The 72,089-nt window shown below is 45.0% G+C and overlaps 1 long non-coding RNA gene across 1 annotated transcript; it reads left to right on the forward strand.

Annotated features, from left to right (window-relative positions):
- The first annotated feature begins 7,120 nt into the window (after positions 1 to 7,120).
- LOC311625506 lies at positions 7,121 to 54,951 on the forward strand. Its single transcript, XR_014795522.1, has 3 exons — positions 7,121 to 7,286; positions 52,855 to 52,922; positions 54,772 to 54,951. It is a non-coding gene; the product is annotated as an uncharacterized lncRNA (long non-coding RNA).
- The last annotated feature ends 17,138 nt before the right edge of the window (positions 54,952 to 72,089 follow it).

A 72,089-nucleotide genomic window follows, 5' to 3' on the forward strand; every position in this document is an offset into this window, starting at 1 on the left:
TTTCAAGGGTAGGAATTGGCAAGTGCAACAGACGCTTTAGGTTTTTCCTTCTCAAGTTGCTATAAATACAGAAGTAGAGCAACAGTTTAAAGGTTCAGAGAGTAAAGTAAAAAATAAATAAGTAAATAGCCATCTTTCTTAAACATGTAACATCTGTCAGCTATAAAGGTAGGTTCTATTTACACTCCTATTTTAAAGATGAGAAAACTGGGGTCCTGAAAAATTAAGCAAACTACTCATACAGCTAGTAAGCAACAAAGCTTGGATTTGAATCCAGGCTTGTCTGATTTCAAGATCTTTGTACTTTGTCCTGCATTTCCCTAACCATGTGAATTCTTTGTCATTAGTGCAGGTGTAGCAAGACAGTGGTATTCGTAATTAGTCCATGGACCTCCCTAAATTTCCTACCCTTGCTTACAATAGTTTGGGCCACATGATTGGGTTCTATCCATGGGAGGTAGGCAGAAGTGATGTAAAAGCAACTACAGGTATGACCTCTAATAATATCCTGGGGGAACCAACACCCCTCTCTTCTATCATATTGACCCTGGAAGCCACATGTTGATATATTAGCATCTCAAGATGAAGGGAGCCTGGGTCCCAGAATCACTGTATGGAGAGAATTGCCCTCAAGAGCCAACCAATCCACATCTGACATTGTATAAACAAGAAATGGCTTTATGTTGTGTTCTTGGAGCACAGTGTAGCTGAAGCTAATATAACAGAAATATGAATTATTTTACACATGTAGTTTATATAATTGTTCATACTGCACAAAATATTTTCTTGATCCCCATAATAACTTTGAGAGATCAGTAGAAATCATAAGCCCCATTTTATAGGCCAGGAAACTGAGGCTTAGAGAAGTGAAATGATTTGCTCAAGACCACACAGTTGGTAGGTGGTCAAACCAAGGTTAGGCCCTTGGTATTTTTCCCACACTTTGCAATTTTATAACTTCCTAGCTTGATGTTATAAAAGCAAGCAATAACCTCAGAGGGAATGAGGGTCCCACTGTATAGAGTTCTGCAGATTAAATTAAACACCTTGAAGGACTAAAAGGCTAGGTAGCCAGTACAGACAGGTGTAGTACATTCCAATGGCTCATATTCTTAAGTCAACAAGCTGCAGGCGTCCTGTGGCTGCTCAGACTCCTGGGTGGTCCTGGAGGGGAGTCCGGAGCCTAGCTCTTAAGCAGGCCAGTGTGCAGATCTCCAATCTGAATTGCAGGCTTGGATTAAAAAGAAAAAGTTGTATGTTCTAAGTGAAAATCCTCAGTATCTCCAAGAAAACTTGATCATGCCTGTGTGTGTGTGTGTGTGTGTGTGTGTGAGAGAGAGAGAGAGAGAGAGAGAGAGAGAGAGAGAGAGGTGAAAATCAGAAAGGTTAATTTATTTTAAGATAATATCAAGGTTCTACCTCTGAGGATAAAATCTGACATTTATTGAGCACATACTATGTGTATTATCTCACTCAATCCTACAATGGCCCTCCAAAGGTGGTGCTACTGTGCCAATCTACAGTGAGGAATCTGAAGAATGAGAGCTTAAAAACTCGTTCTAGGATACTCAACTAGGAAGGCTCACAGGGAAGCTCTACTAAGCCCATATAGGACTTCTCAACAAAGACAAAAAAGGGAAGGGGTGAAGGGTAAAAACACTCAATTTACCCATCCTATACAAATACCCAAATAACTCTTAGGTTATTAGCCATAGTCAACTTAACACTCTTTAAAATCTATTGGAGTCTTTGATCTTACTTCTCAATGGAAGAGGATCCACAATCTATGTTGTCCCTTTCATAGGAAGTATAGCTTCCATTTAGTTGACCTGTGTACTAAGAAGAGGACTGGAATCTCCTTGTTCAGGTGACCTCTTAATGACTTAGTAAACACTGATCTTGTCCATGTTCAGTCTCTTTTGCTGCCTAAAGTCTCCAAACCTTTTTCTCTCTCTCTAAGTCAAGCTCCTGGGATTTTCAGCCCAGAGACTTGATGAGCTGTCAATAGCTTGAATGTGACAAAGATCCAGTCACTGCCACAGTGGTTATTTGGTGTCCTCCATTCCTTGCTATGGTTGAGTTTTTATTTGGCACTCCTGCCTGTGAAGCTCAGGCTATTGAGACAGAGGTCCATTCTCAAACTGAGAGTTTCCCTGTGGGACATCCAGCTGCCCAACTCCAGAGCACCATTCAGCAATCAACTTTGCTCTCTGTGTAAATGTTTCTTTAGAGTTGAACATTGAGACAAGACCTTGACCCTATTCTTAACTCTTCATTCATTCATTCATTCATTCATTCATTCATTCATTCATTCATTCATATATCATGCATGCATATAGTCATTCATGAATACTATTAAGCACTAGCTGTGTCTTAGAATCTCTATTGGTCTCTGAAGATGGAGAAGTGATTAAGTCAGGTCTGTTCCAGCTGAAGGGGACATACCATCCGGACACAAGCCACTTTGGAAACTCAAGAATCACTGTTGACTCTTCCTCACCCTTAACCCCCACATTGCAGTCAAACATCAAACCTTATCAATTTTGCCTTTGAAATATTCATCACAGTCATCTTACTTCAGCATCCCAGCCACTGCTTTCCTAGTTTAGGTCTTTCATACCTCCTTTGTTGAGTGTTGCAGTTCCCTTGTAACTACTCTGTATGACCTGTTTTTATCCACCTTAACCACTCTCCCGCACTATAGCACAAATGATTTGCCTAAAATACACATCTAAATGAGTCACTCACTCAAAGTTTCAAGTGGTTCCCTTCTGTCCACTTAACTTCACATACCAAGTCCTAGGTGCCCTGGCTTACACCTGCTGCTCCAGCTCTGTCCTTTTGTGAATGCTCCTGACCACCAGACTGATTATCCAGCCCTTTGGTATGGGCTGGTCTCCAGTCCTCCTGGTGGGCAGGTGATTTGACTCTCACCCAAACCCACTGCCTCTCTGCCTTTGGTCCCTGTTCCCTGCCTCATTTGTAACTCCTGTACCTGGATAACTCCTATTCATTCTTCAAGGCTTATTTTTGGGCCCAAAAGCTCTTATTAGTCCCTAGTCTCTCCTTGACAAATGCCTCTGCTTAGCAGGCCCAGGCTGTCTCTTGCACATCTCAATCATTGCTCTTAACTGATGGTTTCCGTGTCTTTTTGCTTCCCTATATGCTGGATTCCCAGGGCACACACAGTAGGCTCCCAAGAAACTAGCTGAATGAATAAACAAACAATTTCAATGCAATGGAAAACAAGGCATCCTCGGGGACTGACTGGCTCCCACTAGGGAATCTGGAAGTGGCTTTAAACAAGAGATATGGGGCTGTATGTGGAAGGAAGCATAGGAGCTTGTGGGAGGGGAGTCTGGAGGATACAACCTTAATGACCCACTAGCCAAAGTTTTGCTTCCTGTTCCTGTGACTTTATGCTCTGCTTGCCTAGTGGGCTTAGTTCCAGAGGGAGGACTGCTTTCACCAGGATACAATAATGATTCCACTGAACTGAAAGTTAAGGCTGCCACTCAGCCACTTTTGGCTCCTCGGCCTCTGAACCATCATGCGAAGAAGGGAGTGACTGTGCGGGCAGGGGCGGAGTGATCCTGACGAACAAGAGGAAATTGGACTGGGACCCCATAGTGGAGGGAAGGAAGACAATATCTGGGACACAAGAGATCCCTTGAGGCATGTCTTGGTATCACCATGTTCTGTGATTAAGGCCAATGGGAAACAGCAGGATGCCTAGTGGCCCAGATCCTTCAGGAGTGAAGGCTTGAGTTGCTCCACCAGGTACAGAACCACAACCAGTGAGGTGCACAGGGAAACAGAATGGTGAGTGGAAGGAGGTAGTTAGTAATACAAGCAACCACCCCGAGACCAGTTACAGGAACAAAGACGGTAATTGTCATGAGTCTTCCTCCTCATTTTGTTATGAACATGTGTGTGTGTGACACATAAAATTAACTATCACCACTCCTCTCATGCTCATCTTCCTCAGAAGAACATATCTTATCTGATCACAGCAGGCCTCAGACCCCCAGCCAGTCCTCCTTGGGGTCATCTGATTTCTGTCTCCTTGTATGGGCAGGAGCTTAGTGATTTCAAAGAAATTGTCGGCAACAGCCTTTGAGAAAAGCGTACTGAGAATTTATCAGAGTGAGAGGTTGCGTAGAATGGTGAGTCAGCGACAAACTTGACCCGCAAGTGGTTTTACAGTCTAGTAGCAAAGCAAATATAGGTGTTGTTTTGTTTTTTTGTGTTTTTTGTTGTTTGCTATTTTACAGTTATGTTGATCTGTTTCAGTACAATGTTCATGCACAGGTACAGTAAGGGCAGGCGCACCTCACACACACTAGTGTTGTGGTCTGAGTGCTCTGCTCATCAATGCCCATAGCTGCCAGTGACCATAGCTGGTTAAGCAAAGGCTCCTTTGCCAGCTGGGCAGCGTCCAGGAGGACAGAGCCCTTCTGGGCTCAGAAGTCTGAGACGTGGACCACCAGGCTGCCATAACCCACTGCCACCCTCCCTGGCCCCTCTTCTCCTGTGATACTTTGGTTGCTTTCATTTTGTTCCCCAGTTAATCCATGCTGGCAACTCTGCAGCTCGGAGGCAGAATGGTGCTTTCTGAACAGTGGAATTTCAATCCTAGCTTTTCGGGGCTAGTCAACCCCAAATCACCATACTCTAATGGCAAAGTGCCTCAAGAAGCCACCACGGATAATTCAGTAGCATGCCTTGAGAAGGCTTAAAGTGTGTGCTCATTTCTAGCCATCCAGTGGAATACTACTCAGCCACAAAAAGGAATGTACTATTGATGCATATACAATAATGTGAGTGAATCTCAAAATAATGATGCTAAGTCAAAGAAGTCAGAGGGAAAAGAGTGTATACTGCAAGAGCCCATTCATACAAAACTCTAGACAATGCTAACTGATCTATAGTGACAGAAAGCAGACCCATGGCTGGTAGGGAGGCAGAGAGCAGAGACGGGGAGATGAGGAAGGAGTGCAGGAACTTATGAGGGTAATGGTCATCCAGAATCTTGATTGTGCTAATGGTGCCACATGTGTGTACATATGTCAGAAATGATGAAATCGGGCACCTTAAATATGTGCAATTTGTTGCATGTCAATTATACCTTAATGGGGCTGTTTGAATTTTATTTTTTTTAATGTGTGTATATTTTTACCCAATAATTCCATTCGGGTCACCCTCCTAAGGGAATAATTGAGGTGCTCAATTTCTGTTCAAGATCTTTAGCACATTGTTTAGAATAGTGAAAAAGTTCAATAAGAGGGCATAGTTAAAAAAGCTAATGCTTAAATAAATTCCAGATGATGATGGAATATGCTGTGTATGCTTTTGACACACTCTTATTTACCATGATGACGAAAATGTTTACCGTGTAGTGTTTGGTGAAAAACTCATTTACAAAGCAGTACAAACCTGATGAGATGAACATGTTACAAAGTAGAGATATGTATAGAAGAAAGACTAAAGGGTTTGTACAAAATACCCCAAATCATCATTTCTGGGTAACGGTGGGGTCACGGGTAATTTAAGTTTTCTTTTTAGTGCTTTCAATGTATTATTCAAATTTTCTACTTTTGAAATGTATCACTTTTTTAAGGTAGAGAACAACCTACAGCAATAAAAGATGTGTATGTGTGTGTGTGTGTGTGTGTAGGTGCCACAGCTGCTCTGTTCTCTGCGGAGGCTGCGGGGGAAGGGTCTGCTCCTCTGTTCTCTCTTCTTCCATGGCTAAATAGGTGCTGTCCCTTGACCACCGTGAGCTCCAGAGAGCTTGGGCATACCCGTGGCTTGGGACTTCCAGTCCTTTTGGGGGCTCTGGCACTCGTCCTCCACCTGGTTAGCCTGCACAAGGGGCCACTTGCTCTCACACTGTAAATGGCAGTAGCTGAGCAAAGAATGATGTGGCCAGGTCATGGCAGAGCCTAAGTGTCGGGGAAGGAGGCAGAACTTGGCCTTCCCAGCTCCGTTTCCTCTGAGTAAGTCTGGCTTTTAGAAGCACTCAGGGAGCAAAGCGGTCACCACTGCCCAAGCCAGAGGTCAGTTACCTTCCAGTAAATACTATAGCCACAGGGTGGAGAGGCTGCATGCAGATTGGTGTGTAGGCCAGCCGCCTTTCCTGACCTCCTTCTTCGTTTTCTTCCACAGCAGCAGAAGCTGAGGAGGACTGCGAGAGGTGCTTTTATCTTTCCCCCCAGAGCGGGCTGGCTTCATGGGCCCGGTGTGCTGCTCTCTGGATTGTGAACTGGCCCTGATTTGAACCAAAAACTGAAGTCAAGAAGTTTAATGCAAAAGGTCTGGTGCCCTTTGCAAACATAGCTACTTGTACTCCAAGGATAGTGGGCTTGGAAGGGCTCAGGGTCCGTGACTCAGGCAGCTACAACTGAGACATTATTGCTGAATGAACAATGGGTGAATCAAGACCAAGAAGCGTCTGTGGCCTGAAAACTAGGTTTGTTTATCTGGGAGAAGAGACTTGGGGCACAAACCTCGGGGTATACCGTGGGTGGCCTTGAATATGTGAAGGGATAGTAACATGATGGATGGGCTGCCTAATCTCTGTGAAGCTCAGTTCGCTTATCTATACAATGGGATGTGAATACCCATCTTGTAGAACTCATTCATTCATTCATTTATTCATTCTCTAAACATTGATTGAACAACTACTACGTGCCAGGGGCTGAAAACACAGCAAATTAATTAGACATGGCTTCTAGTTCCTTATGGTTCTTTCCTGTTAGTTGCTGACAGGTCAGGAGATTATTTATTCCTATGACCATGTTGACTGACATGATGCCCAAGAAGTACTACTGTCGTCACTGAGGCAAGGTCCCTGCAAGAGCATAATTCTGGGGCCAAGTCACTGGACCTGTGGCCACAGGCAGAAGACTGGATACCAGCTCTGGTGCACTGACCAAAGCTAAGGGACCTTCAGAAGCCAGTAAAGGTTTAGCAAGAGGTAAAGAAATGTGTGGGATCCAGGCTGCCATTGGAGACAGGTTTTAATTGGCGGCTGGAAACAATTCTTCTGAATATATGCTACTCATGTGACTGGATGTTCATTTTGTATATCATTCATTTATTTTAAAATCATCCATTTAGTTACAAAACCTCTGTTCAGTTCTAGGCACTGTGCTTAGAGCCGAGGAATAAGACTATGGAATTCTGGCACATGGCACTCCAGGGTCTTGCAGTCTGGTGGGAAGAAAAAGAAATGCACATAAACCAGGCTGGTGGTACCCCGAAGGGCCAGCTGAGTGACACAGGTCAGTGCGGTGGGAGTTCAGCATGGGTGGGAAAGGTTGGGTTTGGAGAGGCAGGAAGTTGGAAAATATCTTAGAGCAGATGAATGGATAAGGAGCCTTAGCTAGACTCTGAGTCTCAGGGATACTTGTGGGAGAGTGAGCTGAGCAGACAGGTCCTGGTGAGTGGAGGGTGCCATAGGGGACATCCATTCATTCACCAATTCATTCATTCAATAGATCTTTCCTGAGTGTCTTACTGCCCGTCACTCTTCTAAGCTCTGGGGACTCAGCAGTGAGCAAGACAGAAAAACACCCCTGCCTTACTGTAGTTTGCATTCTAAAAGAGGAAGACAAAAAATAACTAATGTTATATATAGCAGCAGTTCCTGAATGTTTTCGTTTCAGACCTATAGGTTCTTAAACATTATTGAGAACCTCATAGAGACTTTGTTCATGTAAGCCAAAGCTATTGATATTATAATACTAGAAATGAGGCTTAGAAATGAAAACCATATATGTGAAACTTTAAAAATAACAATCTACTCACAACATTTTAGTGCCAATAACATACATTTGGTTAAAAATAATACTATTTTCCCCCAGAATTTAGACAAGGGGAGGGGGGTGTTTATTTATTTTTTATTTTTGCAGATTTCTTTAATTTCTGACTAACGTAGGCGACAGCTAGATTCTCATATCTGCTTCTGCATTCAATCGGTGCTGACGTTGTTCTGGCTGGAGTATATGGAGGGAATCTGGCCTCACACGGATATATAGTTGAAAAGGGGGAAGTCTTCTAACAGCCTTTTCATTTAATTGTGGGTTCTTCTTCGATAAACTACACCATAATTCAAGCAGCAGTTTCTTGAAGGTTAGTTGAAATGTTGAATTTGAAACTATAATAAGTACTTTATTTCATTCAAATATGTTGGTCCATCCTACATTTTGAATGTCTTTTATCCATGAACCATGAATTTGGAAAGCATGGGTTTACTCAGTTTTGTAGATCTTCCAAATGTTAATCCACTTAATAATCTAATAACAGCAGTCAGGGTTAGTGTTATCAACACCAATTTCATTAGAAAAGTATTTTAAGTATTGGGAAGTGGTAGAAATCAGTTTTCAAAATTTTTTATTTTTACTTGAAAGCCTGTGTTTTCCTTTTGGCAGTAAATACCATCAGTTATTTTCCAGAAAATATCAGTCAAATAGCTAAGTCCCGGTGACCATAATTTGTTACTTTTCTTTCAAGTGAAAATGGATTTCTGAAAAAATCAGCTTGTTCAGCTTGTAACTCAAACAGCCTCACAAGTACTTTCACAAGACAGCCATCATACTTTGGTAGGTGACTAGAGGCCTTTATGCATATGCCTCAGAATATTAAAAGACATGCACGCAATGGTCAAGATTTCATAAAATTAATGATTTACATAGTTTTCTCAGGGACATTCTTAAGTGAAACTCGCACCTTTTGGAATGGGGGTGTGTGGCAGGGAGGGTCATGATGGCTACTAGTACAGTTTAGCTCCACTGATTTGACTCACACAAAGGTGCCACCATTGTGCTTACCTGCTATTGCCTTTGGCTACTAGTGCCAATGCCAACACAGTGAAAAGGGCAAGTAGCATCTTAGCATGATTATGAAATAGTGGGAATGTATCTCGTGGGCCTTCAGGGCTGTGTGCACCATACTCTGAGAAACACTGATAGAGACTATTCTATACAGAGGTGGGGAGGGCAACAGATAATTCTAGCAGAGAAGAGGTTTTGGAAGCAATGGGGTGGTTGCAATTCAAACTGGTGGTCCAGGCAGGCAGGCTTCAATGAGGAGGTGACACTCAAGCAAAGGCTTAAAGGAGGGGAGGGAGAGAGCCCTATGATATTTTGGGGAATAGCAGTCAGGGGAGAAAGAATGGCAAATGTGAGGGCTCTCAGGCAAGAGCATATGTGGCATGTTTAGGGAAGAGCAAGGAGGCGTGGGGGTGGGGGTGGGGGAGCGGGGGATGGGCTGTAGATAACAGAAAAATGAGGTCACAGAGGAGACAACAGCCAGACTTTGAGGGGCCCTCCAGTCCATTATAGAAGACGTGGGCTTTAATCTGGAGTCAACTGGAGAATGATTAAAGGGTTCTGAGTAGGAGAGTTGTTTCTGTAGCAGGAGGGATGAAAGCTGAAAGGTAGGGTGGGTCAGATTCTATAGTTGTAAGATTTGTACTTTTATCAGCACATAGTAGGTGTTTAAAAGAAGTAAGTTGGATGAAAGACTGTCTTACATCACTGTGTCTATCAAGGAGCAGGGCTGTGCTGGCCAGCTTTTGCTATAATAATCAATACCCTCAATAACCCAATGGTTTAAAACAACGCCAAACATTCATTTCTTGCTTATATTACTTATACTAGAGGCCTAATACATGAAATTTATGCATGGCAGGGGTGGGGGAATGTCCCCTCAGCCCAGTCTGTACCCTCTCCAACCTGGGACCACTCGGGGGATGTCTGATTGATGGTTTTAGGCCCAAGCCCACAGGGATTGCTGGCTCCCAACCTCTCACCTGCCTGCCTGCCTGATTGCCCTAACCACTTCTGCCTGCCAACCTGATCACCCCCTAACCACTTCCCTTCCAGCCTGATCGATGTCTAACTGCTCCCCTGCCATCCCAATTGCCCCCAACTGCCCTCCCTTGCCGGCCTGGTGACCCCAAATTGCCCTTCCTGCTGGCCTGGTCCCCCAACTACCTTACCTTCCCTGCAGGCCCAGCCATCCCCAACTGCCCTCCCTTGACAGCCTGGTCACCCCCAACCGCCCTTCCCTGCTGGCCATTTTGTGGAAGTCATCTTGTGACCACATGGGGGTGGCCATTTCCTGACTGCATGGTGGTGGCCATCTTGTGTGAGGATGTGTTGGTCAATTTGCATACCTCTTTATTATATAGGATTCCTTGCTATTATGACATATACACTGAGTGGCCAGATTATTATGATTTCTGAACGCATAATAATCTGGCCACTCAGTGTATATCCTATATAATAAAAGGCTAATATGCACATTGTCCCCTCTACCAGGAGTTCAACCAGCAGGCAGGCTGGCAAACCGCCCATGTCCCCTCCCTCTGGCCAGGCTGGCCTATCCCATCCATGCATGAATTCATGCACCAGGCCTCTACACACACACACACACACACACACACACACACACACACACACACTGAGTGGCCAGATTTTTATACATTCAGAGATCATAATAATCTGGCCACTCAGTGTAATTGTTGGAGTGGGGCAGGGAAAATGAGTATTTGGGAGCCATGATAAAATCTGGAAAGGCCCTTCTGAGGGTGAAATGTGGTCATAGTCAGATAGATAAATTAATGTTGCTTTGACTACCTCTTTTGTTTATGGGACCTGGCAAAGGCCATCTTACAAGAATGCTGCTGCCAGAATTGAGTCACTGGCTCGTGTACACAAAGAACCAATGCATAGTCCTCTTTCTGTGATTCATTCCAATAGAAGGACCAAAAGCCATGGCCTTTTCACCCACGGAGCACAGAGCTATTGTAGGGTTGCTGAACCCTGACTACAAGCATTCTGTTTGGGGCACATGGGTGGGGCCAGGCTTGGTGCTCTGGGAGAGGGACTCAGTCACCACAGGGCCTTCAACCACAGCACTGGGATCACCTGGTGGGAAAGGGGCTTGTTGACATTCCAGATTCATGGACCTTAAGAAGCTTTGGCAATTGGCCTGGGGCTTTTCCAGGGCTTTCTCGTGTACTCTGAAGAGTAGGGGCACCCTAGCTCAGTGGATAGAACGTTGGCCTGAGGACCAAAGGGTCTCAGGTTTGATTCCAGTCAAGGATATGCATCTAGGTTGAAGGTTCCTCCTCAGCAACCAATCAATGTGTTTCTCTCACATTGATATTTCTTTCTGTCTTTCCCTCTCTCTTCCTTTCTCTCTCTCTCTCTCTCCTCTCTCCTCTCTCTCTCTCTCTCTCTCTCTCTCTCTCTCTCTCTCTCTCTCTCTCTCAAAAAAAAAAAAAAAAAATCAACGGAGAAATATCCTTGGGTGAGGATTTTTTTAAGAAAGAGAAGGGGCATCTTAATGACATAAAATTGGAAAATGAGTGATATCACAAGAACCTGCTCCTGGCTGCTCTGCCATTGTCTGTTCTCTTCATCTGGGAGGACCTAGAGCTTGGACTTTGGGGTAGGTTCCCAGTACCAGACCACGCACCAAACTCTAGGGGACTTTCTAACTTTGAAGTCACATCTATTAGCTGGCCAGGTCACCGGTCACACTGGCCCCGCTCCCGCCTTTATCCCTTCCTCATCTGGATTCAGCTGACTGCATGTCCCATACGAAAAGGAAGCCCCTCCCAGGTAACTGAACATTTCCCTTCCCTGACTCAGGTCCATTAACCTTAAAATGTAGCCCCTGGGTCTCCACATACTCTACTTTTGAGAAATGCTTCCTTAAAAATCCCCCCACTGCTGGGACCCCACACATGCCAGGTTCACTTTTGTTGGGTGATTGTGTGGGACCAGAGCCATGGCCTCTTAACCACTTGAGGGGATTAGAAGTGGCCTGGAGCCCGCTTTGCCCACCTCCGAGGCGGGTGGGAGTGGCTGGAAGTTTCTTCTGTGCAGGTCTCACCAGGTTCCAGCAGCTCAGGGACACCTCCACGGAGGCCCTGTTTGTGACCCGGTGTGATTTATAGCAGCACTAAAACCTCTCACAACAGACAAATTAATACTCAGACGCCTTTTCAGCGCCTCCTTTGAGAACGAGGTTTTGACTTGGGGCCAAGGTGTGGGAGGCAAGGTGTTTCCCTCCAACTCCATTGGGTGGCAGCTCTGGGATCACACCCAGCCTGGCCTCCAGGCCTGTGTGCTCCGACATTCCTCTCTGCTTGGACTCCATTTCTGTCTCTGTCTTCCTTTCTCAGTTTTGGTTTGTGTAACTTCATTGTTCCCTAAGAAGAAGGACATCACTACAGGGACACGGTCGGGGTGCGGAGACGGTCCGAGCTCTGAGCGGTTGCACATTCTGGGTTTGAGCCAGGTTCACTCTCCTCCGGGAGAACCCCATCAGAGATGCCCAGACACTTTTCCTTTGGCGGAAGTGTAATATTATGTTACTAAAGTTCCAGCGAAGTCCTCCAGGTCTATAATTAGAACTGAGGAGGGACGCTCCCAGCCCTTGAGTGAAGGGAACACAAGGCTCTGGAGTATGGGCAGAGGACATTGCAGATGGGTTGAGCCAAGGAGTTCTGAGAAAAAGAATATAAATCCACACAGGAAAGGGCTAACTTTCAAAGATTGCATGAGGTGAAGAAGGGCTTTTATTTATTTTTTAATATATTTTCATTGATTTCAGAGAGGAAGGGAGAGAGACAGTGAGATAGAAACATTAATGATGAGAGAGAACCATTGATCGGCTGCCTCTTGCATGCTACATACTGGGGATTGAGCTGGCAACCCTGGCATGTGCCCTGACCCGGAATCAAACTGTGACCTGCTGGTTCATAGGTCAACACTCAACCACTGAGCTATGCCAGCTGGGCAAGACAGGGCTTTTAATCAATGAAACCTCAATTCCTGTATCTTTATGTGGGATGATTAGAAATTAAACATTGTAAGTGAATATTCACAAAGGATCTAGGTAATGAACGGATTGCTGCTATGATTCACCCTCACCAAGTGGCAGGGTTAGCAAGAAGCCTGTTCTCTGTAGCTTTAATAGCGACAGATAAAAGAAGGCTTATAAGGCATTCTCCACCATGTTCCCCGGGGGCCCTGTGGTTCAGAAGTGGTGGTCATCAGGCAGTCACCTGTGACTGTCACAAGGTCACAAGACCCAGCTCAGCCAGGGTCTTCTGATTCAATAAACCTGGGTGCTTCTTAGGAATCGGGGTTTTAAATAAATGCCCTGGCAATCCTGCTGTTGTGCATCTTGTCTTTGGAAGCTGGAACACCAAGAAGGTCAAGATTATCTGCTCTTGAACTTGGCTCTGCTGGTCCACTCTGAACCTTGGCTCCCCATCTTCATGGCACTGGACTCAGAAATTCCTCTTCTATCCTAAGGAAAGTGTCCCAGAACTGGTGTGTGTGTGTGGCTGGGGGGGGGGGGGGGGGGGGGAGGAGTGAAGGAAAGGGGCCTAAGCCTTTGCACAACAGTTATTTGCTGTCATAATTTAGGAAAACGGGTAACACTAGAAACCAAATGTCTTTCCAGAGGAGAAGATTAGGTGAACATGGTAACTCCTCCCACAGAATCCTCTGCAGATATTACAGACGGTGTTTGCTAAACTGTGTTATTCTAAGAGAAATGCTCACAATATGACAAAAAAACAAGATACCGATGATAAAATGCTTACAACTAGCTTAAGGAGAAAAACCTCTGTGCCTAGAGAAATGGAAGGTAAGACATACAAAAATGTTGGCTGAGGTTGTCTTTGGATGGGGGTTTTTGGATGCTTTTGTTTACATACTTTTAAAAATATTTTCTTTAGTATTCATTATTTATTTTATGTTATATTACATATACACATGAATCTATATTTATGTAGAAATATAGGTATATCTTCATTTTAAAAACAAAGAATTATGCAGATTTGGTTATGAAACAGGACCCAGTGCCACAGAGTGGTGGTCGAGGTCAACCTGGCCCTTTCATTAGGAGTAAGTGGGTGCATGATTCAGTGGTGTATGTCCACGGGTCACATGGAAGCAATGATGTCCTTGACGAGGAAAGAAGTATGTTCGTATCACTGTCCCGTGGTATAGCTCTCCCCCTGCACAGAAATAGGCAGATGGCATTTCTGAACACAGAAGACTTTGGTGTGGGCCCCTTGAGGTCTAAATTGCTGAGATTGTTCTAGCTCCAAGGAATACCTTGGACAAAGATGCAATGGGTGGACTCCTTTTACCAAGCAGAACTGCCTAAGTCCTACTCAGAAAGCCACCCAGTCACCGCAGGACACAGACATCCCCAAAAAGCCCCACATCTAGTCAGATAACAGACCCTGGAGCTTCCCAGCTAAATGAGAATGACCCTTGCCTTTTAGGATAGAAGAGCTCATATGCCAGTTCTGGTTGCTTGGGGTCCTGTGTTGGAAAAAATTGTGAGTAAGTCTAGGGATTAAAGAACAAAGCAAACAGACATCCAAACCCCCCCCACCCCCCATCAACACACTGTCATTGCCCAAGCTGGTGCCTGCTGTGGGCTCTGTGCCTGAGGACACTCCTCGCCGAGCTGGTCCTGGGTCTCAGGAGACTCTGCCTGCCCTGATCCTGCCCTGAAAAGCCCAGCTTTTCTCTCAGGCTTACCTGGCCTCAGCGGCATCCCAGACAGAACTTTCTGCTTTCCCAGTCAGTGCCCTTGCCCTTCTTACACCATCACCAAGGTTGCACTTTCCTCCTTGAGCCAAATCAACGTCCAACTCCACGCCTACACCTCGGTCTGCAGGAGAGCCTTTGGACCAGCTTCCATTATTCATTCAGAACGTGGCAGAATAAAATCTTTTTCAAAAATAAGGCTGCTGAGTTTTCAAAAATAAGGCTGCTGAGCCTTCAGACTTGTCTTATTGACTTATTTAGCGACTTGTTTAAAACCAGTGCTTTCCAGTATAGGGGCCACTTGACACGCATAGCTATTTAAGTTCATTACAATTAGATGTAATGTAAAATTTAGTTCCTTAGTTGAACCAGCCATATGCCAAGTACTTAAGAGTGGTAAGTAGACATTGCACAGGGAAATTCCCATCACTGCAGAAAGTTCTAAAAGTTTTATTGTTACAATTTCATCTATCTATCTAACTACCTATTACTAGTTTCCCAACCCATTAAGGGCAAACCGAAAGATGACAAGAAATGACCTAATATAAAAGGAGACAGTTACTCATTTATTCAATCACCAAATAAATGGTTATTGAGTAACCACATGTGGTGGGCACTGGTCAAGGTGCTTAAGCTACATTATTAAACAAAAGAGACAAAATCACTGCACTGAACTGTACTGTATGCCACTTTGGGGATATTTAATGCAGTAGCCTTATTTTCTGAATTGGCCCATCAATTAACAATCCAATTCATTAACAGATGTTTATCTTGAATCGTTAAGAATAATTCATATACTTCTAAAAGGCAACAAGTATATACAGTTTAGATAGGTCACTGTTTAAGTAGCTAAAGGAGCTAGTTTCAGTTATTTGAAAAAAATATGGGTTTGTTTCTTTTTTTTATTTTCTAAATTTGGATAATTGTCATATTATGTGTTAAGGTTCAAAAAGCCCCACACCTGTGATTTTCTGAGTTCTTTTTTGGCAGAGGAGTTTATACTGACCTTTCTCTTTATGCATCTTCATGCTGATATAATTTGCTTTCCAGTTCTGTCCCTTGATAATATATGACTCTGGATTAGTCATTTGAACTTTTCTATGTCTCAGCCAGAAGGAGAAAAAGAAACAGAACTAACAAAGACATAACCGTGGGTGGCATAAATTTTATCAACAAAGTGCCTGAGAATTAGTTCAAAGGTTCTGAGAGAGCTTTCTGAAGTAAGCCAAGACCATGCAGGATTTGATACATACCTATTCTCTCTCTCTCTCCCTCTCTCTCTCTCTCTCTCTCTCTCTCTCTCTCTCTCTCTCTCTCTCTCTCCTGTCCTCCACTCAACTCCGACAATGAATTCTCTTCTTACCCCTCATAACTAGTGAAAAACAGAAGCCAAGCCATAATAAGCTTAAATATTTCCTTAGAGAAAGAATTCAATTCTGGTAATAAAAAAATTGTGTCAAAACAGGTGAGGAAGAAATTAAGGTTTCTGAAGCACACTCCAGGGCTTGGAATGCATAATTCTTCCAGGTGGTAGAGGGAATTCTGTAAAGGAAAGGGAAACATATATCTGAACTGCTTTTAAAAAGTATAGGTCAGAATCAGGGCAGAAAACCCTAAGTTAAAAATAATGTCAAAGACAGAGTCCAGGATCACCGATGGATGGGAGACAGGGTGACGTATTGGAGCAGAGAACTCTCCATTATGTGGAGCCAGGCAAACCTCGGCCAAATTCCAGCTTCAACTCTCATTAGCTGTGACACCCCTGTCTCAATAACTTAACCCCTCTGTATCTTAGTTTCCTCATTTGGAAAGTAAAATAGAAGGGAATGATAGTACCGACCATTCAGGACTGTTACAAGTGTTTAGCTGTGAGGAGCACCTGGCATACAGTAAGTAATTATATTAAGGTAACACTAGGTGTTCAACAGTTGAATGCCAATTCCCAGTGATTTGATAGTTTATTTCTTGCCCATGTAATAGAGTCAATGGAGAAAGGGTAAGGCTTTCCTCCATGTGGTCATTCAGGGATTCAGGCTTTCATCTCCTGATTCCCCCACCCTCCAGAGCCTCAAAGACCTCTGTTTCCAGGCAGCAAAGGGAAATGAGAGAGTGAAGAAAAGCCCTGGCCTTAGAGGTGACACTCATCCACTTTCATTCACATTACTTTGATGAGAACCAGTCACATGGTCACTCCGTGGTGCAAGGACAATTGGGAAATGTAGTCCCAGCTTAGCTGCCACCTCTTAGCAATAACACCACACTCTGGAAGGGGTGCCAAAGGTTTTGACCAACAGCTAGCCATTTTGACACAATGTTCAATCAATGGTAGCCCTTCCTACATTATTTGGTATAACACAAAGTCAAATGACAAGTGATTTTGTTGTATAAGACAACTAAGTATGCTGTAAAATGCTGAAGGATAAGGCAGAACATTGAAAACCCAGATGATAAAACTATGTAAGTAAAGTAAAGGTTCAATAGGATTTTGAACTATGTTTTATTTGGTTATATTGGAAACCAACCAGTATAATGTCTTTATTAATCCATCAAGCAAATATTTGTTATACTGATTATATGAAAGACATTGGGCTAGGCATTGGGTGTGGACTGGGAAGAGGGTACAAAGATGAGTAAGACTTGGACTTGCCTTCAAAGTGTTTAAATTCTGGTAGGGGAGGAAAGGCTTGCACATCCTCAAAGCACCATGGCAAGTGTGGGCAGTGCCCTGAGAAGTACAGAGTGCAATGGGATTTGAGAAGGGGTGGGATGGTTTCCATCCTGCATGATTCAGCAGCATGAGAACACACCAGACACTCAAAGTATGTCTGTCCTTGTCAACTCACCCCTTGATACCACCTTCTCTTGCTCCACAGGAGCTCCCAATTTTTCTCTCAGATAGCCTATCTGCTCCATTCCTGCTCTGAGTTCTATTCTGCTTTGAGTCCTTGACTTGTCTCTCCTCCCTGACAGGGCCTGGGTCTCCAGACCTCAGTATCTGTACTAGGTCTCTTCTCATGGCAGTTTTTAAAAAAATATATATTTTATTGATTTTTCACAGAGAGGAAGAGAGAGGGATAGAGTGTTAAAACATCGATGAGAGAGAATCATCGATCAGCTGCCTCTTGCACACCCCCTACTGGGGATGTGCCCGCAACTAAGGTACATGCCCTCAACCAAAATCGAACCAGGGACCTTTCAGTCCGCAGGCTGACACTCTATCCACAGAGCCAAACCGGTCCCGGCTCATGGCAGTTTTTGAGAGCTCTGCTCCAGTGGGCTGTATCTTCCAGGTAAGGCCTGGTGTCCCAGACACCACTCAATCACCTCAGCTTTTTCTTATCTTCACATTAGGGGGTTAAAATTGCATTTGACTCAGGCCTTGCAGAATGCACACAATCTGCCCTAGCCAAATTTGGCACAGTGGACTCTTGCAAACTGAAGAGTCCCAGGTTCTATTCCAGTCAAGGGCACCAACCTCAGTTGCAGACTCAATTGTGGCCTTGGTCCAGGTGAGTGTAAGAGGCAACCAATCAAAGTGTTATTCTCACATCGATGTTTCTCTCTCATTCTGTCTCTCCCTCTCCCTTCCACTCTCTCTAAAAATCAACGGGAAAAATATCCTCGGGTGGGGATTAACAACAACAACAAAAGATGCATAGAATTTTGTTAAGTAGAGATGAAGCTTTCATCTCCATAATGCTTGACTCAAGACAACTTTCTCAATTTAACGACAATCTTTTCTGTTCCATCTGTACTTTTGGAAAGGTTGTGATCTATCAGGCATTGTGTTGATTTTCAGGGATACTGAGATTAGTAAGATATAGAAAGTCCTGTGATGTGGGTATAGCAGTTGGTATCATACCCATTTTATGGATAAGGCAGATTGAGGCTTGGAAAAATCATCAACTTTCCTATGGTTAATCATGCAGTAAGTGGAATAGATGGAATTCCTCTCCAGTTTTCTTATGCCCTAGTCCAGGGCTCTTTTGCTACATCAGAAAATACCATGGGGTTCAAATAAAGGAACTGAATTTTATCAAATTGATGTCCATTCAATAAGATAAAATATCTTGCCAAAACCGGTTTGGCTCAGTGGATAGAGCGTCAGTCTGCGGACTGAAAGGTCCCGGGTTCGATTCCGGTCAAGGGCACGTACCTTGGTTGTGGGCACATCCCCAGTAGGGGGTGTGCAAGAGGCAGCTGGTCAATGTATCTCCCTTATCGACGTTTCTAACTCTCTATCCCTCTCAATTCCTCTCTGTGTAAAATCAATAAAATATATATTTTTTAAAGATACAATATCTTGTAAGACTACGTGCAATGTGAGGGCACTCTTGAAGTTTAGACTGTAAAACCTTCAGTAGTCAAAGGTATAAACATCTCATATACTATTTGCTACATAAACAAAAGACCACATTAATGAATTAATGGGTGCCTGGAGCCTGACAGTTCCTCTAATCAGAGGGGGCAGGCAAGTCCACACCTTGTCTGTTTATTCAGAAGCAGGTGTGAACCCAAATGTCAGGGATGAAAGGTCCTCGCCCTTTGCTTCTGTGACCTCCTCTGTCTCTGGAGGCAACATCTGAAACACCTGGTGAAAGTGTGCCTTGCTCAGTTTAGCTGAAACTGACATTTGATTTCAGTTCTAATATTACTCCTTCCTCTTCAGATGCTTGGGGCGGGGTAGCAGGAGGGAGGGGGGCCTCGTGTGAGACCGAAGCAGAAAGTTTCACTGCTGAGTGCAGAGGGATTTAAGAGGGAGGTAGATTCGAAAGCAGACTGGTTGGGTGGAGAAGAAGGAATGGGCTGTCCTGAGTACAACGGGCGGCTTTGAAAATGACAGAGCTGTCTGTGAAGCTAGTGGCGGATGGAAAAGTAGGCTCAGCGCAGGGAGTGGGGATCTAGGAGGAAGCATGCTCCGGGTATTTCCTGTAAGATAACTACCAGGCCTTAAGCATGGGCAACTGTTTGGAGCAACTAATAGCAAAGCATAGCAGCCATGGGTTAGGGCCGTGGTCGGCAGAACTCGGATCTTTGGGTTCTTGACGAGTCTATTTTGAAGAAGTGGCATTAGAAGAAGTTTAAGTTTAAAAAAATGTGGCTCTCAAAAGAAATTTCAATCGTTGTACTGTTGATATTTGGCTCTGTTGACGAATGAGTTTGCCGACCACTGGGTTAGGGGAAGAATTCAGAGAGATGGTGTCGCAAATGCAAACACGGCCAAGCTCACAGCCCTCCCAGGCCCAGGACCTGTCCAACTCATGGAAACAGCCCCTGCCTGGTTTAAAAAAAGGCTGTGTTTCTCTATTTGGGATCAAGCTGCACCCCTTTTGCCCCTGGAGGTTGTGACTGGTGGGTATGAAAGAACCTCTCTCAGTTCTAACCAGGAGCACTGGTTTTCTTAAACGCCCTATGTTTTGAAAGGTAACAGAATCTATATTTGAGATTAGAAAAATAAATGAACGGGGAAACAGTTTGACAGAGAGAAGCTGACGTGGCCATTGGGAGTGGCTCTCTAATGCCGAGCTCCCCCCGGCGGGGCCTTCCGCACTCACGTCATCTTGACCTGGGCTGGCCACGGCTAAAGCAACCGTGGGATGGATGACTGATACCTAAGGAAACCCACTTTTCAGCCGACGAGAGAACTGTGAGACGGAAACAGGCCACCTGTTTTAGATCAGGCGTTGGGGGCCGTGCTGTGATCCCAGAAGGCCCAGAGGCCTGAGTTTTGTTGGTCTCTTCTCTCCAACCAGACCAGAGTCGTGCAGGGGCAGCCCTGACAGAAGCAGGTGGCGAGGAAGGTGTTGGGGGACGTGTGCATCCCTGGGGATTAACGTTAGAGATGAAAGGAGAGCACAGACTCCTGGAGCGACTGATGGCTGAGATCCTTCTAAGAGTCAGGCGATGGGCCCCAGCCGTGAACAAATAGAAACCCAAGCCTTCACGGCGCTTCCTGTTTCAGTGGTGTGAGGCAGACGATGAGTAACAGCGATAGGTCGTGTGTCAGACAGCGGTCCATGATGGAGGAAAATTTCGCAAGGAAGAAGTCAGGGAAAGCGATATTGTTTATGATGTATTTTATCATTTTTAGGGAAGGCAATATTTATTTATTTGATCATTTTAGGGAAGGTGATATTTATTTATTATTTATTATATTTTATTTTGTATTTTTGTTGTTGTTGTTGTTAGGGAAGGTAACAGCTAAAGCAGATGCTGGAGCGAGCACTGTGGCTATCTGGGGGAAGTTTGGTCCATGCAGAGGGAACATCGGGCTAACCTGCCCAGAGGCTCATGCCTGGTGTGTTCTAGAAGCTGTAAGGAGCCCATGTGGCTGGCTGAGTGAGAGGGACGGAGCCTGGTAGGAGGAGACCTCGGAGAGGAGCCAATCCTCCAGACCTTCAGGCCACGCCTATAATGTGGGCTTTTATTCTAACTGAGGCGAACAGAGTGGGATGGGATCTGAATTCAGGGAAGTGGAATCACCCTGGACTTAGGTTGCATGGTGAGAACAGTTAGCTGGTGCCCCTTAAAAAGACACGATGTGGGGAGGGGATGGCACAGAGTGGCCCAGGCTTTCCTGTAACCTGTGTGCTTGAGTTTGCTCCACCAGCTGCTCACACATTGGCTCTGATGGAATTCTGGGAGTCAGATAGGACAGGTGCCTGGTGCCTTGGGTCTGAAACAGATCAGCGAGTGTCTGACATTGTGGTTAATTTCCTGGTGAGGGGAATAGCATGTCTTGAGGATCTCATCTTCCTATGCTGGTATGTCAGGTGCTGAAGCAGACTCTGGGGTACCGTCATGAACAATAATGGGTTCCTGCTTCACAGGTGTCTATCGACCCAAACCTCCTCCTCTGGGTGGATGTAAGATGACATTAAACACAAGTATGCAAATAACTACAGCGATGAGTGAAGCAAAAGGTGCTTGCAAGGAGCTCTTGAATGTACTGCGGAGGGTGACTGGTAATCACAAGAAGCTCCTCTGAGGGAGGAGCATTTAAGTTGAGGCACAAAGATGGGGAAGAAGGTGGCCTGGTGGGAAGCAAGGTGGGCCAGAGCACTCAGGGGAAAGGGGGAAACATATGCAAAGGCCCTGTGGCGGGAAGGAGGAAGTGCATGCCTAGGGCCTGGAGAGCAGACAGCAGGGGTGAAGAGTGAGACAAGCCTAAGGAAGTGGGAAAGGCCCTAGCTGGTTTGGCTCAGTGGATAGAGCGTCGACCTGTGTACTGAAGGGTCCCAGGTTTGATTCTGGTCAAGGACACGTGCCAAGGTTGCAGGCTCATCCTCAGTAGGGGTGTGCGGGAGGCAAGCCGATCAATGATTCTCTCTCATCATTGATGTTTCTCTCTCTCTCTCTCTCTCTCTCTCTCTCTCTCTCTCTCTCTCTCTCTCTCCTCTCTCTCTCTCTCTCTCTCAAATTAATAAAAATATATTTAATAAAAAAGAAGTGTTCAAGGTTGGTCAGGCGGTACCTCTGGCATGTGAGGATTGGGGTGTTTCTTCTGAGTGCAGTGGGCAGCACTAAAGGGTGTTTAACAAGAGAGAGAACTCACCAGGCTTGTCTCAGTCACGCTGGCTGAGTGTGGAGGGTGGCCTGCTGGGGGACCATAGTGGGCTCATAGCCTGTTGGGAAGCCCCTGCAGCATCCAGCTGGTCAAATTGCTGCACAGGGACAATTGAGGTGCAACAGGAGGAACCCCCTAAAAACCACCCCCATTCACTGCCCTAAAAGCCCTCTGGGTTAGCATCCCTCATTTGGCTTTTAGCTTTGCTAAGGCATCCGTTTCTATTCATCCCCATCAGCGCTAACGCTGTTGGACTCAGCCTGGCTCGGGATCCCAATTCTGCCCCTTCCTGTTTGTGGCTGGGACAAGCCTCTCTGACCATATTCCTTACTCTTAAGATAGAGAAAATTGCACTTGGGAGGATAAAACGAAATAGCGACATTTAAGGCTCTGTCCTGATGCCTGTATAGGTAGGTAACTCAACAAATGCCAGTTTCAGGCTATCTAAATGAATCATTTTCTAATGAGAACTGGTTTCTTGAAATCAGGTTTCTTTCAGTCCCACAAAGAGAGAGTGAAAAACATGATGGTGAGAGATTTAGGAGACCATGACCTTCACCTTGGGCCTCAACAGCCCCCTGGGGCTCTGAGAACCGAAAATATGGACAATATCAAGGGGTCTGACGAAAGGTGCTGAACAATGTGAGAAGATTGAAGTAGTTTCTCTTCCTGTATAAACTCATCTCCAAGGCGAAGGAGCACATTTAAAAAGAAACAAACACCGCCAACCTGTCGCTGGCCCTAAGCTAGGTGCTGTCTCCCAGGGACAGGAGCGGCCCGCGTCTGTTTCTTCCACAGACGTTCTGGTTTGATTCCTCATTTAGAAACCAAAGGGGAAAACTGCCTTTTCAGTTTCTCTGGGTGTTTTTATTGTTCCTCCAAAGCGTCAAGATTTCATTGTGTATCCTCGGCTCCTAGATTCCATTATCTTGAAAGCTTCTGTTCAAACTGCTACCATTTGAACATTAAAATTTTAAAACCTTTTTTTTTTTTTAAATGATGAAGCTCAAGTAATTGACATCATAAAGTTACAGAGGATGGAAATGGGGCTCAGAGAGGACTGAAAAGGAGGCAGAACATACACACATGTGGATATACCAGAACTTGTAATGTCCTTCCAGGCCCACGGAGATCTGGAACCTGGAACCCACCTAAATCATTGGCTTCTGCTGTTGAACACATGACATGAGGTGGGCGCAATGTGTGGCCCACTATCTCCCCTCCCCCCCATAACATGCCCCTGTGCCAAATAGTCCATCTGGATGCCCCATCACGCCTGAAAAACATGCACTTGTCAGAATCCTGGCAATACAGTCAGTGCGCCAGGCACATTGTGAAATATGAGTCACGGCTCCATTTCTGTTGCAATTTTGAAAATAGCAGAAATTTTATCAAGATAGAAACTGAAAACTCTGAGTGTCACCTCCTGGGGAGCCCTGACACTCTCACGTCAGACTTGTTCTCACCCACCCCCACAACTCTAGTCACGCTATGCCTCCCAGGGAGTTACCCTGCTGCTTAGCGCTCAGCACCCAGACAACCAACTGCCTGCCCCGGGCACTTTCAAATGGCCCCACAGGCACCTTGCTGTGGCCTGATCTCCAGCTCACATGCAGGCAGGCAGCTTGTTGTCCTGGGGTGTCGTTTCTCCCATTACCCTCCCCTCCTACTATTCAGTTTCTGGAGACCAGTCTTTCCTCTACCCAGGTCCGCCCTGGCCAGCATCCCTGCCCTGCAGCTGGGAGCTTACCTGTTCTAAGTCCTATTTTTCTCAAGTTCCTGGTATTTGAAAACTGATTCCTACGACTGCACTAATTCATTACTCCTGGGAGGAAGGAAATGTTATCATAAAGCGACCCTTAGTAGATAGTGTCTTAACCCTGTGGCTTTAGAATTGTGTTCCATGGAATCATGCTTCCAGGGATGTACCTGAGGGTCTTCCTATGGAGCCTGGAACCCCTTGCCTTCTCCCCGGGCTCCGACAGGGGCACACTGTGTTTATATGCCTTCAACCTTGGGCCCACCCAGTGGGGTCAGTAAGAGGTTTGACTCCCAGCTCTCCCACCTACCAGCTGTATGATGGCGGGCAGGCCAATTAACCTCGCTGTGCCTCAGCTGTGTCACCTGTGAAACATTAGCAATGACAGTGCACTGTATCTTACAGGACTGTGGTTGGACTAAGTGAGTTGCAGCATCTGGCACATAGGAAGCACTAGGTAAGAATCTGCTGCTGCGATCTACGTGGGGCAGTCTGCAAGATGCCACTTGAGAGACATTTTCCAGTGTTTAAGAAAAAGGTAAAACAAACAAACAGAGCCACAAACTCTCATGCCCTTCACTCAATATAAGAATAACTAATTGGGCCAAGATCGGTTTGGCTCAATGGATAGAGCATCGGCTTGGGAACTGAAGGGTCCCGGGTTCGATTCCGGTCAAGGGCATGTACCTTGGTTGCGGGCATATCCCCAGTAGGGAGTGTGCAAGAAGCAGCTGATCGATGACTCTCTCTCATTGATGTTTCTAACTCTCTATCTCTCTCCCTTCCTCTCTGTACAAAATCAATAAAATATTTAAAAAAAAAAAAAAAAGAATAACTAATTGGAATTCTGCCAGTGAGGACAGGGTTTATGGTGCCCCCCCCCAAAAAAAAAAACACCCTACCTAAGCACAGGGCTAAGCAGCTTTAGGTCTGCCCATGGACTTCATCAACCAGCTCGTGGGGGGCATTTCCATTCGCAGTTGCAGACTTAGGGAGAGGGCTTAAGTGCCATGTCTGGGGCATTTATTCACTCCATTATTCTATGAGGTTTTTTTTGTGTGTGTTCTTTTTAAAGTTACTATTATTAAGCTAATAATACTATCAGGCTCTTTAAGATACATGCCAAACAAGAGACCATTGGCTCACAGTGTGACAGGGTCCATGAGAAGACGTGTTGCCTGATTTTCTAGGAGAAAGGTCAGATGCTATTATCAGAGTTTGCCACGGTGTGTAATTAGAGAGCTTTGGAACCTGACATGTGGCTTCTGTGTTTGAGGGTCAAGGACATAACCTTTGTAGACTCCTACAGGTCTTTTCCACTTCCAGGATAAGCATCTGAAGTCTGTTCTTTCAAGTTCAGCACAAATGATGCCACGGCTGTGTGCATTGTGAAACTTGGAGAAAGTGTGGGTGTGGGGGAGAATGCTGGCTTTGAAATGAGGCTTCCCACCCACTGGCTGCCACCCCCCCTCAGTGGCTCCCACCTACGTGTCTTTGCACCTGATCCCTGTGACCTTTGCTGGCCTCGGAGGCACCTGCCTCCTCCTCCACGCCCCCAGGAGCCCTCTGTGCCCCAGGCAGGCTGACTCTCCTGTCTCAGGACCTTGGCCTCCTGGTTGCAGACAGAATTGTCCATCCCTGACTGTCTCCCTCCTGTGGGCTCCACAGTGCCCTGCATGTGCCCTGCACTGCTCGGGTCCCCTGTGCTGTCCATCTCCCCTGCACCCTTGTGAGGTCTTTAAAGGCTTTTTAAGCCCAGTTTATTCTTCATCCTCCAAGGTCTGGCACAGGGCCTGGCATGTAGTAGGTGCTTAATAAAAGGTTGTGAAGTCTATGAATAAATCAGCCCACTGTTCATGGCGACATGTTAATGATCACTTGAGATAATGTGTTGTAAAATAATTTCTTACCAAACTTGAAAACAGTGCTTTTTTTTTTCATTCTTTTAAAAAAATTTTAATTTGTGTGGACTCGGGTTCTTATCTAATGTAACTCTTGCTTGCGGAAGCAGCTGGACTGGGATGAGAACCCTCCAGAAGGGTGCTGACACTGAGTTGCACGGGAAGCACCTCTTGGACCATGGCCAAGGGACAAGGATGGGGACTGAAGCACATGCCATTTACCAGCATCAGGGTCACGCCCTGCCCAGTGCACGGCTGTTGGCACAATGATGACATCCCAAATTCCACTATGATGCTCCAGTGGGGTCCGAGATGAAGGGTTATCGTATTATAGGAAGGGCTAGAAGGAGATGGAGGTGGGGTGTTTTCACAAGGTTTATTACCTTGGGATCTGAGAAATATTTGTTTTTTGGTGGATTGATACTCTGCCGTTTTATACTGCCCATGTGGATTGCCTTGTAGAATTCCAAGCACAAGAGGGCTGTTGGGTAGAAGCACATGTTAGGAAGCACCCATCAAGCTCCCCCATGACATTTCTGTGTGAGTCGGTCTGACGTCACACAGGCCTCAGAATGTCAGTCCTAAAGAAATCCCCACAGCCTGTCTCTCCATGCAGAACACTGAGGTGTCATTTCATTCATGGAACAGAGCTAGCGGCTTACATCTAGTGACCACTCGCTCCACGCCAGGCAGCGTGCTGAGCGCCTTCACACAGACCGCCTCATTGATTCCTTGCAATAATAAATCCTTAACAGATGAGAAAATGAAAGGGCAGCGCTTCTAGGTGACTTGTTTCCGGTGATCCAAGTAGAGGTCACGGGGCTGGGATTTGAAGCCGCATCTGGCCCAAGAGCCTGGACGCCCCTTCCTCTCCCACATAGGCTCTCCTGGTGAGCCCAGGGCCCTTCCTTCTGTCTACACTGTGCCCGCATTCTCCAGGCAACCCGGTGCCTTAGAAAATACTGTGTGAGTCCTCCCTCAGAGGACCAGCAGATACACCTTATTTCCTTGGGAATCTCCCCATCACTTGCTCCTTTGTCTGTTCAGCTTGGAGACCATCCTCTGGGGATGAACTTTCCCTCTGCCCACAACGAATGTTCCCTTAGATTGTTTGAAGACACCCACTGAGCTGCCCTGCACAGCTTCGGGTACCAGGATAGGTGCCTCTGGTTCAAACAGAAGGTGGCACTGCCCAGGTCAAGGCTTCGGCACCCCTCCCCCCTCTCCTCCCTGCTGGAAAGCCAGAGGTAATGGAGATGCAGATGTGGCTGGATCCAGGCACCTTCTGAGCCTTCACCCTTAGATGAGACATTTACAAGGAGAAGAGCCTCTCTGTGAAAATCTCACTGGGGACTTGCAAATAACGTGTGCCCCGCTGGCTGCCCCCGCCACCCCGTGGTGGGTGCTCACACACACACACTCAGGGGCTTTCTTGACATTCTTGACTCTCATCTTTGCCTCTGAAGACCCGAAGGGAGAAATCACAGGAGCTGGAAATTCCGACCAGCCTTTTGCTTTCAGTTGTTCCCAGGGCTGGTGAGTCTTGTTCTGAGAAGATGGTGAGAGATTGTGAATGGCCCGCCAATCAACCTTTATCTGAGGAGGAGGTTGGGGTCCCCTCGTCAACGTGGGAAGTTAAATGAGGCCCTTAGGAAAAAGTGAGTGGTGAATGCCATTTTATTTCCTTAAAAGTTTTCTTTATCGAAAGAGGCACACTGCCAGGGGCTTAGGCAACCTCGGAGGACAAGGAACAATTCTCCAAGGAAGGAGTGGAGGGCAGAGAGGGGAAAACCCATCCGGGACATCAGTGAATTTTGAGCTTTCAAACCCCGTTGTTGATCTTGCCAGGTTGCAACTTTTGACAGCTGCTAAGTAAGGCACCTGGGAAAATTAGCTTCGATTTTATAATTTGGACATGGGAAGGGAAAATTCATCAGGGCTAACGGCACAGAAAGAACACGGGGCTTTCCTGGGCCTGCCCCGGAGCTTCTGGCTGTGACTCACTGAGCTTGGTGTGTGGAGAGATTTGGAGTCCTGCAAGGACGAAGGAGACGCACTTCCTGCCCTCCGAATCTGGGCACTCACAGCCACAGGATCAAATCAGGAGCTGGCCTGTGAGGAACGGCCTCTATGCAATGTCCCCCTCTACTGGATTCCTGCATGGAAAACAGTACCCCACAGCCTCTGCTGCCTCAGAACCTCTTCAGAGGTTTTTCTCTGCATTCGAACATGTGTGTGTATTGGCCAAGGCGACTGTCCCTACCCTCTCCACGGCTCCATGGATTAAGATGAAAATTCCTCCAAATGCACACACACCCAAGAAAGATAAGACACGTCCCCGAGAGAGATGAATGAAAGGGTGTGTGGATTTTTAAGACTTGAGAAGACAGAGTTGTTTCCCTAGTGGGGGATTGAGGGCCAGAGAGGGGGAGCTACTTGTTGAAGACACACAGCTGGTAGCAGGCAGCAGGGGAGCTGAAATCCCCTTCTCCTGACTCCCAATCTGATGCTCCTCCTCCGGTGATAGAGTGACATGTGAATATTAAGGGTGGCCGAGTCTCCAGAAAGGCTTCTGGTCATGGAACCCATAAGGCCAGTCTCAGAAGGAAGTGGTCTTTTAAGCTATTTTTCTCTGGGATCCCAGGTCCTTAGGATTTGGGGTCCCCTAGACCATAAGTCCAGGCCAACTGCAGGGTCTGGACACCTCCCTTTTAGAGTCACTACTTCCGGAGAAGTGCTGCCAGTAGGACTTTCTGCAGTGATGGGAGAGTCTATGACCGCCCTGCCCTTTGTGGGCACTGCTAGCCACCTGGGGTGTGGCTAGTCTGAACCTGAATTATTAATTTTATTTGATTTTAATTAATTTTAAATTGAGTATTCACATCTATCCTGCCTAATGCACAGCACAATTCTGGAAGGATCTGTTGACATGTGTATCTCACTTGGCCAACCTTACTAGGTATCACCTGGAAATTAGCAGGGCTGTGTGGAGAGGGCGGGACCCAGGATGTGACAGAGGATGTTGACCAAACAGCCCTGCAAGCGAAATGCCGGTAGAGTCATCTATACTCCCGCTTCTGCCCCATTTGGGTTTGGGAGAGACCTAACTTCTGGGACTCTGTTTCTTCACTTGCAAAATGGGAGAGGTTGGTGGGATTTTCCCATGTGGCCACTACATCTTTTTATTATTTCCCCCCAATGGACTCCTTGGTTAGAAAAGTTTGTGCTACAATAGCACTCATCAAGTAATAATGGCAGCCATTTTAAGTTACAAACTACTAGTCACAAGTTTTGTTTTTTTAAAAAGAAACAAACCATTTTTGTATTGAATTCAGAGAAGAAAGGAGAGAGAGATAGAAACATCAGTGATGAGAGAGAACCATCAATCAGCTGCCTCCTGCCTCCTCCCACTGTGGATGGAGCCTGCAACCCAGGCATGTGCCCTGATAGGGAATCAAACTATGGTTATAGATAGATGCCCAACCACTGAGCCACTCGGGCAGGGTCTAGTCAGAAAACTGTGGTCAGCACCAGGTAACCAGAGTGACCACATTGAATCAATACAGTTCCATCCAACAGGGGCCTGAGGCCTGGTCAGCCTGTCCACTCTCATGTGAGGCATGTGCACTGTATGAATGGCTTTCCAAAATATTGAGACTATCTCTAGTGCCCCCATTACTGCTTGCTAGGACCTTTTAAGAGGTCTTAGGATGACAATTCAGATGAAATAATGCCCTGTCCCACCTGGCTCTCACAGTCCTGAGTCTAAGAGGCTTTGAAAAGGGGGACCTGACCAGAGGGAGGGGGACAAGCTGGTGCAGCGCTTCTTGGGGAGACCTGAGCTTTGTTGGGGAAGAGAGCTGGAACACAGCTGGGAAACCATGCAGGAAGGTTTCTCCTGCTTTCCCCATTTCCATAGGACCCTGTATGGGGGCCACTGGGAGACATTAGAGCCATTTGTCCAGACCTGCCCCCAATTACCACATCAGGCCTCTTGCTGCCCTTCAGGCACTGCCTCCACCAGCGGGAACAGAACATGAGGAAAAGGACCATTTGCTTCTCCCAGTGTGACTCTCCAAGGCTCTGGAAGTGCCCCAGGGAGGGTGGTGGGAGGAAACCCAGAGCAATGAGGCAGAACCTAAGACTCACTTACACAGGAAGCCATGAGGAAGTGCCTCTCTCCTCTGAGGGTTCTGAGAGTGGACCGGTTTCTTTGAAGGACATACTCTCAGGTTGAGTTAACATGTGTGCGGCACCTCTTTCTGCACTCTGGTCTCGTCTACCTCCCTGGGTCCTGGCCGTGTCTTCTGAGAGGGAGAGGACATGGGTCCACCTCTACAGAGAAGGCAAAGGGCCCAGGAAGCTCCAGGTTGTGGAGCTGGTAGAAGGCAGCTCTGCATCCACTCCCAGGACAGCAAGGTTGTGAGCCTAGGCAAAAGGACAGAGACCTCCAATCAGCAAACACAACCTGTTAGTCTGAGCATTCTTAATCCTGTTATACAGGGCCACTGAGGCAAGGAGCTCCCTCTGTAGCTCAACTCTCTCCTGTTGTTCACCCGCTGCTGCTGGTTTATGTTTCCATTCTCTAAACACCTTTCTCAGGCTGTGCAATTTTGTTCTCCCAAGAATCCTGGCAGGTAGATGGAAAGCAACCTCTTTGTTCCCATTTTCCTTCATAAACAGAGGCCCAGGGTTACATGGCTGTGCCATTGATTTCAGGGTCGGATTGGCTAAATGAAATGGGACTTTTTTGGCTGGTATGTTTGCCTTTTCGACCTGCTCCATATTCATGCCACAATATCAGTATCCTTATGACACTTTTTTTGTTGGTGGTGGTGATGAATCAGAGGTGTTATTCACTCTGGTTTTGATAAAGCATCAGTGCTCCCAATCTCAGCAACTTTTGTAGAGCTGACAGAGATTCCAAAATATTCACTTGGTACCAACGTCTTCCGAGAACAGGATTCTTTCTGTGTTTAAGTGTGTCTGTGTGGACCCATTCTTTGAGGGACCTCAGGAAGGCCAGGTGCAAGCTTCCATGTGCTGATTTGTTAAACCAGCTAATAACCACAGAGGTATTTTGAAAATTACAGCATCCTGACTTTGGTAACAAGAACCCATCTTTGTCTGTTCAGGCTGGGCCTGTGTAGGCATGGTCCATAGGGCTGCTGATACATATGTACTTATTAAAAATAAATATTAACTGAGCATCTACTATTTGCTAAAGGTGTTATGCACTTTCACAGTCATCATCGATTTTAATAGGCTCATGTTTGATCTGGGCTTTGTTGGGGAGAGTTCTTGAGCATCTGGAATAGAATTAAAATAATCATAGCCCTCTCTTTTCCCTTCTTAACTTTTCAGATTTTATTTCCCAGGAGATGGTGTTCAGTTGTTTGATTTTACGATTTATGATGATGGAGCATTTTTTTTTTAATTTTTTTTTTACATTAAATGCCTGCCAAGGAGGTGTGTTCTACTGAGGGCATACATCAGACTGGAATGAGAGTCTGCGGTGAGGGCAGCTTAACCAGGGGGAGGGGACTGCAACATTAATAAACTGAGATCATAGAATCACGGGGGTGGGGAGCCCAGGGCCTTTGTTGGGAAGATATTAATAGGGATCATGCTTACATTTTTAGCTGAAGAAACTATTTGATCTCCTGAGCATAGCTCTGATGTCTCTTATGATATGTATTAAATGTAAAACCCCTTTCCACTCAGAGAGTCATTTGTCAAATCAAGTGGTTAGATGTTTCTATAAAGTCCTGGAGCCTTAGGAAGCAAGATAGGCATGGCTGGTCCATCAGTGCTGACCTGAGCCGGGGATGTGGTAAATGGGCACCGGGGAGGAGGGCCTTCACAGCCAGTTCACGGTGTTGGCATATAGTCTGGTTTTGGTGGAAAAATGTGAGGGATGGGGAAACAACCTGCCATGAATAAAGTGCCAATTATGTGCCTGGCACAGAGTGAGGCACCTTTGGATCTATTTTCTTAGCTAATGAGACCAATGGCCTCATCAACCATGGCTCACGACAGTTTACCGCCCTTTGGGCCCACTCTAACCCAAAGACGGAAAATGGGCCATTATCACTGTCATTTTGGTGGGGGAGGAGGCTGATTCGAAAAGGTAGTCTGGTCAAAACTATCTCCCCAGTTGGATTACAATTCCAAACAACTGAGTTACTTGTGAGTCAGATTTGAAGCGTGAGGCATGGACTCCAGGTGCCTCCTGTTAAAATGTCCCTAAAATTCCCAGTGAGGAAAGAAAAACGTCCCCCTGGCACCGGCACGTGGTGGTTTCTCAAGTTAATGAAAACTTGGGTGTTGGTTTCATTGCAAGGGATGGAGACCCAAAATTTTACATCCTTCCACCTCCCTCCCTCAGCATGCAGGTGTCAGCATAGGCTGTTTCCACATGGAACCTAAGACATGTGTGTTGTTCTCACAGGTGAAGAAGACCAGGCACAGTTGACATTGTATGCCAGCAATGAAGGACTCAGGGAGACGGATATTTAGTAGCATGCTGGTCTGGCCAGAGCTGTTGCCTGCATCTGGGATGGCCTGGCAGTCAGAGGAGAGGGGGAGGGAGGGGAAGGAAGAAGGCCATTGCTCACTTACCTAATTCCCACACCCAACCAGGCAGCCAAGTTCCTCAAAGGGAATTTTAGGAAAAGCAGACGAGAATCAAGAAAGCAACAACCTCAGTTGGAACCTGCACATTGGCGGTTCTTGCAGGGAAAGGCAAAAGGTGAGCACTCATCTGATAAATGTGATCACGCACATGGGTTGAGGTTAACAGTCGCGGCCAAGATTTCTCAAGAATTTCTTGGGCATTGTGTGAAGTGTTTCATAGGAAATACCTGATTTCCTCTTCAAAACTGCCTCACGAAGGTATGCTTAGTACCCACATTTTACAACTGAGCAAACGGGGTGCCGAGGATTTGCTAGCTCTGAGAATGAAGCAAGAAATATGACCAGTTATATAGTCACATTAACCATATGATCTGAACAAGCCAGTAGCTTAGGAGGTACATAAATATGTCTGCTATTGGAACCGGAGAAAAATGTGTCTTATAAAACATCTGGATGATCCACTGTCATAATGTAACACTATTTTTAAACTGTATTGTATCTGAGTCTATGCATACAGATGAGTGCGGGGTTGTCAAGAGCCCCTTCCCCATGTTGCTGGCAGTCCTTGGAGCTCTAGGAAGGATAGTCCTCCTGGCCACGGAAGGGAGCACTGATGTGTGGAAGAAAATTTGTCCTCCCTGGAGATGACAGTTGACTTTCCCAGTGACAGAGCCACAGCTGGAGATGCGAATATCTGCAGTGGTGGCCGATTGCCATCCTGGGGACAAATGGTTCCCATTTTTTGCAAGAAGAGCCAGGTCTGATGGAAAAATGCAAGTGTTTAAAGTGACCTTCTGAAGGAGTAATGACAAGGCCGGTTTTCTGGCATGATCCATAAATCAATCCAACTCCTAGAAAGGAATTCCAAAGGTATTTTGGCAGCAGCCTCAGGATAAATGTACATAGCTTCCTGAGATGACAGCTTTGGGGATAGTGTTCATTTGCCAGAATATGTTCTGATGTATCAGTAATTAATCAATTGTGTTATCTTGGGTGTCTTGATTTCATACGTGAAATATAAGATCCTAAAAGCTGGGGGCCAGAGTAGAGACATGGCTGAACTGTGTTGGTGGAAGTATTACCTGATGTCATCCCTCCCTCCCTATCCCCATTTCTCTCAGTCCTCCCCTCCAGCACGCAACTCCATCCTCTGATGCTCCAAACAAAATCCTTGGAATCACCTCTCTTCTCTTCCTGTTGCCTCCCATGTCCAACCTATCAGGAGATCCTGTTAGGTTTCCCTTTAAAATATGCCTGCAATAGATTACCTCTCACAACCTCCATGGTTTCTACCCACTTCCCTCTCCCCTCACATCTGGGAAGTTACAGTAACCCTCTCACTGGTCTCTCTGCCTCACCTTTGCCTCCCACAGTCTGGTCTCTACCCACCAGCCATTTAGAAAGCAGGTCACTTTTCTGCTCAGAGTCTCCACAAAGTTTGGTGGTTGGCAGACTAATGATCACCAGGATGTCCATAGCCTAATGCCCACCGCCCGTGAATGTGTTATCTCAGGTGGCTAAAGGGACTTTGTGGATGTGATTAAGTGTATATGGGCCTTGACATGGGAAAAGTACCTTGGGTCATCCAGGTGGGTCCAACCTATTCCTGTGAGTCTCTAAGAATAGAGAACCTGGCCACACTGAGGTCAGAGCCAGAGAGCTGTGGGAATGGACAAATGGTCAGAGAGATGCCGGGTGAGAAGGCCTGACCCCCTGTTGCTGGCTTTGAAGCTGGAGAAAGAAGGCCACAAGCCAGAGAAGGAAGTCAGACTGTGGAAGCTAAAACGTGTGAGGAAAGGGATTCTCCCTGGAGCCTCCAGAAAGTAACCCAGCCCCACTGACACCTTGAGTTCAGCCCAGCGATATCCATGGGGACGTGTGACCTCCAGAACTGCAAGAAGATAAATTGGTGTCATGTTAAACCACTGTGTTTGTTTGTTCACAGCTTGTGGTATAGCCGCAATGAGACTTACTGGAGTTTCTCAGCCCACTTAGGTAAAACCCTAAAGGCCGTGAGTGATCTCTTTGACTTTATCTCCTTCACTTCCCCTCAGCTGCTCACCCTGCCCGTCACACAGGCCTCCTTGCTCTTTCTCATCAAGAGGGTTCTTACTTCAGACGGTTACACTTGCTGTTTCCTCAGCCTGAAACACTCTTCCCCAAAACCACTCAGCCCCCTCCCTCACCATTCAGATAACAAGGTATTAATCTTCATATACTATCTACAAGCCTCCTGCTATAATATACTGGTAGTGGTTAGTTTCAGATTGACATAAAATTAGCTCTCAAAACAACAAATTCCCCAAACAGGTAATTAATTTTGGACACTTTTATTTTATTTTATTTTGTTTATTTTTTAGACTATGATGCGACTACCTGTTTGCATCCAAAACCCAGGCATGGGCAGTATCATCCCTCTCCCTACAAATTGCCTGGATGGAACTTCTGCCTGCAACACAGCTGCCCCCATTGGCTTGGTGACCTTGGGCAAAAGCACTTTCCCCTCAGGGCCTTCATCTTCTGTGTAAAGGGAGCCAGATGAGATTCTTTGGACCTCTTCCACCACTAAGGTCTTCAGTGGCCACTGGTTGTGTATCCGTGGGGAAGGTTTGTGATGGTGAGCTGTGGGGAGGTTGGGCACCATTTCTCTGGGTGCTTTTGAGAGACAAATGCTCCTTTGTAGTAGGACCTTGGATGCACTCCAGATTCCCGGAGCACAGATGGGGTGTGGGTGTGTGTCAGCCAGTGTCATCACCGGGAAGAAGAGGGTGGGTGGGGAGGAAACAAACAAGGCAGGTGGCCCAGGGAAGGGGCAAGAAAGACAAACAGGTCAGGACACATAAAAGATCCTTCAAGTTTTGGAGAGAAAACATTTTGAATCTGACTGAAGGATGCTAATGGCATGCATACTGAAGGAGGTGGGTGGATGAGTTGGGAAGCCAGTCAGGAGCATGGATTTTTTAATTGACTTCTTCACACAACAGTTCAGCAATCGAGTCACCCCTTGATACCAGCAGAGGCTTAGTTCTACCCAGCAGCCATTCAGAATGCAGGTCACTCTTCTGCTCAGTGCTCTCCACTGACGTTGGTGGTTGGAAGACTAATGGCCCCAAGATGCCATGGCTAATGCCTAAAGCCCATGAATGTGTCATGTCATGTGGAAAAGGGGGCTTTGTAGATGTGATTTAAGGGTTTGTGCCTTGATATGGAAAAAGTACCCGGCATTATCCAGGGCCAAACCTAATCATGTGTGTCCCCAGAACTACTGTGCTTAGCAAAATCCGAGGATGTTCAAGTCCCTTATATAAAACTAGAGGCCTGGTGCATGAATTTGTGCATCAGTGGGGTCCCTGGGCCTAGCCTGAACCAGTGCAAGAATCTGTGCACCGGGCCTCTAGTATGCATATAAGATCTTTGGTTAATCTCTTCCCACCCTCCCCCCTTCCCTCTGAGATTCATCTGTCTGTTCCATGCTTCCATGCCTTTGTGTTGAGCTTCTGCCCCCTGGTGGTCAGTGTGCATCATAGCTACTGGTTAAACAGTCACTTAGATATATATATATATATACAGTATATATATATATATATATATATATATATATATATATATATATGGCATAGTATTTGATTATAACCTATGCTCATTAACTCATATACTTTAAGCCATCTCTAAACTCCTTATAATACCTAACACAATGAAAACACTATGTAAATAGTTGTTGCACTATCATGTTTGGGTGTAAACTTTCTGGAATGTTTTTGTGCAAATATTTTTGATCTGTAGTAGGTTGAATCTGAAAATGCAGAATCTGCAGACACAGAGGACTAACTGTGACTAGTAAGTTTAAGATATGAGCACACTATGACCCAACAATTCCACTCTTCTATGGACAGAATATGACCCTCTCTCAGTTCACATGTTGAAGCCCTAACCCAATGTGATGAAATTCAGAGATGAGGCCTTTGAGAGATAATTAGGTGTAGATGAGGCCATGCAAGTGAAACCCTCATAATAGGTTCAGTATAAGTAATAGGTTAGTGTCAGTATAAGAGAGCTTGCTATCTCTCTCTCTGCCATGTGAGGACACAGTGAGAAGGTGGCTCTCTACAAGCCAAGAAGAGAGCTCGCACTGGGGTACCAACCATGTTAGCACCTTGATTTTGGATTTTTAGCCTCCAGAACTGGGAGAAACAAATTTCTGTTGTTTCACCTGCCCAGTCTATAGTATTTTCTATGACAGCCTAAGCTAACTACGACACATTTCTAGTATTTATGCTCTAGAAAAACTTTGCCTATATACACCAAGAGTATTTACAGCAACAACAAAAAAAGTAGGAACAAATTATATATCCACTATAGTAGAAGAAACTTAAAAATGGTGATATAATCACATAGTGGAATGCTATACAGCAGTGAAAATGAATCTATTCCTCCAGTCATGTCTATACAGATGGACCTCTTAAGTTGCAGAATACTAAGGTATGAACCTTAAATAAAGTTCAGAATTATGCACAAGTCAATAATATACCGTTCCACATTCTTATGTAGTATATACATGCATAATAAAACTTGAAAAAAAGAACAAGGTGGGAAAAAAATGATAAAATTCAGGTGACTTGTTACCCTGGAGAAGGGAGTGAAGGACATGAGAACAGAGTGGACATGTGGGTGGCTGGAAAAGCATTCAACATGTAACATTGTTTGAGGCTGTGTGGTGGGGACATGGGTTTTGTTTGTTTTTCTTTACACATTCTATATAGTGTTATGTTTATTATTGTGTATATGTATGAAATATTTCATCATTAGAAAAACAATTTAAGCAACGAAACAAAACATAATAAAACCATAGGTCTTGGAGACAGGCCAACCTGGGCTCCGCTCCAGGCTCTGCGGCTTTATTAGCTTGGGGTCCAAGCAAGGCTCTTCCCTTCCTGACAAATGGCACCTCCTCATGGGCATCTGAGGGAAAACCCCAGGGAAAATGAGAAGAACTTGCATCCACTAGGTGTTCAGTGGTGGGAACGATGATGATGAAGGTGACAAGAAGGCATATAAAAGCTCTTAAGAATCCTTCTCAAGATGATGTGAGGTGTGAACACTTTCAACAGTAATGATGAACCTTCATGTGATGCTTCATAGTTTGCAAGCCCTCTCTCCCTTAATTAAAGCTGATAACTCTGAAGCAAGCCCGAGCAGATACATTTATGGAGGCTCAGTGGACTAGAAAGATCGATTGAATTTCACCATCATAATTGGAGATGTTGAATGAAATGAGATGTTGAATGAAACAGGAGTTAATACACTGTAGAGGACTTGAACGGCTTAGTGAACAAGCTGTGTTGGTGGACATATAGGGAGCCCTGCAGCACCCAGTTGGGGCTTATATGTTTTTTCCTGTGTAAATGTTCATAGAAATTGACCATATCTTAGAAAACCAGGAAAGGTTTCCAAATTTCAAAAAATATCAGGAACATATAGATCATGTTTTCTGACTAAAACAAAAATTACAAATTAACAACAAAAATATAATGCACATTTGAAAAGTTGGACATACTTTTAAATATCTTGGGGATCAAAATAAAATTACATGAACTGTGGCAGATTAGTTTTATTTTTAGTGCATTTATTCTTTTTTAATTTTTTATTTTTAAATGACAGTTTGCATTCAATCATACTCTGTATCAGTTTCAGATGTATAGCAATGTGGCCAGAAAGGTTTTAAAAGCCGTCAGTGGCTAGCACTCTGCCAGGCTTGGGCTTGTCTGGAGAACATGACCAGAAAGGGGTGCCCATCCTGGATGCTGGCCTCCTATGATTCTTCTCCTTCATCCAGCCTTCAAGGGACTGCCTGTTGTCCTCAGACCAATGAAAAATGTGTTTACTGCTTTGACTTCGCTCCTTCCCATCACTCCTTCCCCCAAATGAAAATCTCCCAGCTGACGGTCAGGGGTGGAAGAGAACACACATTTGTTGAAGGCTGGCTGGATTCTAGGTGCTGGGATTTGGGGCACACAGATGAATTAAGCTGAGTCCTTGTCCATAGTGCTCACAGTGGAAAGGGGGAAAGGGATATTATTATATCCATTGTAGTCACACATGTATATGGAAGAATATAATATTCCTTTGTATTCACCCATAATCACTGGCCCGTGTGATGAGTGTCTTTGTGGAGATCTCCATAAAGCATCTCTGGGATGAGGAGAAAGGCTGGACGGAGAGTGCAGAGGGAGTGTGCAGAGGGAATGGGGTGGGATGTAAAAACCCAGCACAATCAAGACAAAATTTCAGGTGGGTCTCAAAGCATGGGGAGGGGCGGAGCAGTGTGGGAAAGAGAAGTGAGAGAGTCTGGTTCCTCTGGGAAATGCTCAGGGTGCAGGGGAGGGTGGTGAAGGGCTGCCATCTCCTTGCAGGGGCTAAAACATGTGAGGCCTTGAATTCTAAGGGCTTTGAGTTGTATTCTGTAGGCAAAGGGGAATTAACAAAGGTTTTGAGCCAGGGAAGCGACAAGGATTTTTTTTTTTTAATAAAAAGCAATTGCTGGCAGAAGAGGAGAAGATGAACGGGAAGGAGAAGGGAACAGAGGCAGGGCCGCCAGCGAGGGAGCTGCTGTGATGGTCAGGGTGAGGGTGATGAAAAAATGATAAATGGATTCTAAGATGCTGGAGAATGATACTCAATGTGCTATCCTTTCCAGGAATTTTTGTGTTTTGACAGGGGACACTATCTTAACCTAAAGGAATGAAACTTTAAGGATGGCAATTTCTTGGGTTGTGACAAGCCAGCAGGAGAAAGGTTTTGTGTGTGTGTATGTGTGTGTGTGTATGTGTGTGTGTGTGTGTGTGTGTGTGTGTGTCTAATAGGGTTCTTTGGGGTCCTTTAAGTAGATCCCATGTGAGGGGGGGATCACTACATGGTTTTCTAGGAGGTTCTTGTTTGTGGTCAATGTGAATCTTCGTCCACGTTGCATTGCAGGTGTGACGAAAATAGTTACAGCTGAAACTGTATAAAAAGATGTAATTCTACCTGATTTGAAAAGAAAAGCTCTTTCCCCACCCACATCCAAGGCCCAGGCTACACTTGAGCCAAGGGACTTGAGAGCATTCACTTCCCTTCACTTCCCACAGCTGGTCAGTGCAGTGGCATGATGGGTAGAAACTTAGGCCAGGACCATCCAGAGGCAGGAGGTTCTTCTGCCAAATCAGCCCTGTCCCTGAAACTGTTGTAGGGCTTTCATCTTAGGAGCCATAGGACCAGAAGAGGGAGGCCAGAGTGGGAGCTCTGGAGGGGCAGGGGGTGCCTGGACTTTGGGAAAAGCCCTGTGCTATCCTCAGGTCTGGACTAGGACTCTGGCTGAAGTGGTTTCTCCAACCCTGAACAACAGTTACCATCCTGGCCATCACTGGAGTGGACAGAGAAGGATTTTGGTACCTGCTGTAATGGAGCTGCTGAGAAGAGTGGTTCGTTCACATTTTAAGATGAGATTAGTCCATCTCCACCCCCTGGGTTGGATTGGGTTCTTGCTGTGGCAGCAGAAAGGAGTTTCCCTGAGCCATCGGCATTCTCACCTGTCTTCCTTGTTGTCTACACATGAGCATTATTAAGACAGCTGGCTCAGGCTACAGGTAGAGGGTGGGTATGTCTATGGCTCAAGGCTATGACCTGCCTGGGCCACCCAATGTTCCCACACTGGATAGTGTCTGACACCTACTTGGCACAATTTTTCCAGCTTCCTCCCCAGACTGGCCTGGGGCCTCTTTTCCTCATTCTCACATGCTTGTCTGATCTTCACAAACGTGAATAGGACAGGTCCTCCCAGAGTCAACACAGCTCCAAGAAGAAGGAAATTCAGTGTTCCCTAGGGCATAATTTCACTAGAGGCTGGCTGAGCTCTGGTGTCAGCCTCCTGGATGCCCCACCAAAGTCTAGTCACTGCCAGGACCTGAGTGAACTGCTAGTCCAGGTGGTGATCCGCAAGCCATTTATCTTCTTCCTGAAGCAGTCTTGGCTTTGGCCTTAACCCGCCTTTGCAAAAATGGGCCTGCTGTCAATTAGATAAGCAGCTGTGACAGGAGATGGATGCACTGGGTAGGAGAAGGGAGGGCTGGGCCTGGCTGCTTCTCAGTCTCTGTAGCTTGTATGACATCCTAACCGAGACCAGGATGCCCCTCAGCAGTCCAGCCAGCGGAAGTGGTGGTGGCTGGCATCTGGTTTCTCCAGATGGCGAGAACTTGGTGTGAGAGGTATGGAAACCACCCAGAATCCTCTGCATGCTTGGTCAAGTGGGAGAGGAGATGGTAGGCAGAAGATGGATCCTGAAATTTATAGCATGTACTCTGGAAGCAAAAAGTGGCAACATTTCCCTCCTTAAATGTTTGAGAGAATGTTTTAGCTTGGCTGATGGCTTGAGAATTTCCATGAAGATTCTGGAGTGATCTGGAATACTGATAGTCATTTGGACTTCAGAATTTAGCTTCTATTATAAAGGGGCTGAGAGAAAACATTCAAATTTCTAAAATGTGCTACCCCCTAACTCTCCCCCCATTTTCCCCTTCCCCATCATCCCCCCCCCCGCCCCCCCCCCCACACACACACACACTCCAATATCCCCATTCCCTTTAAATGCCTCCTCCTGTCCCATGATGGCCTGGGACAAGAGGCAGGCTTAGGCAAAATGTGTGAGGAAACCAGAGCCTGTCACGGTACTGGTACCTCAAACCCATTCAGGGTAAGATTCTCCCCTGGCCCTGCTCAAGTGATCCTTAGAGTCTTTTAGCCAGAAGGACCCTGAGAAAACCTCTGAGTCCAAAGTTTTCAACCTTAAGTATCCTTGACCTCTATTGGTAAGTGTGATAAGTTCATGCTGATCAAATCCTGACCCCTGCTATGGAGAGGGCTGGGCCTTCTTTTTTTCTTTCTACTGGCCAAGGTTTAATTGACCTTTATGTCTTGTGGTGTGTGTTATGAAAATAATTTAAAAATCAATTTCTGAATTGAAAATGAAGTTACAATAATACATATGTTTGTATTAAGACTCACAGGCATGGAGGGAGGGGTTTGCTCTTGATCCTGAAGGCAGTGGAGAATCCTTTATGTAGCTCAGAACAAAGGCCAAATTCAGGGCTCCATGATTTACACATGGTAATCCTCTCATTCACCATATTGAGATAGCTGTTGATAGTCCCATTCTACAGATAAGAGAGTTGAGGCTTGGGGAAGTGGAGTGGCTTGCTCTAGGCGCCATCATTCAGAAGAGCAAAGGCAGGATTAGAACCCATGCCTGTTTGGCTTCAAAACACTCGTGTTTTCCAAGAATACAGGTGGCCTGGGAGCTAGCACACCCCCTGTGAACCTCGGGTCTCTGCCTCACCTTTACCAGGCTAGTGCAACATCCCTCAGTCCCTTTTAATATGCATCAGTTGGTTCAGGTTTTCTCAATAGAGCATCTCCCTTTTTAAAAATTAAAATATAATGGCATCATATGATGTTACTTTCAGGTATGCAACATAATGATTCTATATTTTTATATATATAGCAAATAAGTGTAGAGTGAACTTTCATCACGACACATAGTTGTAATGTTTTTCTTGTGATGAAAACTTTTAAGATCTACTTTCTTAGCAACTTTCAAATATATAGTACAGTATTGTTAGTCACCATGCTATGAATTACACCCTCAGGACTTACTTACCTTATAACTGGAAGTTATAAGGTAAGGTGAAGGGAATCAAAACTTACCTTATAACTGGAAGTTACAAGGTAAGTTTTGATTCCCTTCACCCATCTTTCCCTCCAACCCTACCCCTACCTCTGGCAACCATCAATCTGTTCTCTGTATATTTGAACTCATTTTGTTGTTTGTTTGTTTTCAGATTCCACATATACTGAGATCATATGGTATTTGTCTTTTTGTTATTTTGCTTAGCATCATGCCCTAAGACCCATCCATGTTGTCACAAATGGCAAGATTTTGTTCCTTTTTTAAGGCTAAATAGTATTCCATTATACATTTATTCATTGATGGACACTTCCATACATTGATGGCTTCCATATATTGGTTATTATAAATATTGTTGTTATAAATGTGGGGTGCACATCTCTTTTCAAGTTAGTATTTTTGTTTCTTCAGATGAATACCCACAAGTGGAATTCATCCTATGGTAGTTCTATTTTTAATTTTTGGAGGAATTCCTTACTGTTTTCACAGTGGCTGCTCCCATAACAGTGAAGGAGGGCTGTCAATAGGGCATCAGACTGAGCCTGAGAAAATCCTGCCCATCTACTTGACTGAGCTTACGTGGCCCCTTCACCTGGGACCCTCTCCAAACCACCTCTGTCCTTTCTGAAAATGCTGGCTCCATTCTCTCTACCTTCTACAGTTGTCCACTGTGGCTGTGTCTAAGGCCCCTGTAACTATGTGGACTTGGTTTAGGCAACTTCCAACATAGTAGCCCATCCTCTAGACCAGTGGTCAGCAAATCCATTAGTCAACAGAGCCAAATATCAATAGTACAATGATTTAAATTTCTTTTGAGAGCCAAATTTTTTAAACTTAAACTTCTTATAATGCTACTTCTTCAAAATAGACTCGCCCAGGCAGTGGTATTTTGTGGAAGAGCCACACTCAAGGGGTCAAAGAGCTGCATGTGGCTCACGAGCCACAGTTTGCTGGCCATGGCTCTAGGCCTCTCCTCCCCTGGGGAAGTGGCCAAGAGTGGGACTTGGGAGACAAGATGAGGAAAGGGGAGGCATGTGGGGAGGAGAGCAATCACCGCCCCCCCTCCAAGAATTGGTCTAGATTTGGCCAAGAAGTGGTTTTAGGCATTAGGGTGGGTGAAGCAACAGAGTCTTTATCTCTGAGATTAAAGAGAAGGAAATACCAGGTACAAAAAAAGGGTCACTGGATGGGAGTTGAGATGATGGTAAAAAGTGAATCAGCGGTAAAAGACTGGATTAGGCCTCATTCCTGCTAGTGGGTGAGGAAGGAGGCCATATGCACAAGAGGTCAGCTGTGTGGACAGTTCATGATGGCCACACTTTCTTCCTAGTGGGATGGCAGGTGGGCCTGGACCTAAGAGAGAGCCCCATAAAACCACTGGCATCTGGCCTGCCCTTTTAAAAGCCCGAGGAGTTTCACATCTGAGAGCAGGCCAGAGGGACATAGAAGTAGTCTCATAAGTAGGGTTTTTAATAACTTCCCTCCCCATCATCTCACTTGCTGTGTCATCTCACCTCTTGCTCACCAGACATGAGTCACCTGAGAGGGACATGCTTGCAGGTAATGGGGCTAGGGACTCAGTGGTGACTGAGACCTAAGAGCTCCCTTCCTCAGGAAGCTCCCGAGCTACCTGTATGGTATCAATATATTAGGGTTTCTGAGCCATAGTTTGTCTTCCTATAAAATAAGGAAATGTGTATCTATACCAAGATATTTGGAAGGTGTCTAGCTCTTGGTGGGCATAGAAACAAGGTTGATTACCATGCCCTTTGCTCAAGGTACAGGGCCATTGCTCAAGATACATTGAATATAGGTATTTCTCCACAGCCCTTACCTTCTTTCTCCTGACTCTACCTCATATCAATGAGCTATTTTGGATTGTTCTGTCTTTTATCGATTTTTAAGTGCTTGGTCTTAAGTATTTGATTGGATCTTCAAAACAACCCCAGATACCGTTATCCCCATTTTGGAGATGGAGGAAACCAAGGCACAGACAAGTCAAGCAACTTTCCCAAGATTACAGAGCTCATGAGTGAAGAGGTGGGATTTGAATCAGGATTCTTACATTCAAAGATTGAGTCAAGCTGCTCCATTAGGAGCAAGACTGAGGGAGGAAGCAGGCCGACCACACACAGACCCTTCAGTGGTATTTGGAGGACCAATGTTTAATTTTGAGGAACTAAGCCATAAGGACAAAACTAGTACCTAGGTTCAGGATATACATCAAAATAAACCACACACATACACCCCCCCACACACACCATTTAGCTTAAATAGCTTTGCTTCATTTAATCAACAAGCTAAGCAGCAACTATGGGAAAGCAAGAGGGATTGGGGGGCTCTGGTATCTTGTCTGGGATCAGCGGTTTCCTCTACTCCACTGTCGCTCATTCTCAGCCAGCATGTCTACTGGCTGCTGAGTTCCTCCCTCAGAATTCTCTGTCCTGACCTACACAAGGTGTGGTAGTCGGCTGCTAGTCCACTGTGCTCCAGAGAGATCCAGGGAGCTGATGTTCCACATCCTGGGAGGCTGAGCTGGGCATGATGAAATGAAATGCTGATGTAAAGCTTATTTGATGGTTATGAGTCAGGCAAAGGCAAGGCATTGTTACTGAGGGATTGGGCATCATCTCTGTTGAAAATGAATGACTGGAAGATCAGAGATGCTAATTCTTGCTCAAGGTCACAGATGAGGCAAGTGGAACTTGAGTCTTGGTCTCCTGACTCCTTGTCTTTCTTAGCTGGGGCTGGATTCTGACATTCTTGACTCCAGACTGGGTTGAAAATATGAATGCTTTAAAATGTATGGCTTTCCTTGTAAAGAATGCAGTGTTCGTGAATTAGGGAAAATATAATTATGTCTCTTGTGTGCATTGGAGCTGTGTGCATCATACTCCAGAATGCAGGTCAAGATAATGGATATTTGTTCCTACGTATAGAATTATTCCTGGCACATGGAGGGTGCTCAGGACCTAGAGGTCCCTTGACACGAGTCACAACCTTTGTCATTTCCAATTCATACATTGTCCACTTCACCCGGGATTTTCAAGCTGGTGTTGAAGTGGCCTGGGGTCTTGGAAAAAAACTCTTGTAAATTTCACAAAAGACTTTCTTCATGAGGGGTATTGTGAACAGAAAACTGAGGAACATAAATTAGTAGCAGGTGATATAAAGAAGGGACAGTCATGAAACAAAAGGAAGGCAAAACAGTCAAGAACTAAAATTTCAAAAGATTTATTTGTATGCTTATGGATTTATACTATACACCGCCTTTCCAAAAGTATTTAAGATACATGAAATGCCCGAGAGATGTAGTGGAGATGTGTGCATTGTGGTGTAGAGAAAAAGGTGTGATTTGAAGATAGGCAGACTCAAATTCTTTGTCTTTTCCTAGGGCTGTGACCTTAGGCCATTTACTTAGCCAAGCCTAAGTCTCAGTTTTCCTAGTTATGATATAGGGATTGTCAAATATCAGGCACAGCATATAGAAAGTGCCCATCCTGGTGGCTCCCTGAAACACAATAGACCTCAAGAGGCTGGAATCTATTGTTATTGTTATTTTACCAAAAAGGAGGAGAGAGAAGCATTCTCACCATCATTACCATCACCACCCTTATCACCACCACCACCTTCATGGTTACCACCAGCTTCATCACCAGCACCTTTATCATCATCACCATCATTGTTACCACCGTCTTCGTCACCAACTCTTTTATCATCAACACCATCATCATCATTTTCATGATCACTAACACTATTTAGTGAGTTCTCATATAGTTTGGGTGCTACTCTAAATTCTTCTTATGCATTAACTCATTTAATCCTCACATGTAGGGATATGAGGAAAGATATGCATAGTGCGGTTAAGTAGCATGCCCAAGATCACACATGGCATCAGGTAAGTAAGGCAATGGCTTCTGCGTGCATCGGGCTGTGCACACAACCTGAGTATAGGCTCATCCTACACATACCCCAGGATGTAACAAGAGGACAAGACCAGTAGCTTTTCAGCTGCTCAGTGACTGACAGAACATATGTGAAAGAATTCTAACCCACCAAGCAATATTCAAAAGGAGGCAGAACAATAATGGCTTGGATGAAATATACCTTAGACTTCAGAAGTTTTTCCAATATCTTCTGTGTAAGATCAGCCCATCCCCTTCCTTCTCCCCCACCTTGCTGAACAATAAAGAACAAAGGAACCCCACTGATTTCCAATTCACTCCTTGTAGCCCATCATTCAATGCCCTCAGGCAGGCCAGTCATCTTGTCCCAACAAGCAGAGATGAGATGCAGCAAACTTACCACCCTTTGGCACTTGTACTATTGGAAATAAACACACAGAGGAAATCTCTCGTTAAAATGCATGCAATGTTCCTTTAAAATACACAGCCACTTTCTAAGACAGCCATTTCACTTGGCAGTTGGGCGCTCAAGGCTCCAAATTAAACAAGAGTGTTAGTGAATTGAGCCAATTCATCTGCTTCGTCCCAATGTAAATGTATACACCAGTGTGGCCATGGGTATCTGTGTGCAGCCAGAGTGTTTACATGGTGAGAACCAAGCCTGGACAGTTAGGATTTGATCCCTCCTTCCCACTTTGCCTCCTGTGCTCCACAGATTCTTTCCTGTCCAGAGGTGGAGGTTCTCTGCATGAGGTGAGCTCACAGCCTGGCCCTGGTACCTTTTGTGATGTCCTTTTCCTTTGATATTTTGGGCCACAGCAACAGGTGTGGACACCAGACCCCCACGAACTGGAGGAAGAACAGGCTTAAATGCTCCTTTGAACAGAGCACAGGACTAGCCTTTAGAAAGTGCCATCTTTAAGTATGTGAGCAAAATTTGTAGAAAATCATTACACTTTCATCCCCTTCTTATCTTATTGCATCCCCATTTTACAGATGAGAAAGCTGAGGCAGAGCTTAAAACACTTTCCTACCATTGCTTAATTTGCAGCGGCAAATCTGGGATTCAAATTTAGGAATCCTGACTCGAGGGTCCATGTTCAAAATAGCTTTCCATTGCTTCACTATCTGCGAGGGCACAGTCAGGAATTCCGCTTTTGAGGTGTCTGCTCTAAGAGTGACTCTTCATATAGTATGTGTGAACTTGGCGGTTACTTCATGTGTCTGGGTCTCAGTTTCCTCCTCTGTGAACTATCAGTGTGGCATCCTGTTAGGTTGTCATGAGGAAGAGATTATATAGAATACAGAAGTGGAGATTATGAGTTAGAAGTTATGCATACTTGTAGTGTTTTTTTGTTGTTGTTGTTGTTGTTTTTGTTTGTTTTTTAAATTTATAATGTGTTTACTGCCAAAACCGGTTTGGCTCAGTGGTAGAGCATTGGTCTGCGGACTGAAAGGTCCCAGGTTCGATTCCGGTCAGGGGCATGTACGTTGGTTGCAGGCACATCCCCAGTAGGGGGTGTGCAAGAAGCAGCTGGTTGATGTTTCTCTCTCATCGACGTTTCTAACTCTCTATCTCTCTCCCTTCCTCTCTGTAAAAAATCAATAAAATATATATATTTTATAATGTGTTTACTCATGCTGCTTAATCTTCATGCCAACTCTTTGATCCATGTTTTATCAATCCCAACTCAAATATGAGAAAATTGATATTCAAAGAGTGACTTTGCCAAGGTCTTCTGAACAAACTGAAGACTCTTCTATGTGATCTTTTTATGCTGAGACTTCACAGGTTGGGTGGAATAGGGCATGAACAATGTCAAGGTCTTTATTTTACCTTTAAGTCTCCCTGATCATGTAGCATGGTGACTTGAACAGGGAAATGATTTAGTTAGTTTGTTCTTAACTGAATGAATCATGACTGGATAGAGAAGAAGTTTGATTAACCAGAAACTTGGGAAAATGCAAGTACTCACTGACTTTCAGATGAATCTAGAATCATTCTTGAACAAAGGCACTGATAACATATCTAAAAGGTTCCAGTTCACTCTCTTTGTCACAGGAAGGGAAATGTTACTACACACATAAGTGAATCTTCATAGATTGACTAAGGATTTTACAATGACTTCTAGCCATGCAATTATGAAACTTTTAGAATTAGAATGCATCTCAGAAATCACCTGTTCCAATTTTTTGTTCAATGGATAGAACCTCAGTAGCTGAAGATACAGATCAACTCTTCCCTCTCCATCACTATTCAGAGTTGAAATCAGATAATTCGGATTTAATTATCAAATTATTTTTAAGAAAACAACCTTGCCAAGACTAGTTTGGCTCAGTGGATAGAGTTTCGGCCTGTGGACTCAAGGGTACCGGGTTCGATTCCAGTCAAGAGCATATGCCTGGGTTGCGGGCACATCCCCAGTGGGAGGGTGTGCAGGAGGCAGCTGATTGATGTTTCTCTCTCCTTGATGTTTCTAACTTTCTATCCTTCTCCCTTCCTCTCTGTAAAAAATCAATAAAATATATTTTAAAAAAAAAGAAAGAAAGAAATCAACCTTGAGCAAGTTCTTTAACTACTTTATGCCTTAGTTTTCTGACTTATAAAAACAGAAATTGACATCTTGCCTTTTTTTGCTTAACTACACACCTGGGAGTCTGTTCCATATCAATATATAGAAAGCTGCATAATTATTTAAAACACACATACACACACACAAAAACACACTTAATTATTTAATCAGTTCCCACCAATAAAGTTTATGTACTATTTTTTGTTATTGCAAACATTCCCATGTTAAATCTCCTTGAACAGAAAACAATAGTACCTACTTTATAGGTTGTTGTGACAAATAAATTAATTCATACAAAACAGTTAAAATAATGCCTGGCACATAACAAGGAATCTATAAATGCTAGCTATTATTATTTTCATTTTTGTAACTAAATAATTGGAATTATTGGAAGATGAAGTATTGGAATAACCGGAAGAGGAAATAAAGTAAGAAGACATGCAGACTATGAAGAAAATGTATCAGGTATGAATCAGTTTAGCTATGAGCAGGGTAGAAGGTTATTTACATCTTACAGTCAACAAATTTGGAGCCAGTCAGTCCAGGGCTACAGTGGCACTCATGATATTGGGGATTCAGGCATCTTTAATCTGCATCTTCCATCACAGTGGCCTCTTAAAGTTATCTCATGGTCCCCATTTACTGCTGGAGTTCCAATCATTAAGCCATATTCTAGCCAAAGTAAGGAAAATGGCAAGGAAGAGGGCAGGAACAAAGGACACAACTTTGCTTTTAAAACCATCCCCTGCAAGTAACACACACCATGTTAACCCCATTGGCCAGGACTGAGTTCACAAAACTGCAAAGGAAGGCTGGAAATGTAGTTTTTAATCTGACAGCCAGGTGTCCCATAACAATCATGGATCTAATTGAAAGAAGTGGGAGAAGAAAAGAATAGGTACTGGGGGACAATCAGTAATCATTGCTACAGGGAAAGTCAATCCTGCAGCCTTTGTTTTGATAACAGGGTGTCTTTTGGTCCAAGCTAAAATTTTGGATTCATGCCTCAAGGATTTTCATCAAAATGACCTCCTTCTCTTCAAAATGCTGCTTCTCTGAATCTTGTCTAGCTGGCCAGTGCAGCAAGGTAGAGACTCCCTGTCCCCATGGTGGGGAGTGTGCTTCGATTGCTTAGCCCTTGAATGACTTTGCAGTAGCCTGAGACGTGTCTATGAAGAGCTGCATATCATGTGTGGCTTATGGAATCAGCTCACCCGACTTACACTCAGAGACCTGCTTGACTCGGTCCTGAACCCAGGTCAGACCTTGGAAGTTTGAGCTATACACCTGGGATTTTGTTCAATTCCTGATAGGGTTTCTCTAAGGCTCTTCTTTTTAACCATGCAATACAGACCTTCTGGTTACTTGAACCACTTCGTAAATCCCATTCACATTGATTGTGATTCTGTATTCATTAGAATTCCTCCTCTCATTCTGGACCCGATCTCCTTCTCATTCCAGGAAGTGATCACTATCTAAAGTAGTCCCACCTGTGGCAGGAATTCGTCAGGATGCACACTAATTCATTTCTGGGACTCAAAGCAATCTTGAAAGAAGTTTTTCCTCTCTATATGGATATCATCTCTCTATTTTTCCTCTGTCTCTTTCTTTCCCTTGTTCCTTCTGTTTGGAAATGTCATGTAACATGGACAGCCGTACTGGATGCTCCATGACTCATTTTTTTTTTTTGCAGGCAGAGATCTCTGAGGGCACAGGGTATAATCTGGAATGAGAGATGGCATGAGTCACGCACAGGGCAAAACAGAGAGGGGCTACTGCCGTCATAGCCTTCAGGGAGGGGCCTATTGCTTTTCCGAGGAGCTGAGCGCCTCTGTGTGAGGGTATCTCCTATCTGTGGCCAAATTGTGGACTTGGGGGAGGGTTGGCTTTCACTTCCTCCAGCTCCACTTCATAAACCTCCTGTTCTCCCTCCGAAACCTCCCAAACTCAGGGCTCTGGTTACTTCTTACTCTGCCCATCCTCATCCCTCTCAAGCCTCTACCAGTTTCCCATTCTCCTAAACATTTCTTAACTATTCCATTATTCAGTTCTCCAAAGCCACTTGACACTTTTAGGGGAGTGAACTATTGACAGATAAATGAGTACTAAACGTATTGACTGACCCATCAAAGTTGGAGCAACAATGTGATTTTGGGGCAGTAAGACAAATGTTAGCAATTGAAAAAAAAACATTAATGTTTGCATCAAGAGTTTGGTGGTTAACCCACCAATATCATACAGATAGTAAATTATGGAGATAGGTTCAATCCCAGATTCTGCTGTTCCTGGCCCCAAGGGAAATTTCAGAAAGGGCAGCAAGGTGACATTTGGGGGCAGATGGGTCTTTAGGGGAGGCCTCGCCCTTCCCTTACAGGTAGGGAGTGAGCTTCTAAGAGAAGTGAAATACATGGAAATTTGGGTTCATGGTTTCACTTGAATGTAGCTGGGAGGAAAGTTAACCAGGAATCAGGACTCCAGAAGTGAGTCAGGGGGACAGGCTTTTGTAGGAGAAATTGGAATGAGGCTGAGGCAACCTTTCCACCTCTTTCTTCTCCTCCACTCAACCTGAAAGTACGTCAAATGATGTGGTTTCGGCTCCATTTAGCTTCTTTCAACCTGAAAGTCAAAATTTCTCTCCCAAGGAGGGAAACCTGCAAGAACTGAAACTGAAGTACGTGGACCCAAAGCCCTGGGAACAGAAACTGTCCGATTTCACACAGCTCCAGGTCGCTTTTCTCCTCTCCCATCCCACCCCACACCCCACACTATATTCATTCAGGGAACAAGTCAGATTTAGATGTTTTTCCAGTTGCCAGGCTCAGAAAACCATCTACCCACCCAACATATATTCTGCTGTGAGGGTAGCTGGAGGCAACAATTAATGCTTGGTTTATCTACCACCCAGGTTGTCATGGTGGGCTAATCCAAAGGATTATTCCACCCTAACCAGTTTTGCTCAGTGGGTAGAGCATCAGCCTGCAGACTCAAGGGTCCCAGGTTCGATTCAAGTTAAGGGCATGTACCTGGGTTGCTGGCACATCTCCAGTGGGAGGTGTGTAAGAGGCAGCTGATAGATGTTTCTTTCTCATCAATGTTTCTAATTCTCTATCCCTCTCCCTTCCTCTCTGTTAAAAATCAATTATATATATATATATATATATATATATATATATATATATATATATGAATGATTATTCCATTGAGGGTAGAAAGCTCTCCACATAGAGATACCTCAGCTATGGGAATGGTTTTCAAGGAAGGCGAGAAAATACCTGCTTTTCTTCCTGCCCTCTCTCAATATTCTCTTCTCTCCCATGAAAAGACTGAAATGTCAGATTTACCCAAAGATGGCTACTCAGAAGGCCTGAGTCTTATGCAACTAAAGGAAGTGGCTGGAACAAGTAGGGCTCACCTAACACTGGAACACCAGTGGTGGCTGTGGAATATGACTTGGAGTTGCCTCCAGAAGGTCTCTCCCATGGCCCCCAAAGACTGCCAGTGAATAGATTCTGTATAGGACTAGCATAGGGCAGGGCTCTGAGGTTTAACAGTGGTTCTCATCTCTGGCGACACATGAGAATCACACAGAAGGGCCTTGAGTTTGATTCTAGTCAAAGGCATGTACCTGGGGTTGCAAGTTCTATCTTCTGCCCTGGTCAGGGTGACTTTGGGAGGCAACCAATCAATGTGTCTCTTTCACATTCACATCAACGTTTCTCTGTCTTTCACCCTCCACCCCCTCCCCATTTCCACTCTCTGAAAATCAGTGGAAAAATTATTGTCCGGTGATGATTAAAAACAAACAAACTAAAAGAAAACTCAGAGCCCTTTTATTAAATTATTTGCCTTTGACCTCAATTTAAATAAACTAAAAGTGTTTTTAAATGAACCTTATCATAATTTAGGGTGTGCATGAAGATCCTGGCTTTGTCAGGTGCTGTCTGCAGAAATTCAGTAGACTGGCTAAATGGCAGAGGGGTAGAAATTGCTCCCTGGCTTGAATCCATGTTACATTAAAGTCAGGAGTAATCCAGAGTGCATTACAGTGAGAAGGAATTCTACTATACTCACCCTTCTGACCCTGAGATTCTAAGATTTAATGTGTGTATGTGTAGTCTGTCACACACCCACACATACTTATACATAAAATGGAGATAACCTGCATACTACCCAATGAAATGATTATACTTTTTTATTTTTTCAGAGTCCATGATTTTGAAGAAATGTGACATTATTTCTGGAGGGAGCTTCCTTGCCTCTTGCCCTGCCCAGGTGAAAACCCGCAAGGAACAATACGTCTTCTGTGCGCACTCTCCCCAGAAGGCGGTGGGAATAAATCTCCCCTCTCACCACGGGAGCTGAGGTCACCCTGAGCGGACACGGAGGCTGTGGAAGGGCTGATGCTCAGAGGAAGAGGGAAGAGGGTCTTGACAACAAAATAGGTTGGGGGAGGACCCGGCCTAGCATCCCTGTTTGGCGACTGTTCCGTGGCACCAGGAGGATGTGAGTTAAGGCAAACAAACAAACAAACAAACAAAAAAACATATGAAGTCTCCCCTTAATAAATCCTTGTCTCTCCCCTTTCATGCCCCCTTTGTGGGGAATTATAACAGCGTGAAAGGGTTGTGGGGCTCCAATATATTTTTATTGAATTCAGAGAGGAAGGAAGAGGGAGAGAGAGATAGAAACATTGATGATGAGAGAGAAAATTGATTGGCTGCCTCCTGCTCTCCCCACACTAGGGATCAAGCCCGCAACCTGGACATGTGCTCTGATTGGAATCAAGCCATGACCTCCTGGCTCATAGGTTGATGCTCAACTACTGAGCCACGCCACTGGGTAGGGGTTCCATGTGTCTTAACCCCCTGCTGTGTGGGTGAGAGGAAACCCACAGGCCAGCTGGAGCCAGCATAGCCCATGGCTCCAAACCCTTGAGTGGTCACAGAGGGGCTTCCAGGCCTGGTGAGCTGCCATGGGAGCAGGATCTTAGTGGGGGCCTCTGAGATACCCCACACTATCTGGCTGATCATATTCATTCTGGGGAGTTCCTTGGTCTCAACTTGTTAGGACTGGAAATCAGACATAAGAACTAGCTGGGTTGCTAGATGCCCTTTGTGAATGAAGACAAGGTGGTAAGTAACACCGATTTTAGTTAATTGATTATAAGTAATCTTTTCCATGGAGACTGCCCTTATCATCTTATTAATATGTGTCCAGTCCCCTTTCCAGGCTTCCCACCCCTTTTCACCCCAGTATGTGTCACTTTCACACACAGAACCAAGAGCAGGATCTTACATGGGGGTCTCTGATTCCACCCCACCACCACCACCAGGGAAGGTGCATGCAACTAGGATCTTTCTTTGTTCTGTTCGCAGATGTCCCCGAGCCTCTGGTACAGAGGGTGTGTAGTAAGTGCTCAGTTAATATTTTGGGGTCAGAATGGATCAAAGCCCTCACTGTGTAACAGGCACTGTGCTAAATGCATTCCTGGTAACTCCATGAAATCCTGAAAACACCCCACAAGGCAGGTCTATTAATCCCCACTTCACATAGGAGGAAAAACAAAACAAAACAGAAAACAACAGCAACAACAAAAAAAACACACCAAAGCTTAACAATTTTTTTTTTTTTTTTTTTTTTTTTTTTTTTATTGCCTGGAAGCTGTCTGAGGAGCTTGCTGGGTTAATCCCCCAAAGGTCAAGGCAAAGACGCACTAGGCAGATGGTGGTCCTCTCCCTCCCATGCCTGCCGCCTCTGTGGTGAAGGCCTGGGCTTCCAGAAATTTCTGTGAAGAAGTCTTGTAGTCTGTAGTTCTTGAGGCACTTGCTGGCCTTGCTGTGGGTTCCTACAACCTGCCTTCCACACAGCGGCATTTGCTAATTTCCTGAAGAAAGCTCCAGGAAGTCTTGTCCTCGGTAAAGGCTGTTCACAGTAGGTGAGAAAAAGGGAAGTTTTCAGACCACCACGCATTTGGAGGTTTCGTTTTCAGTGTTGTGTGGAGCTGACAAACAAACCTATCTGACTTGCCCCCCTTCCCCTCCCGCCCTGCCCCGGCCTCTCCTCTCTTCCAGTTCATGTGCATGTTGTGGTTAACTTTCTGCCCTCCCTGTTGTTGTTGTAGCGCATATAAATGTGCTGCTTCTGCAGCCCAGAGGAGCACCGCTGAGTTACAGGGACAAGCTACACGCAGAAGGAAAGAGCTGCAGTGCTTGGCTGGTCTGGTCCCAGACCTACACCCTCACATCTGGACAAGAGATCATGTGACAGCTTGAAAAAGTCAGAAACTTATCCTGGATGCCATAAAGAACGGTTCTGTTAAATTAAAAAGGCTTTAAATACTGGCTCAGCTGGTTCGGGCTCTGTATTTCTCTCTCTCTCTCTCTCACTCTCTCTCTCTCTCTCTCTCTCTCTCTCTCTCTCTCTCTCTCTCTCTCTCTGGAATGTGTTGGAAGATTTGTGATTGCTGAAGACTTAATTTAATGTTGCAAACCCATCATCTTGTGAATTTGTTTGCAACTTTTTCTGAGGTTCAGCCAGCCCTTCTCCACTTTCATAACTTTGAGCATGGCTTGTCGATTTTGGGATCAGAACTTGGTGAAAAAAACACACACACACAACACTAGAATTTAGAGAGAGAGAGAGAGAGAGAGAGAGAGAGAGAGAGAGAGAGAGAGGAAACAACTCTCTCCTTGCCCACTTTCTAAACCCCTGGTCAAAACCTGTCTCCTTTTACAATCTTTAAGAAAGATCCTGTAGGCTAGTAAGCTTTAAAATATTATTAATGAAGAGAAACGTCACTGTTCTCTTTGGATAGAATCCAAAACAAATTGGAAATAAAAAACTTCTTGAGATGAACGGATGTTAAACACCAAAGTATGGTCAAGAAATATATATCTATTTTCTTTCGCAAATAAAACATTTTTGTGTTGCCCACTGGACATATCTTTCTCCAAGGATGTAGAAATCAGGATTAAACAAGGCGCCCGTTTCCAAAACCCCAAATCTGTTTTCTCAAACTGTCAAAGAGAACGACCTTGGAAGCGACCATGTGATAGAAAGACAAGATGGAAAAGTTGTTCTCATTTCTTTTTTAAGAACAAACAGCCAATTAAGTATTGCCAGGGACCTACACTAACCCTTGTAATAGTCTCTTCATACGAGTTGCCATAAAATGACTCCATTTAAGGTTCTCTGTTTCCTCCATTCTCCATATCCTGCTGGAGTCCTGACTGATGAAATTATGATTTACTGAATGAACAAATGAATGAGGTTTCACCTTAGTGAGCCATGCTCCTGGATAATTGCAACAAATTAGTCCTAAATTCAATTCTTTAGAGATGTAGTTGTCTCCGTTAGTTTAAGGATGTGCTAGAGTTTTCTTCAGTAAAAACCTACAGTCTGCCCCAACCCCATCCTTACTTGGTTTCTTTTGTGATCAATGATAAGAACAAACAAAGCAGTTTGCTACATTTTGAAAGGTCTATTATTGAATCACCTACCTGCTTCATCTTTTTGCATCATTCAATAGAAATTTAATAAGCACCTACTGTGTGCCATGCATCTAGGGATGGCAATTACATATCATCTTACACGCCACCTGGTGGATTCCTAGATCCTGGCATTGCAGAGACTTCTGAAGCCGTATGAGATCCTTGGGAAAGTGTGTCAAAATCAACAAAGAAGTTGAGCACATATCATCAGTATTTACATGACCAGTATTTGCCATCCCTGTGTTAGATGCCAATGAGTGAGCAAAAAATAAAATAAAGTAAAATAAGCCCCAGTAACAAGGTTATTTTTGTTTCCAACTTTGCTGCTTAAGAGTTTCTGATGTACAATACTGCCACCCCTCAGTCACACTCAAATGCTATCATTGATCGGACCTTTTTTCTTTGCTTACATTCTGGATTATATTTTCTGGGCTAAGAAAAAAATCCAAATTGAATGGGAAGCTTTTCCAATCCACTTTCCTGAAATATAAATCATAGACTGCAATGACTAGACAGTCGCTAGCCTTAAGTAAGATGAAGATTTGCCACCTGGTTTTTTATTACTTTTTGGTAACTTGCCACAACCATCAGCTGGCAGCCAAAGAAAGGCTTTCTTTCTGAAACACTTTTCTCTTTGGACCTTTCTTCCTGGCTTTTCTTAATTAGGGAACACACGTGAGGCAGGTCACTGTTCTTAGCACCTTATTCTTGAATTATGATCACTTCTGGTTCTATATCCAGCTCAAGACCGTGGACTTGACATGCAGATTTCCTTGAATTGAACTTCCTGTGACCTGGGCAGGCATTTCTCTGGGGTCAGGTTTCCTGATAGCCCTGTTTGGCACATAATCCTCTTTCCTGAACCCTATTTCTTTGTTATTACTTAGCTGAGCAGCCCTGGGCAAATCGCTTACCCTATCTGGGCCTTCATCTGACAGGAGGGAATTACATGGTAAGAACTAATACTTACTGAGCACTTGCATTGTTCCAGGATGTGTCCTGAATGTATTTTATTAAATGTGCACACATCTTAATAAGCGCTTGGCACCAAGGATCCGTAAACACTATAAGGACCATATAGGAAATATTTCAGCTTTGTAGGCCACACGCTCTGTGTTGCAGTCACTCAATGGTGCCACTGCAGTGTGAAAACAGCCACGGATATGTGACCAAATGGATGTGGCTGTGTTTCAACAGAATTTATTTATGAAAACTGGCAGTGGGGTCAGTTTTGCCCAAATTAATTTGTGTAACAATCTCATGAAGTAGGTACTAGTTTTTTTGGGTCTATCCTCACCCAAGGATATTTTTTTTCCCATTGAGTTTTCAGAGTGAGTTGAAGGGACAGAGGGGAGAGAGAAAATAAGGGAGAGAGAGAGAGAGAGAGAGAGAGAGAGAGAGAGAGAGAGAGAGAGAGAGAGAGAGAGAGAGATGCCTTCCTCCTGGGGATTGAATCTGCAACCCAGGAACATGCCCTTGATTGGGAATCAAACCTGAGAACCTAAGGTGAGCAGGTTAATGCTCTAACCACTGAGAACCACCAGCTAGGGCACTAATTTAGCTACATCAAGTCACTTTTCTGAGGTCATCAACAAAGGAAGAGCCAAAGCTCAAATGACCCATTTTTTTTTAGTGACCCATTTTTTTTTTCTTTTTAATCCTCACACAAGAATATGTTTTTATTGATTTTAGAGAGAAAGGAAAGGAGCAAGAGAGTAACATCCATCAGCTGCCCCTCATAGGTACCATGACTGGGGATTAGACCCACAACCTAGATATGTGCTCTGACTAGGAATCGAACCCACAACCTCCTTTTGGTGTACAGGACAACACTCTAACCAACTGACCCCATTTCGAAAACCACCCTTCTGAGTTTCTAAAATTACTAAATTCTGACCCACTTCTCCAACACAGGGGCCTCCTGGGGCTCCCAGTGTCCCAGCCTGAGTCCTATCAGCTCTCTCTCCTCCTCCTTCCCCTCTCTTAAAAAGGTTACCCTTCTTAGGCATTCATTATCTCTGAACGCGCTGTCTGCCTTCAGCACTGAGTTGGGCATCAACCCAGCAAGTCTTAAATCCTCTTACATGCTGAGTTTTAAGCCCTCTGCCAGACTGGGGTTTCTCTAAGTCCACATTCAATTGGAATGAAATCACCAGATGAAACCGAAGAGCTCACATGTGAACAATGCCCCTTCCATAAATATGTTGACTATTCCGTGGTTTTGAGTTTGAACCCTTAGTTCCATTGTTAATTTGTCATGTGACCCTAGGCACATTGAAATCTCCAAGTTTCTTACCCATTAATGATGATTAAAAACAAAACAAAACTTAACGTTTATTGTGGGGACTTGCCAATAAAAGCATTAAGCGGCCATTGAGCTATGGAGCGCAGGGATGCCAGGCCAGGCCTGATTCCCTTCCCTCTGTTATTTCCTTGTTTTGAGGGATGGCTGTGAAAGTATTGACTCATAGTCAGTTAGCTCTGTTGACCTCTGTGTCCCAGATGGGTGAGTGGAAAGCCAGAGAGACATGGCTTTAATCTCACACTCCGGGACAGAACTCAATCCAGGCTGAGTTGTAGAAGCACCACGTTTGAGCTTCAGTCCTTACCGTTTGTGTTGAGTGGATCCACCTCCTCACTGGGCCAATAGTGACATGCACCAAACATGACCCCGGGCCTGGGGAACAACACAGACGAGGTTTTCTGTATTCTAGTTAGATGCACAGACACATACCGACTCCTTTCTCAGGCTTGTAATAACAGGTGATAAATGATGTGAAGCAAGCAGGTGCCTGAGAGCTATGACAAAGAAGGACCCCAAATGGAAGCGAGGCGAGTTGAAGAAATCTTGCCTAGAATGTGTCTTCACTCTCCTCTACCCACCAAGCCTGGCTGTGTAAAGGATCCGAGGACAGAAGGAGGTGGGTCTTCTGAGGAAATAAACTCTGAGTGCTATGCATCCTGGGGGTAGGAGCTGAGGCTAGGGAGATACGCAGAGACAAGATCAGGTGGTACCTTGAAGATGATGGGAAGGAGTATTGATTTTATCTAAAATATAAGAGGAAACTATTAGTGGGTGATAAGTAGAGAGTAACATGATCATAAAGGGGCTAAGAACATAGTAGCTCATAAGAATATTGATTGATCTGAAATCATTTGGAGTAAAATATTGGCCCAAAACAAATTTCAAATTTCTTATTCTTTTCTCCCTGTATTTCTTAATGTTCTCTAACCCTTGTCTCTAGCAAACAGGTCTTCTCGATGTCCCTTGAACATTGCCTCGCCTCCATTGCCATATCTCTGGCAATCTGCTGCTCCCCATAGCTAGGTTCTCTCTGCTCCTTGGTACTTATATAAGTCCGGCCCTTCTTCAGAAATCAGGTCATGTCTCACCATGAAACCTTCTTTGGTAGCCCTTTATCAAATTACAAGATGTAGCTGGCCTTACAGGCAAAAAAAAAAAAGGGGGGGGGAAGGTCAAAGTCCTTTTGATAATTCACTTCCATCTTTTCCCCTAAAGTCCCTTCCAATAGTTCCAGGCTTTCTCTCCAGACCAACTTATATTTTTTCTCACCATGAAATTTTCTGCTGGTCATTAAATACCTTTTTTGCTCATCTAACTCCTACTCATCCTTCAAGATGCACCTCAGAATCACTCCTCTGAGAAAACCTTGCTGATCACTGCCAAGGGAAGACTTTGATCCATTCCCTTTCTCCAGTCACATCCACTTATTGATTATTCCAAGTTAATAAGACAAAATAGAGCAAAACAAACAAGCCTTGTCCACATACCCATTATTAACCAGTTTTCTGGAACATATAAGGTTCTACTCCTTTAATAATTTTTGTTAAAGTCCACCTTGCTTGGCTGTCAAGGAGCTTCTCTCAGGGAAATACATTACTAAACTTTCCCCCTGTTTGGTTTCCTAGGAGCTTTTAATCATCAAGAAAATGCCCCAAAGCAAGATGTGGAGGAACAAGAAACACACCATATTTTGTCAAGTAAGAAAATGGTGGCCGTGAGGGGGATGTGAGGAGCAGACACGCAGGTGGCAGTGCTAGTTTACAAGCATCTATGGATGAAGAAGATCTGAAATATTCTCTTAAATTATTCTTCCCTATGTATCCCCAGGAAGTCTTTGAGCCCCGTAGGGATACATACACCCAGTTTGAAGATTATTTCTGTAAGATATGGATTGAAGGTAAAGATGAAAATAAAAGAAAAGACCTCAGTGAAATAAAGAGCCGGAGAGAAAAAAGTGGAAATGCAGAGCTCAAAGCACATAGAAAAAGTGTGAATGCTGAGGAGTAAATGCTCTCCCTGGCTGAAGCTGGCTGGGGAGATGACACAAATCTCTCCCGTCCAGGAGAGGAGGGGAAACCAGTGATGGGTTGGCTGAGAAAAGAGAATTGGGGAGTTCATCCCAGAGTGAGGGGTAAGCACAGAGAAAGGCGGCCTGGACCCCGCCTGTGAAGGATGAACACGTCGGTGCCAGTTTGAGGAAACATCACGTACGTGGTCTCTCCAGTTGATTCCAGAGGAAGTTTCAGGAATCATTGATTTCATCTGCTCGTCACCAGCATGATTAATACGTGTTTCAGGATACACACACACACACACACATTTTCTCATTAATGAAGCCCGTATGCCTTCCACAAGAAACACACCACAGAGCTCTGGAACTACTTTCCGAGGACATTTCCTGTCCCTGCCCCCACCGCTCCATCTCCCACCACCCATCACCCACCACCAACCACTTCTTTGCCTTCCCTACTTCACCTTCTTTCTTCTTTCTCCTCCTTTTCCTGTTTTCTGACCCTCTCCTATTCTTCCCTTTGATTCCCATACTCATCTCCAAAGGCTTTCCCCTGCCTCAGTTGATGAGTCAGCAACTGACACGGATTTAGAAAAAATGAACATACTATGGACCTCCATACTCTGGCCTCATCCCAAGAAAGCTGGGGGAGGTATTCGCTTAGAAAGAGTCTCTTGGTTGGAAAATGAGTCAGGAAAGTAATAAGGTGTTGCTGAACATCTCTAGCCAGGTACGATGTGGCACAGCACTGAAGCGCTTACTTAGGATGCTTAACCAAATCTATGTTTATTTTTTTAAAAGCATATTTATGTAGAATTGTAGGATGCCAGAAGGGGAAAGAAACTTAGAGACCATCTAATTCAAAATTTTACAAAAGAGGAAACTAAGGACAGAGAAGAAAAAAGATTTATCCAAAATCAGAAGACTGGTGATTTTCCACAGTACAGTCCATTATATATGGGGAAGGTGAGGACTCGTGTGTTCAAGGTTCAGAAGAAATATATTTATTAACATTGACACATTGGAGCGATGCATATATACATATATGGTAGTTTGAGCAAATATAATAGGCATGGTGGATACCCTCTCTTCTTTGTCTTCTTTTTGTTGGTTTTTTAACTTAATATAGTCAGCTCCTATTTGTCTCAGAATGGGAGACTTTTGGTAACTCAGTTACATATTAGTAGCTATGTGGCTATGGTTTAGGTCAAGCTGGAAGGGAATGGGCCTGCACACAGTGATTTGTATCTGAGCCGACTTTAAGCTCTGAGGCTTGGATCTCTGGATTAAAGTCTGAAGCACCAGAGGCTGGGATCAAGATTATCCAGCATGATCTAGTCTAGCAAGCACTTGGCTGGGATTAGAATCAGTGGGTTTTGATCCAGCCCTGCCACTGGGTTTTCTCTGGTTGACCTTGGGAAAGTCCCCTTCCCACTCCGAGACTCCATTACAGCATTCTTAAGTACAAATAGTACTTCATAGCATCGTGAGAAATGAAGGAAAGGGGTAGTAGAAAGCATGCGATAAAAGGTTACATGCTGTAATACTGCAAAGGAATTCAATTTTGATCACTACTTTCCATTTGATCACTACCCTTCATTGTCATGGAGAATGGAGAGATTTTTGTTTTTGTTTTTGTATTTTTTTTTGTTAATCCTCACCTGAGGATATTTTTTCTACTAATTTTGTTTATCTGTCTGTCTGTCTGTTTGTTTGTTTGTTTGTTTGTTTAGAGAGAGAATGGAAGGGAGGGGGAGAGACAGAGAGAAACATCAGTGTGAGAGAAGCTGATTGGTTGCCTCCCACAGGCAACCCAACAGGGGCTGGGGATGGAGCCTGCTGCCTAGCTACATGCCTTTGACCAGAGTCAAACCTGAGACTCTTCAGTACACAAGCTGGCTGTCTAATCACAGCAAAACCAGCGAGGGCAGTTTTTGTTTTGTTTGTAGATGAGATGTTCTCCTGTATGCCTCTCATTACACCTCAGTCTCTACCAAGGGTCTCTCTAGGGGGGCTTTTCTGACCATCCCCCTGCCATCTGCAGTGCTACCCAACTCCCCCTCCATCCTCTGGACCAGTTCCATTTTTCTCTTTGGCACTTACTTCCTCAGCCATATTTCAAAGCCTTTACTATCTTTTGCCCGATCTGAATGTGAGGGCCATGAGGGCAGGGACTTTGGCAGTTTTGCTACTGCCTTATTCCCAGGCCTAGAACAAACAGGGCTCTGGCATAGCACATGCTCACTAAACATTTGCTAATTAATGAATGAACACTAGCCCACTTGAGGGAAGTTGACTCAGACAGTAGTAGCAGGAGATAGCTCAGGTGACCCACAAATTTAAATTTTGTAGCCTGACCAGTTGGTTTGAATACCCAGAGATATTTGAGTTCTTTTATCAGGATTTCTAAATTTCAGTAATAGAACAAGACCAGGAGAATGAGGCATTAGCAACTCGCAGAGTGAGGTGTGCTCCTGCTGGCATCCACCCAGAGATGCGGGTGGAACTGGGAGGTGGGCAGAAATCAATCATTCTTAAAATACTCTGAGCCCGAAGGAGAGGTGAGATGGTAAGGAGGGGGTCAAGGAAGGGAGATGGGCCTAGGCCAGTGGTCGGCAAACTGGCTCTTGAGCCACATGCGGCTCTTTGGCCCCTTGAGTTTTTAGCAAAGGCCAGCTTAGGAGAACCCTAATTAAGTTAATAACAATGAATCTACCTATATAGTTTAAGTTTAAAAAATTTGACTCTCAAAAGAAATTTCAATCCTTGTATTGTTGATATTTGCTCTATTGACGAATGAGTTTGCCGACCACTGGCCTAGGCCACTTAGAGCTCTGACTCTTTCACCAGCTTCAGGTGTGAGCCGCCTCCACTAGATGCATGTCATGATCTGAGACCAACCATTTGCACACCTAATAAGCCTGTCCCTGACAGCCTGTACACATGACAGTCATGGAAGTGTCTGGATTTCTGAGTAGAAGAATCCACCTGCAAAGAATATTCAGAACACTGGTGCTTCCTGCATAAATAGGGGTAGGACATAGCCAGGATGTATTATACTGCAGGGGCAGAGGCCTCCAAGGGACCCTCCTGAGCTGGCTTTCAAAGTGCCCTTTGAAAAGTATGCCCCAGTCAGCTTAGAAAAACTTAACGACTCAGAAAGTCAGTTTTGGGGTCTCCCCCTCTGTGCTAGTTCACAGGGCATATGATATTGTATCCTATTATATTATGTTCCTGTTTTGTAGATCATATAGCATTGTATATGTATACATGTGGAGAGAGAGAGAGAGAGAGAGAGAGAGAGAGAGAGAGAGAGAGAGAGAGAGAGAGAGAGAGAGAAGGCAGCAGACGAGAAGGGGCAAGAAGAGGGGGGTGGGAATGTCCTGCATGTCATGGGAGCCTGTGGACCTCAGGCAGGGGCCCAGGGGCCCAGGTCCTCCTGTCCTGCCTGAATTGCGGCATCCTGGTTGCCTCTGCGGTACTCACATCCCACATGAAGTCCGGACTGAAACGGCCCGAGCAGAACTTACAGGGATGAGAGAACATGCTTAAGTGCAGCTTATCCTGGCTGCCATCCGGGGGCCCAGAAACCCGCTCTGGTAGCTGCCATGGTTTGTGTTTGCACATTTCCCCGCATCTGCAGTCCAAGGCGCTGGGCTGCCTGTTAGCAATCTCTCTGCTGTTCTGGTTTCCTGGTTGGGCCTCCTGAGACACCAGACACATCCATGGGAGTCTGCCCAAGGCCTGGCGTCTCAGGGTGGGGAGTGAGCTGTGGGGGTCACCGGGCTTTGCCTAGGGCTGTGCCCTCCTAGGGAACAGATGGCTCTTCTAAGGGCGTCTCAGTGCGGCAGGGGGGAAGGGGGATGAGGACGCTCCTCCCTGGTGCCCTCTAAGGACCTGGGAAAGTGTGTAGAAGTGCCACCTCCGTCCCCACTCTCCCTCCCATGGCTCCTGTGTCCTCTGGTCAACAGTGGGTTTGAAGAGCCTCCTCTGGGTGGGGCCATGGGGCACCTGAGCCCCCATGTCCTCCCGCCTCAGAGCAGGGGGGCCACCTTGGATCATTCCCTTCCCTGGGACGATCTGGGCAAGCTGCTCTGCTCCTCAGGATGCTCCGTCCCGCCAGCCAAGTCATGTTCCGCTGAGGTCATGGGAGATGGATTATTTTACACAGGCATTTGCAAACGACGGCTTAAACTTGAATCTACAAGTAGGTGTTGATGGCAGAAACTCCTAGGCATCTGTTTCCATCTCTCTGGCCTCCCCGCCCCCAGCATCTGCTCCACACCTTTGCAGCCTGCGGAACGTGTCTGGTCTCCTTTGAGTTTCTGTCTTCCCTGACAGACGGTAGGAGCTATGACATGTGGAGCCCAGAGCAGGGGAAGCTGGGAGCCTCAGGGTACTGTGGGTTCATCTGCCTGAGACAGAGGTTCAAGGCTCAGGGTGGAGTGGCATGGGAAGTAGCCTGTGATACCCAAATGCACCCAACAATTGCCAACGTCTGTGAGGGGACCACACAGCACTGTTTTCTCTTGTAATCCACTCCCTCCTGCCCCACCTCCTCTTGGACTCAACGCTGTGCCACAGCCAGGAGAGTTTTTCTTGGCACAATCACAAATTTGTCTCTATTTTTGACTTGAGTCACAGAACAATTGTTCTCAAAGGCAGTGAAAGGGAACATGAAAGGCCTGGGACTGAATCTTCTACCTGCTCCTTCATTTCCTGCCCTCTCCCCAGCCTCATAGCCTGCCCCTCCTTCCATAAACTCCTGCAGACACCATGTTATTAAAGCGAACTTTAGAACTGCCTGCAGCAACGTTTAGGCAACTATTTTAGTCTGAGATATCCCCCCTCCCGACCATCCCCAATCAGCTTAGAAAAACTGTTAACTTGAACCAACATTCCTTAAACTCAGAAGGTGCTAAGAGCCAGGTCTTTAACACACCCAACTTGGTGCTCAGTTATCTCACTGAACTGAGGACTGCTTCCAAGAACTCTTCCAAGTGTAATGCATTGTCCTCAACCTGAGGGGTGAAGTCCAGACTGTGAGTCGAGCTGCCGAGTACTGTTCAGGAGGTACATGGTGCCACGTAACGGTGCACCCTACTCTGCGACCATCCTAAGACGCAGCACAAGCCAAAACCCTTCGCAGTACATTCTCAAGCAACTTTTCTAATTTCATGTTCCCTGAGCCCACAGGTGTACCTTAAATGTTAGCCAGTCTGGACTCGCTGCCTATAAGCACACCTTGGGCTTCCTACATCTGGGCCTTTGCATAGGCTCTGTCAAGAGAAGCATTGCTTCCTCATCTGCACCTCGTGAGTCTTTCCAGTCCTTCCAGACCAACCTTAAGTTTTACCTTTTCTGTGGCATTTTCCCTGCCCACACCAGCTGGAAGGCACCTCTGTTTCTTCTGACCTTGGGTAGCACTGGTGTTCCATAGACCCTCTGAGAGGCATTATGCACAGCTGACATTTGGTTTCCTTCCCATGAGTTCTACATCCCCACCAAGATAGAGCTCAGGTTCAACATTCCCCGGCTCTCCCACAGCACCAGGCCCAGCGCCTGACGCACAAAGTGTGCTCAGTGCATTGTTGATCTACTGGCTGGTTGGTTCAAGTGGCTTTGTGAAGAACCCACTCGCCCTCTTGTTATTTTATTCTAGTTCCTGGAATTTCATAATAACAGAGATGGTTCCAGAAAGCTGATACAGGCCATTTCCTCCCAATAAACCCGTGTTTTCATATGACAGGCTGTGGAGCTTTCTATAAAAGAAAGCCTTTGTTTGCGTTCCATCGAACACGGGCCAAATAATAATGATGATGAAACAATATCCATTTATTTAGTGCTTACTCACTTTACAGACTAAATACTTTACATACATTATCTTATTTAACCCACAAGCAAAACCGTGAGATGCATACTTGTATTTTCCCAACTTTTCAGATGAATACACAAAGGCTTATATCGCGAAAGCCATTTGCCTTGATTCAGAGAGCTAGCTAGTGACAGCCCCGGGATCTAAACCCAGTCCTTCTGAAGCTCAAGCGTCTGACCCGCACACAGTACAGGGAACAAGGTTTTCCAGGTCCGACCTGCAACACTCTGTGGCTTCAAGGCTGGCCTTGTTGTGCCCAGTGGCCTCGGTCCTCCAGAGTGTCTGCCTAAAACTAACTAACAGGCCTTATCTTTTACATGAAACAATTGGACTAGGTCCCTTCCTGTTCCAAGAATTTATGAAGCTACACAAAAGCAAAGACAAGACCCTTGTTCTCAGGAATTTACAATCTTGTTGGGGAGGGGCCATAGGGACCTTAGTGGAGCACCAGCCAGCAGAGGGAGAGTATGTCCCAGCCAGTGAATGGTGGAGATCAGTAGGGTTCAAGCACATGAGAGGATGAGAGAAGCTCACAGTTTTCTCTGCAAGCAGAGTGCCATCCTAGAGATGCCTTTTCCTGGAGGATGATGAGCTTGACCTTCACAGCCAGGCCCCGGAGCCCTGCCGGAGGAGGGGTGGCCCATGTCACAGCCCCTGGGCGTTTATCAGCCGGGCCACTGTGACCCTTCCACAAGATGTTCCTTGAGCAAATTTTTTTCTGGAATTTTGGTGGGCTCTGACCTGCAGTTTTCACTTCCAAAATAACTTGACTTTTCTAAAGTGGTAATTTCATTTTCATGATAATACTAAACTGAAGCCACATGATCTCTAATTGGAAGCAGGTCTCGGGCCGTGGAGTTGCCAAGAAGCAGTAAGAAACATGCTTATTCTACTACTTTGCTTGAGGCACTCAGCATTTTTGAATGCCTGGGCAGAAATATAGTTTTTTAAATAAAGCCAATCCCTGAGAGAGGAGGGAGCGAGGGGGCGAGGGGAGGGGAAAGCCAGGCGGCGGTGGGGGAAGGGGGGGGGTTAGAAATTGGAGAAGCATTTTTTTTTTTTAAATGCAGAGAGAGAAAAATAATACCTTTTATTTTTGTATTTAAAAGTCCCTGTCTGCCTCTGCCATCTTTAGGTGTTAGCGAGATTGGGGTGTGTCCCACGCGTTTTGGGAGGGGGTGGGAGTGTCACTGGGGCTCTTTCAAGTTGGCTGCTGTGATTTTCTTCAGCCCAGCAGAGCCGGGCTGGCTCCGGGCTGGACCTGGGAAGGGTTCCTTCTCCTATTTTCTCGCCCACATCACTTCACCTGTTCTATTGATTGCATCCTGAGGAGATACACAGCGACCTCCTCCAGGGGCCCTTGGAGATTGTTTGATTGACCAAATCTCTCTAGAGGGAGACAAGAAAGCCCTCGCGGCCTGCCTTCTCCTTTCCAGAGCGGCGGCATGTCCCAGGGAAGGCTCCAGAAAACACAGGCACGAAGGAAACCTTTTAATGACGCTTTTCCAAAAGAAACCAAACAAACCCCTCTCAGAAAACAAAAAATTGCACAACGGATCAAATGCATATCTGGGCCTTCTGGCGGAAGCCAAAAGCTGTTTTCTAAATACAGTCGGGAGCTTGGTAATCACATGGTGTTTTTGGAGACTCGTCCCTTCCTGCTGCCCTCAGTTAACTGCATGGCCCCATTTAGACAAGCTTGCTGGAGGGGACTCCAGGTTCTGTGGTTCTGTCCCATCCTGTCGGTTAATATGCTCCGGAGGCCGCTCTGAGCCTCCGCTGCTGGCAGCAGTGTCCCTGTCCCTTCCCCGCCTGCGTCCCTCCCACCTGTCCTGTCCCTTCTGGCCTGGGCTGTGTTTCTGCCAGGGCTGCCCATGGCCTGGGCTGTACTAGCAGAATCCCTGGCTCAATCCTGTTCTCCCTTCCCCAGTTTGCCCAGCATAGGGGAGGAAAGATATAAAAATGGAAGGGACAAAGTGGCCGCGGTGGGGAAGACAGAAAGTTCTAGATTTCAGTTTTAGCTATTGCCCATAAAAAAACACAAACCACTGCACCCTGGGTTGGGGAAGGGTGGCCCAAAACTTGGGTTGAAAGAGAAAGTCTCGAGGGGGAGAAAATTTAGAACTGCAACCACAATGCCTCAAGATAGATGTGACTCAGTGACTTCCCAAAACATGGATTTCAGATAACTATCACGTTACATCCTCCGTGTACTTGTCCCTGGGTTTTTCTAAGGCGGGCCTGGACATTTTTAATGTCAACCCCGCCTTTACACACCCACTTCAGTGTCCAGGGAAGGCACGCAGGTGGGAGAGTCCAGTGGGGACATTTGCTTTCTCCCGATGTCCCCAAGGTCCCCGAGACCCCGGGGCCCCTCACGAGCAGAAACATCTGGTCCATTCAGCAGTGTATTCACAACTTCAGCCAGTCATCTGGATGTTTGGTCTATGCAGTGCCAAACATCTGGGTTGGGATTTTTTAAACCAGACTTATTAGATGTTTTGGCAGTGTGTAGACAGGAATTCAATTTATTAATAGTTGTTCCCCTACTCATCTGAGATTCTTGGTAACTGGTGCTCTGGTTCCATGAGGCGGAGTTATAAAAAGTTTTTTTTTTTTTTAAATCTGATTGCTTTCAATTTTGGAGGTACCTACATCAGTGGTTTGGCTGCTTTGCCTTTTCACTGGTTGAAAAAAAAAAATTTGACCAAAATAAGATGGTTGTGTGAATGGTCACAAAACACAACCTTAGATGCCCCAAATTCATTTAAAAAGAATTAGAATTTTAGTGTGTGTGTGTGTGTGTGTGTGTTTAAAAAAGCTTAATACAGAGAATTGAGTGACTTCAAAATTACCAACAAAAATTAGGTTATCTCTGAATTTTTATATTTAATCTCTCAAGTAAGATTAGGAGACCATGGAGGGCAAATATAATTTTTAAAAAATGTTATAATTTAATTGGTCACATTTTTTAAAGGGTGGAACTTTAACTTTATTTACAGGACACTGCAAGATACGAAATTCCACATGGACATAAAATACCCACTGTAAGGAGAAGCTCCTTCTAGTCTTGTATAGTTTAGAACTGTTCAAGTATAGTTTCACTGCAAAATTGCTACGATAACAAACCACATTTAAAAGGAGTTCTTAGTGGAGAAACAGTAAGACAAACATATACCAAAGTAGCACACAACACACAACTTCATGCCCCAGCTGTACAACCTACAAGTTGAAAGTCCCAGGAAGGTCATCCTGAACTTGGACTGTGTAGCCATCACAGAAAGTTTCTGGCCCAACATTTTTATCTTCCTCTTTCTCAGGGGAGAAATACTTCCCAACCAAGTTTATGAAGCTCTGTATACAGACTCATGTTCAAGGTTTTGTGGCGTTTCGATATTAATTGGGCGCAGTTTTGGTTGAGGATGGTGGCGGTGACAATGTGATTATAGAGGCAGATGGAATGTGCGTTTAATTTTTTTTCCCATTTACTTAGGTGTTTTATGTTGTTTACTTTTCCCTTGTATCTTCTAGATTGCAAGTAAATAAAAAACGTGTCATTTGCACTTGAAAACGTCTGATGTTTAAAACACTAGTGAACTAGAGACATTTTTTTTTCTCCCCAAACAGTAGGAAAGTTGATAACTTGTTAATTTTGTGTGTGTGTGTGCACGTGCGCTGAATTGCTTTAATCTTGAAGGTGGGAGGAACTAGGTAGCTGAAAAAAGCCTTGCCCTGATTCTGGATGCATTTTAACCACCAACTCTCTGTATAAAAGCCTCAGTTAATTCCTCCTCAATGCATGAGCCCAGGTGGAGGCCCAAGAGGCAGTGATGTTGGTCTGACTGGGCCAGTGGTCGGCAAACTCGTCAGTCAACCAAGCCAAATATCAATAGTACAATGATTTAAATTTCTTTTTAGAGCCAAATTTTTTAAAAACTTAAACTTCTTCTAGTGCAACTTCTTCAAAATAGACTCGCCCAGGCCTTGGTATTTTGTGGAAGAGCCATACTCAAGGGGCCAAAGAGCTGCATGTAGCTCGTGAGCCTTGGTTTGCTGACCACTGGACTGGGTGATCTATGAAGTCAGGGCCCTTCTCAGGTGTGCTTTTCACGATGGTGTCTTATCTACAGAGAGTTGGTAGTTGGTCTTCCTGTGAAGGGGACTGAAGTCAGTCACCTCCTATATCCCCAGCCTGATGACCCTGCTATTGTCCTTTTTGGAGTCCTCAGGAAGTTGTCACATCTGGCGAAGCTGGCCTTCAGAACTGAAGGGGAAATAAAAACTTTCCCAAACAAACAAAACCTGGGAAGGGTTATCACCAGTAGACTAGCCTTATAAGAAATACTAAAGAGCATTCCATAAGCAGAAATGAAAGAATGCTGTAAAAGCATATGAATGTGTAAAACTCATTAGTAAAGGTAAATAAAGAGTCAAAGTTAGAATCTCTACTACCCTGTTCCCCGAAAATAAGACAGTGTCTTATATTAATTTTTGCTCCCAAAGATGCACTAGGTCTTATTTTCAGGGGATGTCTTATTTTTCCATGAAGAAGAATATGGTACACATTTATTGTTAAATGAAAATAAAGGAAATTTATTACCTGTATACGGTACGGTAGTACGGTAGTTGTCAACACAACCCAGACAAACTGTGAATCCTACAGTATCAAGAATTTACTCATTTATTCAATGACAATCATGTCATCATCTTCTGGAACATCATCATAACAATCCAATTCCTGAATTTCCTGGTAAATTTCTTGTGACTCCATTTCTTTCAGAATCAGTGGACCAAATCTCTTATGTTTAGCCTAGGGGGGGCCTTATTTTCCAGGGATGCCTTATATTTCACTCAGAAGGAACCTGTAAGTAGGTCTTATTTTCGGAGATGTCTTATTTTCGGGGAAACACGGGTATTGTATTAGCGGTACATAGGTCACAATTCTAGTTTAAATGTTAAGAAAATAACTGTAACTAAAATAGTTTAGAAACACAATATAAAATATTTTTTAAATATTTTTAATGTAAGTTCTAACATTAAAAACCTAAAATTCAGGGGGGAAGACAATAAAAATATAATGGTTCCATGTGCTTTCAAAGTTATCAACTTGAAATAGGATATTATAATTATACTAGAGGCCCAGTGCATGAAAATTCATGTACTGGAAGGAGAGGGGGTCCCTCAGCCTGGCCTGCTCCCTTTCACACTGCACACCCTCAGGGGTGGGAAGCAAGCTGGTGATCAGGAGAAGGCGATGCGCCCATCATACCTCTACTGCTGCCACTGCTGGCAGCACAAACCTTGGTTAGCCCTAGTTACCTAAGTCTCGGGCAGCCCTGGGCAGCTGGGCAGCTGGGCAGCTGTCATATGAGGCTTGCCTACGCCCAAACTGGCCCTGGGCAGCTGGAGGGCTGTGGAGACTGGGGGACTCCAGAGGCAGGCCACACGCAGGTGGGGCTGAGGGGACTGGGTGCTGCCATCTTGTAGCTGTGGGCACCACCATCTTTGAGGGCAGGACAGCAATTAGCCTATTCTCTCCTTATTGGCTATGGGTGCCACCATCTTTGTGATTAATTAGCAAATTCCCTCTTTATTAGATAGGAAGGTATTTTTTAAAATATATTTTATTGATTTTTTTACAGAGAGGGAGATAGAGGGATAGAGTTAGAAACATCGATGAGAGAAAATCATCGATCAGCTGCCTCTTGCACACCCCCTACTGGGGATGTGCTCACAACCAAGGTACATGTCCTTGACG

The sequence above is a fragment of the Pipistrellus hanaki genome (genome assembly GCF_964339955.1).
Source record: "Pipistrellus hanaki genome assembly, chromosome: 7".
NCBI lineage: Eukaryota > Metazoa > Chordata > Mammalia > Chiroptera > Vespertilionidae > Pipistrellus > Pipistrellus hanaki.